A 72,089-nucleotide genomic window follows, 5' to 3' on the forward strand; every position below is an offset into this window, starting at 1 on the left:
AGCCGGAAAAGGCTCTGCATTTGCCGGTGTAGATTCTCCTGTGCACGGTACTTCACATTAACTAGGTAGAACTTGACGTTATTTCACTAAGCTCTGACACTTTTACTATCCTATTCGCACGCGGTTCTAAGTGCTCTATTTAGACGCAAAGTTGCTCACTTCACTTGGTCGTTGACTCGTGGTGAAGGCTTCGACTTGTTGGGTTAACTAACTGCTGTATCCACCTGCGACGTATTTATACGTAAGGTGAATAATCTAGTGCCAACCTCAGTTCTGTCTCGTATTACTGCGCAAACCTGGGCATGTTGAGACATGTCTTAGCGGTGGCTTTGAACTAGACATTGGGGGTATGGCCGTTGGCGCCTAGGGGGTCGCTGTCCAATAGGAGAACTAATATTATGGTCTGGCCTGTACCTAGGTAAAGGGATATTCCGTGTATATGTACAAAGAATATACAAGGGATATCAAACGATATACAAATATTATACATGGGATCTCAAGCAATAAATATATATATTCGGTTTAATCTGACCCTTTGTAACAAAGATAGAGGATTGATGGAGCCCCATGGATTTTCTCAATACATTGAAACGTTTGTTAAAATGGTTACCGAGGTTTCTGCTGAGTAGTTCTGGAAAGAGCTCACCTATTTATGGCTGACGTTGACTTTAAGTTTGTGTTTGTAGGTTGGTGGCTAAAGCAGTACAGTAGGAGATCTTGCTGTCCAAGAATGAGTCCAATCAAGATATTGGAACCTGGCAAAGTTCAAGAAGTCAGGAGATCGAGATTGCACTTAGGTGTTTGTGTGCATTACAAATACAATTTATTATTGTTAGTATTATTACTATTATTGATATTTGGAGTTGTATCCAGTTATATACAGTTCACTTGTTAATACATTTGATGGCTTTGTCATTATAAATGATTTCCCATATATGTTTTTATCTTTGAAAGGGGATGGGTAAATTTGGCAATTTTGTAATACAATACCAATGGGTTCAAATGGTAAAATCAGCCATTTTGAAATCCAAAATTATGCAGGTTAGAGTAATCCTATCCCAAAAATGAAATCATATTTGAATTCTCCATTAAGAAACACATCATTTAGACACCTTGCATGATAGGATTTCCTTCAGATACATGTTGGCATCCATGTATGGCCAAGGGGTGAAAAATGGTAAAATATGCCATTTTGAAATCCAAAATGATGCAGGTTAGAGTTATCCTATCCCAAAAATGAACTCATATTTGAATTCCCCATTAAGAAACACATCATTTAGACACCTTGCATGTTAGGATTTCCTTCAGATTCATGTTGGCATCCATGTATGGCCAAGGGGTGAAAAATGGTAAAAATCTGCCATTTTGAAATCCAAAACAATGTAGGTTAGAGTTATCCAATCCGAAAAATAATCCCATATTTGAATTCCCCACAAAAAAACACATATTTTAGACACCCCACTCGATTGATTTTCCAAAAATAAAAAAAAGTATGGCCCGCCCTAATGTGGGATGTGGGTGATCTAATGGTGCACAGGCAGGCGCGGACGCATCTATTCGAATACCAACCGGTTCATGCTTCCGCGTTCACGTTTTGCTAATCTGATTGGCCACTGCCGTTTCTGGTGCGATCTGATTGGCCAGGGGCGTTTCTGGTCATGTGACATGTGCGCCCAATTGCGTGACGCGCCCATTTTCGCCTCGACCAGCAGCAAACTACCTAACGCCTAGTTTATCACTGGTTAAGCTTAGGCGACTCTGTCGAAGTTGGTTATGGTTAGAGTTTGGAATCAGGGCTGGCGTTCTATCGCCATGCTCTAAGACAAACTCTAACCTTAACCAACTTCGAAAGAGTGCCTAAGCTTAACCAGTGATAGAACTTGCCGTCACACGATTGATGCGACCAGAAACAGCAGTGGCCAATCAGAGCGCAAAACGCGAATGCGGAAGCATGAACCGGTTGGTATTCGAATACAGGCGGCCCGGACTGGCCATCGGGAGCACCGGGAGTTTTCCCGGTGGCCTGGCCTGCACAGATAAAAATCATATATAAAAAAATATATATATATATTATAATCTTTTTTTTTTTATCTTTTTTTTTTTTAGCCAGGCCATTGTTTCTAGTTGCGGTGGCGCGATAGTTATATAACCTAGGTGGGTGGGGAACAACCAGGATTTCACTGTCTGCGACAGAGTTGGAGAACTATCTCTCTGACTCTCTTGCGGCTCACACACACACAAATGGAGCCGTGCTGCCGCATGTGATTGGTGGAGGCGGGACCAGGCGATACAACTGATTGACAGCGGAGACGGCGAATGGAATGGCAGATGGCACTCTGCAGAATAACAGCCATTGAGCCAGGTAGTGAGGGACTCGGGAGAGATACAGTAGAGCGAAAGTCAATTAACGTTGATGTCAAGATGGACAGTGGAAGAAAGGGAGAGTGGAGCAGAGAGAGAGAGAAACAAAAAAAGAAAGGCCCTTACAGGAGATGCTGCTAAATCCGGCAACATTTATCAAATGTTTTCTTGCACCAAAGTCAAGGGACCAGCAGGTTAGTCAGTGATAAAAATAAACATGTGGATGTTAGCTAGCTAACGTTACCATGCAATGCATCATCATCTCCCCTGTAAAAAGCCCAATGTTAAATCTGCCAATGTAGCAGAGTGAGGTTGTTATGCTAGATTATAGACAGAAAGTTTTATTTTCATCTTAAATGAGTAGGTCAAAACGGAAACACTCTTATTTTGAAGGAGCAAAGTGGACCGAGCTCACTTTAATGTTTTGGAGGGGTGTCTTGGTTATTAGATTATATTAATTTCTTTATATTGAGTTACTGATTCTCCAAACAAGATCCCATTTCGTCTTTAATAATGGGGTTAGAGTTTATAGGTCATCTTTTTAGTTGAGTATTTGGTGTACTTTAAATAATGTAAATAATGGTTTGACCGGTTCGACGGTAGGAGAAACGGCGAAGGAAGTGAACTGCCTCTTTGAATGTGACTAGAGGAGAGCAGAGGTATGGACTTTTGGTTGACTAATAATTGGTTGAATTGCTATGTATACATTGCAATTGTGATTTATGTTTTGGTTTTGGTGCTGAAATCGTCATGTGTGTGATGACATTAATTCGTCCTGTGTCAAACAGCAAAAGTACCATTGTGTAATAACTCGTATTCTGTTAACAATAACAGGTGGATTACACCTGGGAACGACGGTAGCTCACGCCATCTTGTGTGGTGTTTTGGTTTGCTAACAGGTATGAACCGTTGTTTTGTATTTCGGTTTAATTGATGATTACACACTGTCTTTCATTTCATATTATTTCATATGTTTTCTGAGGTTAAATTGTATTGAGTTAAATGTATATGTTGGTAGTACCCAACATTTGCTGTTAATGTGGATGGCGCGCTGTTTTGCGCGCGCTCTTTGAATGTGACTAGAGGAGAGCAGAGGTGGATTACACCTGGGAACGACGGTAGCTCACGCCATCTTGTGTGCTGTTTTGGTTTGCTAACAGATCACAAATAAAACTGGATGCAACTTGAGTCTATCGTTGTCGGAGTCTACTTCTAACCACCACCAGACACAACGCAGAGCGGATCACGCTACAAACTGGTGCCGTGACAACTCGGATCAACTGGTCAGCGGAAGCCGACCACCATTGTTGCTGGAGAGACGTGGATGCTGCATGCGCGGCCTGGTCACGTGGATGCTGCCGGCGCGGCCTCGTCACGTGGATGCTGCATTCACCGCCTGTTCCTGAGGAGGCTGGAGAGCGCTGAATCCTTTGAAAAATATGGTCTCTTTCATCAATTCTATTGATTTCGAGTGTTTTACCTAAAACAAGTAAACGGTAAAAGAACCATTTTGAGCTGAAAATGACTTTGAACATAGGAAACACTCCTACTGGGAGTTTGACTGTTGGGAGAGGGAGAGGGGCTCTAATGTACACACCGGTTATGCAGTCTACTCCGGCGAGTCCAGGCTTCTCAGGTCCCCCTAGTCCTGGGAGGGAGAGTACAGAGGGGCCTTCTGATAGAAATGCCCCACCTTTGATTTTCACCCAGGTTGTCCCCTCACCCTGTGAAATGAACAACACTAGTGTTGAAACATCCCCCAGCCAAATGACCAATTTGATCCGGTCCATTGGGTCAGAAATAGCGGAAGCTATTAGAATGACGTTAATGCAAAACACAACCTCTGGGACTTCACCTGTATTAGCTTCTCAAAATCCCCAACATGTGTTCCAATCTGACCAAAGTGGGAATACTGTGATTGATGCATCCAAAATCAATCTTGTGTTACGTTCAGATGCAAATGCCCCACCCTATTTTAGAGGGGACAGCTCAGATAAGTGCTCTGTTTTTGAGTGGGAGGAACTCATGAGGACGTATATCAGAAAGAAAAAAAACTGTACTGGGGCTGAACAAGTTGAGGAGGTTATGAACAAACTAATGGGGAGGGCCCGGGATGTTACCAAAGTATGGATGCGTAGCAACTCAACTGTCAGTGAGGTGGGTGTTATTTTTAGCATTCTGAGGCAACATTTTGGTGATATTATTCACTCAGATCTTCCGTTAGCTGACTTTTATGCAGTCAAAGCATATGCAAGCGAGAATCCTCTTGACTATTGGATTAGGCTTAACAAAGCAGCAGAAGCCACTGAGCAGTGTCTTATTAGCAAGGGGGAACCTCAGACTAACCTGAGCCAGCATCTAGTTCTCATGTTCATCCGTAACTGCCCTGATAAGGAGTTGTCTTTAGTGTTCAAAAGTAAGCCATCTCGTGAGTGGACAGCATGTGAGGTGCAGGAACATTTAGATGAATATTTGAGAGAGCACAGAGCGAGTCGAGGTCGGTTGACACAAAATGTGGTAGCCATTGAGTCATCACAGGAGAGTGTGGTTGTTAACAACGAACAAAGCGCGTCATCTATTGCTGTCAGTAGTCCAGAGTCAGAGCAGCTGTCGTCTGTATCTGAGAATAACACAATGGATAGAGTTTTGAGAGTGTTAGAAATGGCTTTAGGCAACAACACTCAGTCTGTACAAAATGGTCCCCATAAGCAATTCCCCAAACATTCTCAAGAATGTCAGGTTTGTGGCAGTTTGGAGCACAACACTAGGACACACTGTAGGACGCACAGGCTGTGCTTCAAGTGTCTCGGTCCAGGGCATATCGGTATCTATTGTGGGCAGACCACTCATAGACAGTCCCCTGGTCAGAGACAGGCTGGTCCTCCTCAGGAAAACTAGACAGCCCCCATTCAAAGGAGGACAATGTGGGCCCCTATGGTTTTTCCTCCAATTGTAATGATGATATTCAGTCTGTATATACGTCTGTTTGTGAAGCAGCACCCAAAGACAAAACAGTAATTATGCAGAATGTGACCATAACATCCAAAAGTGATTTTTCACCACTGTATTAACAGGAGACAAGGTTGAGTTACAGGGGATGTTGGATAGTGGATCCATGGCTACTTCTCTGCGTGCAGATGTGGTTCCTCGGCTGAGGGAGGCAGGAGTAGTAAGGGGTGACTTGATATCTACTACCAATGTTGTTCTTGTGGGTTGTGGTGGGAAACAGACTAGTCCGGTGGGAACGTGTGAGCTGAAACTTAAGCTTTACGGTTTTGAATACATAGTACCAGTCCTGATAGTTGAGGGTCAGGTTGATGAGCTCATTATAGGCACAAATGTGATGAAGCCCTTAATCAGACAGTTCAAGTCCACTGGGGCCTACTGGCGCATATTGGGAAAAGCTGAGTCACCATGTCAGGATGAAAACAGTCAGTTTATCAGGTTCATGGCCAACCTTGAGAGATGGAGGGGGGAGGAAATTCCTGACAAAGTGGGAACAGTCAAGTTGAAACAGGCCGTGACACTTGAACCTATGAGTGAGCATGTAGTGTGGGGTCGTCTCCCACCCAAGACAAAACTTTCTATGGGGAGTACTGTTATTGTTGAGCCCAGCGCCTCTCGCTGTGTACACCGTAACATACTAGTAGGCAGAGTTGTCACACCTCTCTGGGGGGATGGGTGGCTTCCTGTCAAGATTATAAACCCGACTACCAAATCTATCACCTTGAGAAGGAATGCAAAAGTGGCTGACATGTATCCATGCATTGCATTAGAAGATTTTGACAGTAATACAAACAAGACAGTCCACCAGAATGCCGGTAGAGTGAGTAGTGACAGCTCTCACGGCAATCTCACAGCTAGGAGTTGTTCTAGCAACAATGTAGCTAGGGGGAATGATAGACTGGCTAGTCTAGGGCTCCAGAACCAGTTGATGACTGTCAGGTCTCACCAGTCTGGAAGGATAGACTGACTGACCTAATTGAGAACTATGAGGATGTGTTTTCTAGACATCAGTTGGATTGTGGTGAGGCTAGTGGCTTCTGTCATCGTATCCGACTGACTGATGATCGGCCCTTTCGGTTACCTTACCGGAGGCTCTCCCCCGCCAATTACCAAAAGTTGAGAGAGACTCTGAACGAGATGGAGGACAGGGAGATAATTATGAAGTCGAGTAGCGAGTATGCATCCCCACTTGTTCTTTGTTGGAAAAAGAATGGTGATTTGAGACTGTGCACAGATTTCAGGTGGTTGAATGCTTGCACGGTGAAAGATGCACATCCCTTACCTCACCAGGCAGATGTACTTGCAGCGTTGGGAGGCAATGCCTTTTTCAGTTCTATGGATTTGACATCCGTATATTACAACGTCCCACTGCATGAGGATGATAAGAAATACACTGCTTTCTCCTCTCCTCTCGGTTTACATGAATATAACCGTATGTCCCAGGGGCTTTGTAACAGTCCAGCTACCTTCATGAGAATGATGCTCACAATCTTTGGTGATCAGAACTCACTGAGTCTTCTCTGTTACTTAGATGACCTTCTGGTATTTGGCAAGTCTGAAGAAGAGAGCTTGCAGAGCCACGGAGAGGCAAGGTGAAAGGGTATAGAGCTGCCCCCCTTCGTAAGCTTAGTGCAGCAGACTGGACTATGTAGTGTAGGGAGGCCTTTGAGGCGTTAAAAGCCGCATTGGTGGGACAAGCTCTGTTGGCTCACCCTGACCTTTCTCAGCCATTTCTATTGTCTGTGGATGCATCAACTAGTGGACTGGGAGCTGTGCTTTCACAAGTGCAGGAAGGGTGTGACACAGCCAGGCCCATAGCTGTTGCTAGTAAATCTTTGAATCATGCTCAGTCTAAATATCCAGCTCATAGGCTTGAGTTTCTCGCCATGAAATGGGCTATACACGACAAGTTTAGCCATTGGCTGCGAGGACATATATTTACAGTGTGGACAGATAATAATCCGCTTAAGTACATCCTCACAAAGCCAAAACTTGATGCATGCGAGCAGAGATGGGTAGCTAAGCTGGCACCTTTTGATTTTGACATTCAGTACATTCCTGGGCCTAAGAATACAGTAGCTGATGCACTGAGCAGGGAGCTTTTTACTCAGCCTAGGGTGATGCACAGGCTGACAAGGACCTCATATGATGTCTTGTTGAGGGAGGCTAAGGGTTTGCAGGTGGATGACGTGCAGAACATGTTCCGTCTTACCTGTGAGGAACCAGAGGTGAGGAGGAAGGGCCTAGGGTTGTCCACCCAGAGTTCCCTTAAGGCCAGTGGTGAGGTGGATAGTGACAGTGAGAGGATATCCCGTGAGGAGGTATCTGCTGTACTCCACACACATCGTTGTTGGGAGGATGGCGCAGCTATGAGAGCAGTCTCTCATGTGCAGCAGTTAGAAAGGTTGGTGTCCATGGGACAGAGTCCATTGCCTGTCCTCACTCATGAGGAATTGTATGACAAGCAGTGCCAGGACCCTGTTATTAGTAGAGTCAAATTCTTTGTAGATAGAGGCCGCCGCCCATCTCGAAGAGAGAGAGTTCATGAATCAAAAGAAACAAACCGCACACTGAGACAGTGGGGAAAACTCACAAACAAATTAGGAGTGTTGTACCGTGTTTCAAAACACTCTGTGAGTAAGAAGAGGGTCTTTCAATATGTTGTACCGAGCGCTCTGAGAGGACAAGTGCTGAAAGGGGTACATGTTGAGGCTGGTCACCAGGGCCAGCAGCGCACATTGTGGCTCACTAGACAACGTTTCTACTGGGACTCCATGGAACAGGATGTCAAAGAATATGTGAGTCATTGTAAGAGATGTGTACTGAGCAAAGCACCGGAGCCTGAGGCTAGAGCTCCGCTTGTATCTATAGTCACCACTGCACCACTGGAGTTGGTGTGTATTGACTTTTGGTCGGCTGAGGATGCCAATAATAAGTCCATTGATGTGCTTGTTATAACTGACCATTTTACCAAACTAGCATGTGCTTACCCGTGTCCCAATCAATCTGCCAAGACAGTGGCCAGAGTGCTCTGGAATAACTTTTTCTCTGTCTATGGTTTTGCAGCATGCATTCATAGTGACAGAGGGGCCAATTTTGAAAGTGCACTCATAGCAGAACTGCTTCAGATGGCAGGGGTTGAAAAATCCCATACCACACCATATCATCCTATGGGAAATGGACAGGCAGAACGTCTAAATCGCACTTTAGGTAATATGATCCGTTCTTTGCCACCTCGTTCCAAGGTGAAATGGCCTCAGATGTTGAACACATTGACGTTTGCTTATAATAGCACAGTGCATGAGACCACAGGGCTCCCACCCTTCTTTTTGATGTTTGGCCGCACCCCAAGATTACCTGTCGATGTCATGTTTGAGAGTGTCCTTTTGGATGGAGATACGGTGGATGTGGATAAGTATGTCCAGTCACTGGGAAAGGATCTGAGGGAAGCAATGGCACTTGCTCAAAAGCATGCTGAGAAGCAGCAGACCAGGCAAGCTGAGGTGTATAACAGACAGTTAAAGGGACATTCGGTAGAGAAGGGGGATAGGGTCTTACTGGCAAATAAAGGAGAGCGAGGCAAGAAAAAGCTAGCTGACCGTTGGGAAAGTGCTGTCTATATTGTAGTGAATAAAAACAGTGTGCTGAACATATACAGTATCCGTCATCCTGTCACAGGGAGGATTAAGACTGTTCATAGGAACTTAATTATGCCCGTCAATTTCCTGCCTTTGCCTTCATGGGATGAGCCAGAGATTGAGGTGTCTATTCCTAGCACTGTTCCGAGTGAGGAAATGACAGACGATTCTAATCAGGATGAGCTGAGAACTGCCCGGTGGGTTGCTCATCTTCCTGAGTCCAGTGAGGTGGGAGTAGTAGATACCATGACGGGGATGGGTATATCAGAGCCAGCGGAGGTGCAGGTGGGAAGTATGAGTAGTGATCAACATCATAGAATTACACTTGAGACACATGATGGTGGGGAACAGGAGTGTGAACTGGAGAAACCACGCCACTTTTGGATGGAGAGACCAGATGCAGATGTTGGATCAGAGGAGTCATACTCTGTAATTGTTTATCAGGATAGTGATCAGTCGTCAGACACGACAACTGTGGAATCATTCACTGAAGACATGATGGCTCCAGAGGAAGCCCCTTGTAGTTCATCCTTACCTGTACCAGTGAGTGAACCTGAATTGGCCGTTGTCACTGTCATACCAAGTGTAGTTGGGGAAGCTCAAGGGGTTCGCACTAGGTTGGGGAGATTCATCAGGCCAGTTAACAGGCTCATTCAGACGATGGCTGTACAAAGAGTCAGGGCCCTCATTTATCAAGTTTTCTTAGAAAACCTTCTATTTCCACCCGTAAGTACAGAATTTAGAATGTGTGCACGCACAAAAGAAACAGGATTTATCACACATGCGTACACAGGTCCTACGCACAGTTGTCTTGATAAATATCACCTTGCTCCTAAGCTGGAGCTTGTGCACTGTTAAGTATTTGCATACCAGAACCGCCCCGATTAACCATATACGGTAATGGAACACCCCCATGAAATGTGGAAAAGTGGACTAAGCCGAGGGAAGCGTGTTGTACACGGTGATGTCAGATATTATATTTATTAACTTCCTAAAAGACCATTGCTGCCTGGACACCGCAAACACTAATAAAGACCATTAACCACTGTTTTGCCGTTGCCCGTTGGTGTCATTAATGCATGCTGGAATAAGAATGCCTTTCTTCATTTATTTTTAATATTAATAATTATTATAATACAATAAAAGACAGCTCCGTCTTTTAATACACATATATTGTACAGTAACGTCAAATAAATACTACAGTCCCCGCTGAAATAAAGGTTCTGCACGCACATACCAGCAGTGATCTACAGCATAAAAGATAGCCACTTTATAATACTATTCTGAGTAGATAATTCATCTGTATCGCAACAGAGTCACGGATCTGGTCGGGGCAGGTAGCATTATGTCGGGAAAATCTTTATGAAATAAACAAATGTGAATTAAAGAATTTAAAAACAAAGTTTAGCATATTAAATCGTTTGATAAGCTTTCTGAGTAGATAATTCATCTGTATCGCAACAGAGTCACGGATCTGGTCGGGGCAGGTAGCATTATGTCGGGAAAATCTTTATGAAATAAACAAATGTGAATGAAAGAATTTAAAAAGAAGTTTAGCATATTAAATCGTTTTATAAGCTTATAGCTTTGTTCGTGCTGATTTGAGAAGGGTCCAGCTGCAGAGCCGGAGAGCAACTCTCAGGGCCAAGATAGCACTTATACTATTTTGAGAGAGACAGCAGAGAGACAGACAGCAGAGAGACAGACAGACAGACAGACAGACAGACACTGTTCCACAGTGTGTGTGTGTGTGTGTGTGTGTGTGTGTGTGTGTGTGTGTGTGTGTGTGTGTGTGTGTGTGTGTGTGTGTGTGTGTGTGTGTGTGTGTGTGTGTGTGTGTGTGTGTGTGTGCGTGCGTGCGTGTGTGTGTGTGACTACTAGTCTAATAGTAGAGACTCAGCCCCCCCCCCCCCCCCCCTCTGGACCACCTCCTAGTAGAGACTTCTCTAGGAAGAAGACGAAGATGAGGATTAAGGCGGGACACTGCAGGTGAATAGGCAAATATACTTTTTTTGTTGATTTTGAGATTTTGTTATATTTTGCTTCCTAAACATGTCTTCTATGAAACTAGTGACAATAAAACGTCAATAACACACATTTAGTTGTTTATTTTACTTCATTTTGCCTTATTGCATCCATAAATGTCCACATATTTAATGGGGAAGTGCCTCATTTGCATATATAAACATACATTTCAGAAAACTTGTCTCTACTAGGAGGTGGTCCAGAGGGGGGGGGGGTCTCTACTGGGAGGTGGTCCAGAGGGGGGGGGGTCTCTACTAGGAGACTAGTGGTCACACACACACACACACACACACACACACACACACACACACACACACACACACACACACACACACACACACACACACACACACTGTGGAACAGTGTCTATCTGTCTGTCTGTCTGTCTCTCTGCTGTCTGTCTCTCCGGCTCTGCAGCTGGACCTTCTCAAATAAGCACGGAAAAGCTTTTAAGCTTATAGCTCCAATTTGGGTCCCAAATTGCGGTACAAATGAAGGAGGTGTCTTGGGTAGTGGACTCTAGTTAATATTATGTTCTCTCTGCAATTAGACTGCCCCTCATTCATTCATTCATTCATCCCTATCTGATGCTATCTCTGAAAACAGTTCCTGCAAGCGCAGTCAGTGCACCCGATAACGCTATATAAACCTGCATTCATTCGGAGAGAAAGACCTATTCCACATGCTATTTAGGGTTTGACAATAATTACACTAATATCGCTATTTCACAATGAACTATAATGAATTACGGGGGTCATACAGAACACGTCAGTCAAGCTTATTTCCGCGTTGAAACTAATGCATGCAACTGATCTATGCCGTCCGTCTGCAGTCCCCATATTCTACCACAGGGCGTCAGCTAAGCATGCTCTGGGCTGTGCGCAGACATACGCACAAAGTCAAGTTCATGTTCAAATTGATAAATCCCACACTTTGCTTAGAAATGGTCGTACGCACGGGTTAAGCACATATCCGTGCGTACGTCATGTTGATAAATGAGGGCCCAGGACTCTGCTGTCATCTTAAAAGATGACACCTTTTTTTTAGTTTTTTTTTTATTATTAATTTTTCTTTCCTTTCTTTGATTTTGCTGTTTGATTTCCTTTGAGTCATACTGGTAGTTATGGTTGTCTATTGCATTAGACATGATTTAGTAATTTTGGTGTGTATTCCATGGTATAAATATGTACATGCCATGTTTTTTTCTATGGTTAGGTGAGGGATTAGCTACCCCTTATCTTTCCTGATCCTTCACTGGATAGCTTTTGAGCTTGTCAACCTATTTTCTAGGTTTGGAATTAAGGGAATACACCGAGTTACATGTGACGCATTGACTCATTGTGATTTTTTTTTTTTATTTCTTTGGTTTGTACTTGCGCTATTGAGTTAATTGAAGGGAACACTGTCCATAATCTGGCATAAAACAGTAGGGGTGAATGTAGCAGAGTGAGGTTGTTATGCTAGATTATAGACAGAAACTTTTATTTTCATCTTAAATGAGTATGTCAAAACGGAAACACTCTTATTTTGAAGGAGCAAAGTGGACCGAGCTCACTTTAATGTTTTGGAGGGGTGTCTTGGTTATTAGATTATATTAATTTCTTTATATTGAGTTACTGATTCTCCAAATGAGATCCCATTGGTCTTTAATAATGGGGTTAGAGTTTATAGGTCATCTTTTTAGTTGAGTATTTGGTGTACTTTAAATAATGTAAATAATGGTTTGACCGGTTCGACGGTAGGAGAAACGGCGAAGGAAGTGAACTGCCTCTTTGAATGTGACTAGAGGAGAGCAGAGGTATGGACTTTTGGTTGACTAATAATTGGTTGAATTGCTATGTATACATTGTAATTGTGATTTATGTTTTGGTTTTGGTGCTGAAATCGTCATGTGTGTGATGACATTAATTCGTCCTTTGTCAAACAGCAAAAGTACCGTTGTGTAATAACTCGTATTCTGTTAACAATAACAGGTGGATTACACCTGGGAACGACGGTAGCTCACGCCATCTTGTGTGCTGTTTTGGTTTGCTAACAGGTATGAACCGTTGTTTTGTATTTCGGTTTAATTGATGATTACACACTGTCTTTCATTTCATATTATTTCATATGTTTTCTGAGGTTAAATTGTATTGAGTTAAATGTATATGTTGGTAGTACCCAACATTTGCTGTTAATGTGGATGGCGCGCTGTTTTGCGTGCGCTCTTTGAATGTGACTAGAGGAGAGCAGAGGTGGATTACACCTGGGAACGACGGTAGCTCACGCCATCTTGTGTGCTGTTTTGGTTTGCTAACAGATCACAAATAAAACTGGATGCAACTTGAGTCTATCGTTGTCGGAGTCTACTTCTAACCACAACCAGACACAACGCAGAGCGGATCACGCTACACCAAGAAACAAATAAATAATTTAACCCTTGTGTCTGAAAACTAAAGTGTTATACTCTTACCATATTAGGGGACTAAATTGAAACACGCCATAAAAAGATTGTTGAAATAATTTCCCTTTTTTTTTCCATAAATATTTTATTCAACTTCAGCCCTGATCATAACCATTTTTCATTTTTTTGTAATGTCAGATTAAGAATGAAATACTCCCACTTTTCTGAAAAGAGTTGTTAGATATGACATTACAAAAAACAATATGTGGTGGTTAGGATCGGGGGTGAAGTTGAATAAACAATTTATGAAAGAGAAAGTCAAAATAAATACAAGATAATTCAAAGATTACACACCTTTGCCACATATATTGGCTACAAACATAATCACTGCAAAGTTATCAAGAATCTGATCAGACACAAGGGTTAAGTCGTTGTTCCCTTTCTAATTTCCTCAAACACATCTAGTCTAGTTAATGTGATCAATATTATTTGACAATTTATGCTTTTTGTTGGACATTTCAGTCAGTGAGCTCATACTTTGAATATAAAATATTAAGTGTCTGTGTGCCTCAAAATGGTATCAATTTTGCTGCCAAGATGTTATGTTGCAGGCTAGTTTGGAGGTGAAAACAATAAAATAGGCAATTAGCTGCTAGGTTGTTGCAGAGTACCAGACACAGCAACCATACGCCATCTTGGCAGCAAAATTGATACCATTTTGAGGCACAAAGACACTTAATATTTTATATTTCAGGTTACCAGGCCTTTTATTCCCCTTATGATTGTGTTAGAGATAGTAGATACTGTATGATCTGCCCTATAGTACTAGTACTACTGTAGTATGTACAGTAAGTACAGTACACATCTTAAGGCCGCCACAGAGTTGGTACTGTGAGCGGACTGGACTCTGCGCGGCATGTCCGCAATCGCAAAAAGTCAGCAAAAAAACACTGGAGGCCAAGAGCACACCCCCCCACTGGACGCCAAGAGCACGCCCCCCACTGGCCTCCAAGAGCACGCCCCCCACTGGCCTCCAAGAGCACGCCCCCACTGGATGCCAAGAGCACGCCCCCCACTGGAAACCAAGAGCACGGCCCCCTATGGACGCCAAGAGCATGCCCCCCCCACTGGACGCCAAGTGCACCCCCCCCCCCCACTGGATGCCAAGAGCACGCCCCCCCACTGGCCTCCAAGAGCACGCCCCCCACTGGCCTCCAAGAGCACGGCCCCCTACTGGCCTCCAAGAGCACGCCCCCTACTGGCCTCCAAGAGCACGGCCCCCTACTGGCCTCCAAGAGCATGACCCCCACTGGCCTCCAAGAGCACGCCCCCCACTGGCCTCCAAGAGCACGCCCCCCACTGGCCTCCAAGAGCACGCCCCCCACTAGCCTTCAAGAGCACACCCCCCACTGGCCTCCAAGAGCACGGCCCCCTACTGGCCTCCAAGAGCACGCCCCCTACTGGCCTCCAAGAGCACGGCCCCCACTGGACACGAAGAGCACGCCCCCCACTAGACGCCAAGAGCACGGCGCCTACTGGACACGAAGAGCACGCCCCCCACTAGACGCCAAGAGCACGGCGCCTACTGGCCTCCAAGAGCACGGCCCCCTACTGGCCTCCAAGAGCACGCCCCCCATTGGACGCCAAGAGCACGCCCCCCACTGGACACCAAGAGCACGGCCCCCACTGGATGCCAAGAGGACTTTTTCATCTAAAACTTGTATTCGTCCCAAACTCCCCAGCTCCATACGATTCCTTAGCTTTTTTCACTGTTTACTTATTATGCATTGCAACACTATATGGGCAGTACCCCAAGTCAGACTGCCCCGAACCCACTTATTAAAAATTATCTTGGGGTTCTGAGGGTAGTAGCCCCCGACCCTCTCCCTGGGGAGAACTTAAGTTAAGTACCCTCCCTTTGTTCACTTTGGGAGCCAGGCACCAGCCCCCGAAATATAACACCTGAGTGCTAGTTCTAAAGTGGCAGAGGAGCAGCAGAAGGGCAGCAGAAGGGATCTGAATTTTCGGTGCTGCATCTGTAATACTGAAGTATACAATATTCATACAATTTTCAAGTCCACGCTATCCCTTTAATACTGTCTCTAAAATTCTTCCTTAGCCATAGCCAATGTATGCAACTCCAGTAGTGTCTATGGACCACGTTACGCATAAATAGGAAAATGTATCCTGTTTTTTTTTATGTGAAGAAAACTACATAGTTTTGGTCCAAAATTGCATGGGACTAGCATACATTGGGATTGGCTGAGAATGTCAGAACTGAACCCTTTTCATATGGTTCCTCGATATTCATGCACAATTTTTTATCTGACATAACATAATAACAATTGGGATACTTATCTAGAAAAGTATTACTTGTCCTCTGTGTGGATGGTATTGCAAGCTAGAAATGAGGAGATTCCATTTAGTTAAGTTTGCGAGTTCCATTTGAAGTGTACTGTGCCTGCACACACACACACACACACACACACACACACACACACACACACACACACACACACACATACACACACACACACACACACACACACAACCACCAACACATTACCAACTCATTGGGCTTTTTGACATTTCTCCCCCCCCCCCCCCCCCCTGTTGTGTAGTGCAGCCCAGCTAGAGGCCCTAGCATAACAGCCTCTTGGGTAAACAATACGCGCATGCAAATGATAGCACATCCTGTTAACCAAACATCATTGCTGCCCCCCTGTGTATTCAGCCCATCTCCTCCCTCCCTGTTGCACGTGGTCACATTACACTCCGTTAAAAATAAAACCTCTCCCCAAAGTGAATTCACTCACAGCTACTGTATCTTACATTCTGAAAATTGAGGGCATATTTTACCTTAGCACCTCGTCACCAGTGTTGGGACTAACGCGTTACAAAGTAACGCGTTACAGAAACGAAGTTACTTTTTGCCGCAACTAGTACTCTAACGCATTACTTTTGAAATTCAGTAACGCTACTTACGTTACTGAATGGTTCGTCACTGCGTTATTTGCGTTATATACGGCGTAGATTGATAGCGAGCGGTAGTGATTATTATTATTATTATTATTATTATTATTATTAGCCTCATATCCTGTCTGCCTGGCTGCGGGGAACGCTATGCTGGGGGCGTGATACAAGGCGAGTCTGGCCACTGGCCAATCAGAAATGCGCAAACCAGAAATGCGGCTACGGAAAGAAATAGACCCTCTCTATTGTAAACAAAACAAACGCTCGCTATGAATCTACATAAAAAGAACGCAGTAACAAACTAACAAACCATTTAGCAACTACTTGGAGAGATAATTAATATACAACATGGAAACGAGATAAAGAACATGTTTGAGGCGCTGCTGGAGTCAACTGGACTAACGTAACGTTACTACATCTCGACCACCGCAGACTTTGGTGAGTGCAATGTGTTCACTTAAACTCAAGTTGATCAACGGATTTTGACTGTACGAAATCTGCCAGGGAATCTCATAATACTAATCAAACAAAAAAACTATAGTCCTTTCATGCACAATTGATATCCTAACTATTCTAACGATGCAATGCTTTGATTGATATCTTAAACAACGTTGCAACTTGCAAGATGGTGAATGAATGAATGAAAACTTTATTTAACAGATTGCAGAATGGGTACAATACAGTACGACTCAATACATACAATTGTTAAGGGGATGCAGACCTGAGAAAGACGTTTGTCTTGTTTCCATCAGGGTCCCCCATTTTCAATTCATATAGACATTTATGACATACACAACATACATGACATTTATGGCATAGGGACATATAGGTATTTAGTACTGATACATTTGTGACATAAACGGTATTCAAATATACAGTACTGTTACCCCTAGCTTTGGGTAGGGCGTTCCACATTGTTGTGGCATAATTGCGAAACGTGTTTAGTCCCTTGTTTGAGCCGAATCTGGGTTTTACATGATTTGTTGAGCTTCCTCTGGTGTAGTGGTTGTGGTATTCACTGACCTTTGGGAAGTATTTTGACATGTACATGGGTACCCCGGTCGTATAGTGTATCTTGTAGACCAGGCCCATTGTAAGTTGCTGTACTCTGTCGTCTACTCTAAGCCATCCTAGGTTGTCAAAGTGGGCAGGGGTGAGGTGGGTTCTGGGCAGGGCCGCCTGGGAGAAATGCGAGGCCCTGTGCGAGATTTAACGCGAGCCCCCCCCCCCCCCCCCCCCCAAAGGTAAAAAAAAAAAAAAAAAAAAAAAATATATATATATATATATTTTTTTTTTTTTTTTTTTATACAGTCAACATATTCTTAAATAATAGCGCTGCCCGAGGCGGGGCATGATACAGTCAACATATAGCAAAAGAGAGAGCGAGAGAGAGCTCCCGTTCTACAGTCAATATACAGTGTAAGAGAGAGAGAGAGAGAGAGAGACACATTGGAAAGAAATTGAAATGCTATTTGGCCCTAAACAGAGAGTACACAGTGGCAGAATACCTGAGCACTGTGACTGAAGATCCTTGAGCACAGCCTAGCCATCGAGAAAGGCCGCCATAGGCAGACTGTGTGTGTTAGAAAGAGAGAGAGAGAGAGAGAGAGAGAGAGAGAAGCTACACAAACGACCATTCACACACAGCACATGTCGTATCTCCAAATGTTGTGAAGTAGCATATGTTTTGCCTGGAAAAAAACATCGTTATTAACAAAACATTCGGGAGGGGAAGGAAGGAAGAGTGGGGTAATGTCATGACATTTTCATTAATCTTACGTTACCTGCACGAGGAACGCAGGGCGAAAGGCCGCAACACAGGTCTCCACGTTGACGAAAGGCCTCTCGCTGTCGGGACAAAGCTATGGCCAGAGCCTTGTCATGGTGCAGGCCCGACTACATCTTCTGTCAAAGATGATGTCGTAGTCAGAGTGCCAGGGCCTGCTATTCTCAAGGCTAACTGATAGCATCAAACGAACGTTCCCAGCTGACGCTAAACAGCTAACTGGCTAACAGTTAGCTCAATCAGGCACCTGGCTGCATGTAGTAGCCGCATAGCTTGCTTCTGCGTTAGCTAACAGCTAACAAGCTATGCGGCTACTGTCTACATACAGCCAGGTGCTCTCACCAGGCACACACAGTTAGCTACTAGTAGTACTATATATTAGCTAGTCGACCAGTTTGGCTCCAGAGAGAGAGAAAGATAGATAGGTCAGGACAGGTCCACGGCGGGTATATAATCATAGGTTGACTCACCATAACGCAGTATCAATGAATGCGGCGCGGCCGGCGCCAATGGTAAAGTTGGAAGGAGACTTGGCCCACGGTGTAATTTCTTCTTCTTCTTCTTCTTCTTCGAGTACTTTCCGGCAGACTGGACACCTTTCGGCGTATTGCTGCCTAACAGATTTATCTGCTCACAAGTTCTCTTCTCCTTCTTTTGAAAAGACATCCACTCGCCTCGCCTCGCTCCTCTGGATAGGTTAGCTAACGCTAGTTAGCCGTTAGCTAAGCTAGCTACTAGCCGACATCATCATGGCTATCCCGACTGAACCACACGTTAGCACTCAATATTATAACGTAGCTAAAGCTAACTAGCTGTCCCTGTCTTTAGCCGGGATGGCTAGCCTGACTGAACTGTCTAACATGCAACAACTTTCATCTTCAGTCCATCTGCCGAACGATGTCCTCTTCACCTTGGCTGGCATAAACTCCAATGCTGCACGCGCGGAATAGTCAGACGCTACCTTACCTGTAACCCCTCCCCTCATTGAAACCAATGCCTGCTGCAGAGCACCAGAGCTCCAATAGTGACCCAGGTGCAGACCCAGGAACAAGTCATTCTACAAACGTGTCTAATGTGAAATATATAAGCATATAAGCAAAACTAGATTTTAGGTCTGTGATGAAAAAGGGCCTCGCGGGAAGGGGGGCCTCGCAAAAAAAAAAAAATAAAAAATAAAAAAAATAAAAAAATAAAAAAAAAAAAATTTTTTTTTTTTTTTGCGAGGCCCCCCTTCCCGCGAGGCCCTTTTTCATCACAGACCTAAAATCTAGTTTTGCTTATATGCTTATATATTTCACATTAGACACGTTTGTAGAATGACTTGTTCCTGGGTCTGCACTGCTCGCACACCCCCTGAGGCGGCCCTGGTTCTGGGGTTCAGGTCAAGTAGTAGTCTGACCAGTTTGTTTTGTGATGTTTGTAATTTTGTTTTAAGCGCCTTTGAGGTGCTTTGGTACCATGAGGTGCACGCATAGTCGTAGTACCCTTGAATTATAATGGTTATAATGAAACGCTCCGGTGACATCAAGGCTGTTCCTTCAACCGGCGCACTTCTTATTATATCGACTCGGGACAACATTTGTTTGTGTCAGATTTGTGTTTGTATCTAGACCACATTGCTTAGCAGAGTTCGGTGATGTGAATGGAAACTGTCAAGTTGATCAACCGATTTTGAGTACTATCTGGGGCATGGGACTCGGGAGCAATTTTTTATTTTTTTTTTTAAATAACTAAATAGTTACTTTTCCCAGTAACTCATTACTTTTGGGTGTAAGTAACTAGTACAGTAACGAAGTTGATTTGAAATGAAGTAACTAGTAAAGTAACTGAGTTACTATTTTTCAGTAACTAGCACAACACTGCTCGTCACCCATTCCTGGGGGATTTTTGAGAAACGCTGAGGCAATTAACGTTTATGAGCATATATATATACTCTAAATATAATTGTAAAGCTGCAGTAGGCAACTTGGGAGAAATTAGCAAGTGTGAGTTTACCTGCCCAGCAGAAATAGAGCAAGCTCCGCATAATTTTTCAGCCTAGTGACTCCAGTCAGTGAATCTAAGTAATACGTTAAATATTGCAATAAACGAGTGGTTAAACAGACTGGTGTTCGTTATGTTGATGATGATGATGATGATGATGATGATGATGATGGTGATGATGATGATGATGATGATGATGATGATGATGATTGATGATGATGATGATGATGATGATGATGATGATGATGATGATGATGATGATGATGATGATGATGATGATGGTGATGATTATTATTATCAGTAGTAGTAGTATAGACCAGGGGTTCCAAACTTTTCAGGCCGCGACCCCCAAATAACGGTCCCACTATTATAGGAGGTAAAAAAAAATCCCCCACCAGGACGTTTTTTGTTACAAAGACTTAATTTCCTGCATTCTGGTGCAGGAATTATTTTATTTGTACCCTTTAAATGCCAGTGTTTGTGATGGCATCACAAATTATTGTTAAAAAACAGGCTAGCATATGTATGATTAGCAACAACACAGATTTTTATGGATTTTCAGTTTTTTTGTAATTGATAAAAAATACAATCTTATTCAACTTCAGCCCTGATCATAACACCACATATTCATTTTATAATTCTAACCCATTAAATGCCAGTGTGTGTGATGGCATATATTTGCAATATATCAAATGCAAAGTATATTTTTCTGGGGGGGATTATTACAGGCTATAGCATGTGTCAATGATTAGCAGTTTTTTGTAAGGGTCCCGCCTCCACCAATCACATGCGGCTCCCCTGTGTGTGTGTGAGAGCAAGCTTAGAGAGAGAGAGAGAGCTAGTTCTCCAACTTGTGTGAGTTGCAGTGATCTCCTGGTTGTTCCCCACCTAGGTTATCTAACTATTGCGCTGGTGCAACTAGAAACACTGGCCTGGCCTGCTTCTAAGTTCAGTGGCCTGACTGCATAAAAAAAAAAAAAAAAGGTTCTGGATTTTTTTTTTTTTTTTCAAATCATCTGGCGACCCCCCCGCGGAGGCTCGCGACCCAACTGGGGGTCGTGACCCCCGACTTTGGGAACCCCTGGTATAGACTAGTAAATAATGCATATTTTATTGTAAGTAAAACAACAGCAAACTATAGTTATATTATTATTATAATTGTTAGGCAACAGACAAAAATAGGCATATAGGCTACTTTACCTAATCGGAGGGGCCTGGGGGGGGGGCAGATTAGGATCACTTTAGTGAGTGACTCAGGTCGCTTTCACATATAGTTTTGGTGGACTCGGTGCGGTTCTGATGGTGAAGTTGCAACATTGTTGCATTCTTCATTTGGTTCGCCTGTGTTCACATAGCAATCTGTCAGGCGCACCAAACTATCTGAACAATGTCACGCGGTCGAAAAGGGCGCTCGTCTATTACTCTATTGGACAGTGGAAATGTGTGTGTGGCTGCGAGCCCTTGTGTGCGCGCGCGCGCGCGTGTGTGTGTGTCTGTGTGTGGACTGCGAGCCCTGGCTCCAGATCAGCGGAGGCGAGTTGTTCTATTGAAGCCGATTACCACCATCCTCTCGCTAAACAACTTGTACACCACATTGTTATATATATATAATAATAACAATATAATAAGCTGTGTTTTTTCTTCCTTCTTCCCAAGATGCACAGTTAGATATATAGATATATAGATAGATAGATAGAGAGATAGATGCAGTGTGCTTGTTTTGCATTGAATGCTGCGAGCAGTGGTAATAATTAGCACTTCCCATATTTGGTTCGTGTTTGGTCCGATGAAGCGAACCGAGACCTACGTTTTCAGGCGGACCAGAGTTCGCCTGCTTGGTCCGCGGACCGAGTTCGACGCGCATTCACACAAACCCGAAAAACCGGACTATCGAATTCTGGTCCGATAATCCGGACCAAACAGCCCTTGTGTGAAAGCGACCTCAGACTAACCTGAGTCCATAAAGTTAACCGGATTTACCACCACTAACCTTTTCAACAAGTTAATATAGGTCTTTGAGGTCGCCTATGTCTTTGAAAACAAAGATAACTCTCTGAAACCGACAGTGTCATGCTAGCTTACCTGGAAAGTGGCTAAATAATTCTCCGACCTTATGAGGTGAATAATTGGGAAGTACGTGGGATGTGTCCGGATGGCAATTTATATTACCATCCGGAGACATCACGCACAATAACACAGCGTGACGCCGACATACGGCTGTAAAATCTGTTGCAACGTGTGGAACATTACGCGTTAACCACTTGGGTTAAAAGCTAAAATGCTTCCAATCTCGGATTATAAAGCCAAACAGCCAACGAGGTTCTTTTCAGTTATATTATATCTTATTCATCAGTTCATCTTTTTTTTTTATGAAATATTTACCAACCACCTCTAACCGACTAACTAGGTATCGGGGTCACTTGTTTTGGTTTGTTTTGTTCTCACAATGGCAAATTTCAGTGTAAATTCTCATCTGTTAACTTCTCTCTCCTCTCCCTGCATATCCCTCTCTGTCTCTCTCTGGCACTATGTTTCTCTCTGGCCCTCTCTGTCTCTCTCTGGCCCTCTCTGTCTCTGTCTGTTCCTATTTGTCTCTCTCTGACTCTCTCTGGTCCTCTCTGTCTCTGTCTGTTCGTATTTGTATCTCTCTGTCTCTCTCTGGTACTCTCTGTCTCTCTCTGGTCCTATTTGTATCTCTATGTCTCTCTCTGGTCCTATTTGTATCTATCTGTCTCTCTCTGGCCCTCTCTGTCTCTCTCTGGTCCTCTCTGTCTCTTGCTGGCCCTCTCTGTCTCTATCTGGTCCTATCAGTCTCTCTCTGTTCCTCTCAGTCTCTATCTGGTCCTCTCTGTCTCTCTCTGGCCCTCTCTGTCTCTCCCTGGTCCTCTCAGTCTCCCTCTGTCTCTGTATGTTCCTCTCTGGCCCTCTCTGTCTCTCTCTGGTCCTCTCTGTCTCTCGCTGGCCCTCTCTGTCTCTCTCTGGTCCTCTCTGTCTCTTGCTGGCCCTCTCTGTCTCTCCCTGGTCCTCTCAGTCTCCCTCTGTCTCTGTATGTTCCTCTCTGGCCCTCTCTGTCTCTCCCTGGTCCTCTCTGTCTCTCTCTGGTCCTATTTGTATCTATCTGTCTCTCCCTGGTCCTCTCTGTCTCTCCCTGGTCCTCTCAGTCTCCCTCTGTCTTTGTATGTTCCTCGCTGGCCCTCGCTGGCCCTCTCTGTCTCTCTCTGGTCCTCTCTGTCTCTCTCTGGTCCTCTCTGTCTCTCGCTGGCCTTCTCTGTCTCTCTGGTCCTCTCTGTCTCTCGCTGGCCCTCTCTGTCTCTCTGGCCCTCTCTGTCTCTCTCTGGTCCTCTCTGTCTCTCGCTGGCCCGCTCTGTCTCTCCCTGGTCCTCTCAGTCTCTCTCTACTCTGTCTCTGTATGTTCGTCGCTGGTCCTCTCTGTCTCTCCCTGGTCCTCTCAGTCTCCCTCTGTCTCTGTATGTTCCTCGCTGGCCCTCTCTGTCTCTCTCTGGTCCTATTTGTATCTCTCTGTCTCTCTCTGGTCCTATTTGTATCTCTCTGTCTCTCGCTGGTCCTCTCTGTCTCTCTCTGGTCCTCTCTGTCTCTCGCTGGCCCTCTCTGTCTCTCCCTGGTCCTCTCAGTCTCCCTCTGTCTCTGTATGTTCCTTGCTGGCCCTCTCTGTCTCTTTCTGGTCCTCTCTGTCTCTTGCTGGCCCTCTCTGTCTTTCTCTGGTCCTCTCTGTCTCTCTCTGACCCTTTATGTCTCCCTCTGGCCCTCTCTGTCTCTCTCTCTCTGACCCTCACTGTCTCCCTCTGATCCTTTCTGCCTCTCTCTGGCCCTCTCTGTAAGTAAGTAAGTAAGTAAGTAAGTAAAGTTTATTTATATAGCACTTTTCACAGAGACAGCTCACAAAGTGCTTTACATACAGCAGAAATAAAATAAAATTAAAATAAAAAGCAAGAAACCATTCAAGAGATAAGATAGAACAAAACACAATGCATCACAGAGAAACAAAACAAAACAAAAGACATATTCTATACCTGAAGGAGAAGCTCAAACATTACCCAAAGGCCTCTTTAAACAGTAATGTTTTTAGCTGATTTTAAAAAATGTCAACAGACGATACAGCTCTTAGGCCACGAGGAAGGGCATTCCAGAGTCTAGGCGCTACAGACTGAAAGGCTCTGTCACCTTTGGTGATCAGCCTGGTGCGCGGAATGACCAACAGATCCTGGTCAGCTGTCCTCAAGGTCCTGCTGGGCACATAAGGTTCCAGCAGGTCAGTTAAATATTCTGGTGCCTGGCCGTGCAGAGCTCTGAAAGTGAGCACCAGGACTTTGAAATTAATTCTAAAATGTATAGGAAGCCAGTGCAAGGAGGCCAGAACTGGAGTAATGTGACACCTTCTGCTTGATCTGGTCAGCAGTCTTGCAGCAGTATTTTGGATGAACTGGAGGCGGTCTATGGATGATTTATTGAGGCAGGTGAGAACCGAATTGCAGTAGTCTAGACGAGAAGAAACAAAGGCATGGATGATCAACTCTAGGTCAGAGTGGGAAACCATCGACCTGAGTTTAGCAATATTCCTGAGATGGAAAAAACAGGTGCGGGTCACCGACTTGATATGGGTGTCGAGGTGCATAGTCTGATCAAAGTTTACCCCAAGGTTCCTGAGGTTGGGGCTCACATTAGTTTCTAGGGGCCCAAGGCAACCAGCCACCCTAGATGCAACGCCATCAGAGGCCACGATGAGCACCTCGGTTTTGGCCTCATTTAGCTGGAGGAAGTTGCTAGCTAACCAGGCCTTAATGGCGGACAGACATTCATTTAAAACAATACAATTAGAATTAAAATCATCAGGGCAATCAGGGTTAAAAGAGCAATACAGCTGGATATCATCCGCATAAAGGTGGTAGGAGATGCCTTTAAAAGTGTTAATAATGTGTCCTAATGGGAGCAAATATAGTGAAAATAAAATCGGACCAAGTACCGAGCCCTGGGGGACCCCACAGGAAAGGGTAACAGACTCAGACACATGGGGGCCTACTCCGACTGAGAAACATCTACCTGAGAGATAGGACTCAAACCACTCATGTGCACTCCCTGTGACACTCACCCAATATCTGAGCCTATTTAACAGGATGTTGTGATCCACAGTGTCAAATGCAACACTGAGATCCAGTAGCACTAAAATGGAGCATCTACCTGAGTCGGCGGACATCATTAGATCATTGGATACTTTTAAAAGTGCAGTTTCCGTGGAGTGTTGCTTACGAAAACCCGACTGGAATTTGTCGAGAATGTGGTGTTCATTTAAAATGGATATAAGCTGGTTGGCAACAATCTTTTCTAAAATCTTGGACATAAACGATAATTTGGAGATGGGCCGATAGTTACTTGGTAACGAGGCGTCCAGACTTGGCTTTTTTAAAAGCGGCTGAACGATTGCCTGTTTGAAGTAGGCGGGGACCTGACCAGAGACCAAAGAGAGATTTATGATGGAAAGCAGACTGGGACCAATAGTGCTGGGACCAATAGTGTCTGTCTCTGTTTGGCCCTCACTGTCTCTCTCTGGTCCTCTCTGGCCCTCTCTGTCTCTCTCTCTGACACTCACTGTCTCCCTCTGATCCTTTCTGCCTCTCTCTGGCCCTCTCTGTCTCTGTTTGGCCCTCACTGTCTCTCTCTGGCCCTCTCTGACCCTCGCTGTTTCTCTCTGGCCCTCTCTGATCCTCTCTGTCTCTCTCTGGCCCTTGCTGTCTCTCCCTGTTCCTCTCAGTCTATCTCTGTTCCTCTCTGTCTCAGTCTCTCCATCCATCTGCATTTAGTTAACTTAGCAACTTTCTTGTTTGCTAGATAGCTATTTGCTGTGTGCTTACCAGCAAGACTTGCATTTCCTTCTTCTGTAGTGCTTTATTTTAGCCAGCTAGACTAGGCTCTTTCTCACATATCACTGAATCATTTGAAAGCCTTATGGGTACCATAATGTTATGGCCCACTGATCCACTGACAATGTCATTCTCTTTGTTTCTGTTCTGTTCCATTCGACTTGTTTTGAGTTCTACTTCTTTTTTTGCCAAAGTCAAGCCACTCAGCCGCCCACACACCCGGGTTGCACGCGAGGGAGGCAGGAGCAGAGTGAACAAACACAGATAGAAAATCCATTTCATGAAGGACTTAACCTTTTGAGGAAGGTTTTGGAAATTATATTTGATTTTGACCTCATATGCAGTTAATATGAAGTTAGTGGTAGGGACAATTTTAGGTCATCAGAAATAAGTTTTAGGTACATATCCTTATCATAACCCCATAAGCCTGAGCAGTCTGGTACCGGACCGACAATGGGTCTCATTCACCAACATTGCCAAAAGATTTCTCTTAGGGCAACCATCTTGGAACCGCCTGAGACAAACTCGCCAACAATTACACCAACTCGTGGAGAACCTGTCTTAAGTGGCCAAAGCGATCCCAGCTGTGATGCCCACAATGAGGAATGGAAGGCTCATTGACAAACATGAACGTGCGCGTTCCCCGTTAGTTAATTTGCATACAGACACGCCTCCGGTAGCTCCTTATAAAGCCAGCCAAAAGAGCCGCGTGCTCCAGCTCATTATAATGCAACTGACTATGATGCAGCCGTAGGGAAATGGTGGCCGATATAGGTAGCGGAAGCGCTTTGCGACCGATCAAAATTAGATTAATGTATTGTCATCATACAGATCGTGGCCACCTGCCACAGCATGCGCGCACACGCACACGCACGCACACACACACACACACGCACACGCACGCACGCACGCACGCACGCACGCACGCACGCACGCACGCACGCACGCACGCACGCACGCACGCACACACACACACACACACACACACACACACACACCATCACCCTGAGCATCGGGTCCCCCCAGGGCTGTGTTCTAAGCCCCCTGCTGTACTCACTCTACACACACGACTGTGCGGCCAAGTTCAGCTCCAACTCCATTGTGAAGTTCGCCGACGACACGGTGGTGGTGGGGCTGATCTCGGACAACGACGAGAAGGCCTACCGAGAGGAGGTTGAGGTACTGGAACGTTGGTGCCAGGACAACAGCCTGCTCCTGAACATTGGTAAAACCAAGGAGCTGATCGTGGATTATAGGAGAGGACAGCAGGAGACACACACACCACTGACGATTAACGGGGCTACCGTGGACAGGGTGAGCAGCTTCAAGTACCTGGGGGTCCACATCTCAGAGGACCTGACATGGTCAACACACATAGACACAGTAGTAAAGAAAGCGAAGCAGCGCCTCTACCACCTGAGACAGTTAAGGAAGTTCAGAGTATCGGGGAAGATACTCCAGTCCTTCTACTCAGGAGCTGTAGAGAGCATCTTGACCGGAAACATCACTGCCTGGTATGGGAACAGCACGGCACAGGACAAGAAGGCCCTACAGAGAGTGGTGCGCTCAGCCGAGCGTACCACGGGTATTGCGCTACCTCCCCTGCAGGCTCTATACAACAAGAGGTGCAAATCCAGAGCCTGCAGGATAATGAAAGACCCCCACCACCCCAATAACAGCCTGTTCCAGCTGCTGAGGTCAGGCAGACGCCTGCGAACTCCAACTACTAGGACGGAGAGGCTTAGGCTAAGCTTCTTCCCCCAGGCCATCAGAGCCTTGAACAATGAACATTGAGAGACACAGAAACTGAACTATCCACACACAAGCACATACACGACACGCACGCTGAGCACGCTCACACACTAGCAGCCACTTTAACACTCATGCCGCACACACGCACACTTATGGCCAGAGGAAAGGCCACTTAAACTAGTATAACATCAGGAACAGTGTATTGCACTACTAAAGCTACCTAGCATGTCCTATATGCTCTGTAAATACTAATGTACAGATACCGAGATGGCACACCATGTACCTGTTTATTGCACTGTTTTATTGGATTCTATTAATATGTTGTACCACTGTATTTTATTGGATTCTATTATATGTTGTACCACTGTATTGCACATCGTCGCGGGCAAGACCAGCCGCATTTCATTGTATACCTGTATGCCGTGACAATTAAAACTCTTGACTTGACTTGACTTGACTTGACTTGACACACACACACACACACACACACACACACACACACACACAATGGGATATATTGCATGTTGGCTATAACCTGCATTCTTTCAAATGTATAATTAATCAATACAACAGATATTTAACAAATAAGAAATACAAATGCCACAGAAGGCATTCAATAATAACTATTTTCAATAATTTCACAATAATTGCATAGTGTTTGAATATATGTATAATTAAGTAATTATACATTTGTCCAAAATAGCTGATTCAGATATGGTTAATCCAGCTGCCCTGTGATCAGATGAATCCATATTATTTATTTGTCCGACATCAAATGCATAATTTTTTATCGTACAAATATTGTCATATTTATTTAAATTATGATTAATTAATTCCAAGGAGGCCTGTATAGTTGACATGAAGGAATCACTATGAATCCTCCCAAATAAAGCCCACATCCAGTGCCATTCACCAGAGGTCACTGTGGGCCGTGTGTGCCAGCGCTGTAATGAACGGGGGTACATGCCGGTGTTTGCAGTGCTAAAACTATATTAAATATTATAGCTATGGATCTAATAATATAGTCGATTGTCATTGAGTTTCTTCCGGTCAAGATGAAAAAAAACAATAATTTTTTCATCCATACATTTCCGTTTTATACCGTGGTGAATATGAGTATAGTTTTAGAGTAACTCTGTGTAATCCCAGGAAACGCCGCCAAACAGCGTTTTACTGCATTTCACTATAAATTGTGCCATTCCTCGCCTGGATCAATAATCAATCTGAAATCAACGCTAGATTATCGGTATTATGTGTCATCATGCATGCATGAAATGGTGGGGGGGGGGGGAATGTTTCTATGCTTCGATCGTCACCAACGGAATACGCTACACAGTACATTACAGACACACGCTCCGATCGCGGGGAAGGAATTATCGGATCAACGCAAGATTGATAACATATAGCCCTTACCTTGTCTATGATGTACTGGAAAAATAATATTCCAATTATCTGATCGCCATTCCAAGTACTGATCGCGATCGTGTTTCCAACGTAATCCAGCATTGAACATGAACGGGGGGGGGGGGGGGGTGACCTTCATCGATGCACCCGTTATGACTGCTTGCCCTTCCCGAGTAGTTAGACCCCGCCCGCACGCCGCAGCTTGGCCCAGACACCAAGCCACATTGTTTCAAATGGAGTGCAATAGTGGCCGCAAGGCATTAGGTGGCGGTACTGGACGTTTGCAATCTCAGACCCATTCAGTCTGCACAAGCTGCCCGATGAATTATCAATGGAAATAGCGGATAAAAGAAATAACAATCCAGAAACTTGTTTATCCGTGAACGCCACTCAACCGTTGGGCGCCAGAAACGTGTTTATCTGTTAGGGTTTGTAACCGACCTCAAGCGCAACGGCACAGAGAGACTTGTTTTCAGAGTTAGCCAAAGCAAGGGCGTATTTATTTTCAGAGTTACAAGATTGAATTAAGTTGAGCAACCGAACAAACGGGGAATCTGGCATGTGAAGATTGTTGCGGCTCTGCAGATTCTCCCAGTAGGTGGTGGTGAGGAATTAGCTTGTGACGTCTGAAGCCGCTCTGCAGATCCTCCCAGCTTTCACTCCCGGTGGAAACGGAGAGAGAGAGAAATCTGAGTTAGCCCAGCGCACAACAGAAACAGAGAGGTGACTGATCCAATAAATATCCAAGTGACTTGATCTTCGGTGTACCACATACAGTTAGCAGAGTCCAGAGAAAAAACAATACGGTAATCCAAAGTGTAAATCCAACACAAAAAATAAGTGAGAACAGTATAAACAAAAACGGGATCTCTTCGGTGTTTCACAAACACACAAAAAACTGGTGATCCAAAAAGAACTGTTTCCAAAAACTTACCAGAGCGCAACGCGTAAAGCGGGCAGATAACGAGGCGCAGCTCCGAACGGGGAATCAGGTTCTCCACAGGGATTCTTCACGAAAGTCCTGGAGAGCAACAGACAGGGAACAGCGACGGGGAAGACAAGCAAATGCAGGAGTAATTCAAAACGATCCAACATCGATAGTAGGGGGATCAGGGTATATAAAGCCACAGGGCGCTGATTACAAGCTGTGACAGCTGCGGGATGAAATTGATCATTGCTCCAGAAGTGTGTGGTGGAGAGAGCACCAATCAACACGGCACTTTACAGGAACGGAGCGTGTGGCGGGGAATGCAATTAATCAACAAAGTACCTTAAAGGAACGGAGCGTGTGAGTGGGGAGCGGACCAAACCTCACAGTACCCCCCCCTCCACGGGAGCCACCCGGCGACCAGGCCGACTAGGCTCGCCCGGATGGGCACGATGGAAGTCGGTGATCAGGCCGGGATCCACGATGAGCTGGCGGGAGACCCAGCTCCGTTCCTCCGGACCGTACCCCTCCCAGTCCACCAGGTACTGGAACCCCCGACCCCGCCGTCGAACGCCCATCAACCGGCGGACCTGCCACTGGGGGTGACCGTCCACCATCCTGGGAGGAGGTGGTTCCGGAGCAGGAGGCATCAGGGGACTGAGAGAGACAGGTTTAACCCAGGACACATGGAAAACGGGGTGAATGTGCATGGACGCAGGAAGCTTAAGACGCACCGCCGCCGGACTGAGTACCTTCAGAACCTTAAAAGGTCCGACGAACCGGGGGTTAAGTTTCTTGGCCGAGGACCGAAGTGGAAGGTCCCTTGCGGAAAGCCACACCCTCTGCCCAGGGTGGTACGTCGGCGCAGGAACCCGGCGCCGGTCAGCCCCACGACAGGCGCGCTCTGATGACCGGCGATCTCCCAGACCCGACGGCACCGGTCGAGGTGGTCCTGTACGGAGGGAACTGCCACCTCCGTCTCCTGTGCAGGGAAAAGAGGGGGTTGGTAGCCCAGGGATACCTCAAAGGGTGAGAGGCCGGTGGCGGAACTGACCATGGAGTTGATGGAGTACTCGACCCAGGGAAGGAAACGGCTCCAAGAAGCTGGTCTCTCGGCAGCCACACACCGAAGAGCAGACTCCACACTCTGGTTCATCCTCTCCGTTTGTCCGTTAGTCTGGGGATGATAACCAGAGGAAAGACTGACCGTTGCCCCCAATCCCTTGCAAAAAGCCCACCATACCTGGGAAGTGAACTGGGGCCCCCGGTCCGAGACGACATCCTGGGGAAAACCATGGAGGCGAAACACGTGGCGTGTCAGGAGGTCCGCCGTCTCAGCTGCCGAGGGAAGCTTGGGAAGGGCCACGAGGTGAACCCCCTTGCTGAACCGATCCACCACGGTCAGAAGGCACGTGTTCCCCTGGGAGGAGGGAAGACCCGTGACGAAGTCCAGCGCCACATGTGACCAAGGACGGCTCGGAATGGGAAGCGACTGTAATAGCCCGGAGGGTGCCTGGTGGGAGGCCTTGCTGCGGGCGCAGACTGCGCAGGCCAGTACGAACTCCTTGACGTCGTTCCTCATGGTGGGCCACCAAAATCGACGAGCCAGGAAGGAGAACGTGCGATGAACGCCCGGGTGGCAGGCGAACTCGGGACCGGACCGAGTCGGGGACGAAGAGACGATGAACCGGTACATTGCCTGGAGCGTGATGGAAGTGTAGGGCACGCCTTACCACCCCCTCGATGCCCAAGGTGACGACTCCTACCACCCTGGCCTCTGGGAGGATGGGAGTCGGGTCCTCAGTGGTTGGAGCCCCCTTGGAGTTCCCCCCCTTCGTGTTGCGGGAACCAGGGCGAAACGTCAGCGAGAAGTCGAACCGACTGAGGAAGCTAGCCCATCTTGCCTGCCGGCCATTGAGGCGCTTGGAAGCACGGATGTACGTCAGGTTCTTGTGGTCCGTCCAAATGGTAAACGGCTCCTCGGCCCCCTCTAGCCAATGACGCCACTCCTCCAAGGCAGCCACAACCGCCAGCAGCTCCCGATTGCCGATGTCATAGTTCCTCTCGGCAGGGAGGAACCGACGCGAGTAGAAGGCGCACGGATGTACCTTCTGGTCTGTTGCCGACCGCTGGGATAAGATAGCTCCCAGTCCAGTATCCGAGGCGTCCACCTCAACGATGAACTGTCTCTTGGGGTCTGGATGGAGCAAGATCGGGGCGGAAGTGAACCTCTTCTTGAGGGAGCGGAACGCAGCACACGCCGCTGGGGACCAGTCGAACGGCAGGGCGGGAGAGGTCAGTCTGGTAAGCGGTTCCGCCACTTGACTGTAGTTCCGGATGAGCCTTCGGTAGAAGTTGGCGAACCCGAGGAAGCTCTGTAACTCCTTCCGAGAGATGGGTTCCGGCCACTCCTCCACGGCCTGGATCTTGCGAGGATCAGCTCGGGTCAAGCCTCTCTCCACGATGAAGCCCAGGTAATCGACGGAGTCGGAGTGGAATCGGCACTTCTCTGCCTTGACGAAGAGCCGATTGTGGAGGAGGCGCTCCAGCACACGGCGGACATGCTGGATGTGTTCCTTGAGGGTCTTGGAGAAGATGAGGATGTCGTCTAGGTATACTACCACAAACTCCTCCAGCATGTCACGAAGGACGTCGTTCATTAGCGCCTGGAATACCGCCGGAGCGTTGGTGAGGCCGAACGGCATCACCAGGTACTCGTAGTGGCCCCTGGGAGTCTTGAAGGCGGTCTTCCATTCATCGCCCTCTCGGATACGGACTAGATGGTAGGCACTCCGGAGGTCCAGCTTGGTAAAGACGGTAGCCTGGGTGAGAGGCTCGAAGGTGGAGTTCATGAGAGGTAGAGGATACTTGTTCTTAATGGTGATCTCGTTGAGCTGGCGATAGTCGATGCAGGGTCGAAGGTCTCCGTCCTTCTTCCCAACAAAGAACAAACCGGCCGCCACAGGAGAGGAGGAAGGCCGAATGAGTCCTGCTTCCAAGGACTCAGAGATGTATTGATCCATCGCTGCCTTCTCCGGGACCGTCAGACTGTAGAGGCGGCTGCCGGGAAGGGGAGCCCCTGAGCGGAGGTCGATGGCACAGTCGTAAGGCCGGTGAGGCGGAAGGGCCTGAGCCCTGGACTTACTGAAAACCTCCATGAGGTCGTGGTACTCGGGGGGTATGGTCGAGAGGTCCGGAGGCGGCTCACCAACGGATCTCCGGGGCGAGGGACAGGACGCCGCCTGAAGACACTGGGCATGACAGGAGGAGCTCCAACCCTTGATGGTACCGGAGGACCAGGCGATGTGGGGCTCGTGCAGCGCGAGCCAGGGCCGGCCCAGGACTACTGGGACAAGAGGGGATCTGGTGATAAAAAACTGGAGTCTCTCAACGTGGTTACCAGCAATGGTGAGCAGGACAGGGCAGGTGCGTTGAGTGATGTCAGCCAGGCGGTGTTGGTCCAATGCGAATACCTCCAATGGCCTCACTAGGTCCTCAAGTGGAATGTTGGCCCGGGTAGCAAACTCGAAGTCTAGCAAACTCTCGTCAGCCCCCGAGTCAATGAGTGCCTCCACCGTGGCCCGTTGGTCCGCCCAGGCCAGGGTGACGCTCATCAGACGGCTAGGTGGTGCACGGCTCTGGGAACGAGAAAAACGGCTCACCAGGATCTCCCGGGGTCCCGGCGAGCCTGGTCTTTTGGCCGGGTGGGGCAGTTGGCGATACGGTGTCCATCCCGACCGCAGTAGAGGCAAAGGCCGGACCTGAACCTCGCCTCCCGTTCAGCTTGGCTAAGATGAGAACGTCCCAGCTGCATGGGTTCCTCCTCGGGCACCGAACGGGAGGGAAAAGAGCCACCAGTCGTGTTGGGAGCAGGGTGACCAGCAGTACCGTCACGAGTACGGGGGGTCCGGAGTACCTCTGGAGGTCCCTGTCGGGTTCTCTCACGTCTTCTCTCCTGGAGGCGTCCGTCGATGCGAATGGCGAGGCTGAACAGGTCCTCGAGGGACTCAGGTTCCTCACGGGTCGCGAGCTGGTCCCTGACTGCGTCGTTGAGCCCCCTCATGAAGGTGAGACGAAGTGCTTGATCGTTCCAACCGCTCTCCGTTGCCGCCAGTCTGAACTCCAGCACGTAGTCGGTGACCCCGCCACTGCCCTGCCGGAAGGTACCCAACCGGGCTCCAGGGTCCTGGCCACGGGCTGGGTGGTGGAAAACCCTGCAGAGCTCAGCCACGAAGTCTGGGTAGGAAAAACAGAAATCTGCCCCCATTGCCAGGAGGCAGTGACCCACTGTGCTGCCCGGCCTGAGAGCAGGTTAGTCATGTAAGCCACTTGGGCTCCCCTTGAAGTGAATCGACTGGGTTGATGACGAAAAACCAACTCACATTGCATGATGAATGTGGCACAATCCTCGAAGTTACCGTCGAACAACCGTGGTTCGGAGAGACGGGGCTCCCGAGGTGCGGGATCGGGAGGCGCGGGACCTGCCAGGGCTGCGGGTGATGCTCCGGCCGAGGCTCCTGAAGTAAGTGGGGTTACAAGCAAGGTGTTAACGGTTTCACTCAGCGTTTGTAAGTGGAGGAGAATATTAGCCTGCTGGCTAGCCAGACAGCCCAGGGACCCCTGAATAGGCAGGACCTGCTCTCGGAGTTCCTGTACAGCAGCCGCAGCCGCATCTAGCTGAAGGCTGTGGTCGTTGGTTAACTCTATCTGGACTGCTAACGCTGTTCTGACTCTCTCTGTGTCGGCTGGGGTCGTCATGGTTGGATCGTAATGTTAGGGTTTGTAACCGACCTCAAGCGCAACGGCACAGAGAGAGTTGTTTTCAGAGTTAGCCAAAGCAAGGGCGTATTTATTTTCAGAGTTACAAGATTGAATTAAGTTGAGCAACCGAACAAACGGGGAATCTGGCATGTGAAGATTGTTGCGGCTCTGCAGATTCTCCCAGTAGGTGGTGGTGAGGAATTAGCTTGTGACGTCTGAAGCCGCTCTGCAGATCCTCCCAGCTTTCACTCCCGGTGGAAACGGAGAGAGAGAGAAATCTGAGTTAGCCCAGCGCACAACAGAAACAGAGAGGTGACTGATCCAATAAATATCCAAGTGACTTGATCTTCGGTGTACCACACACAGTTAGCAGAGTCCAGAGAAAAAACAATACGGTAATCCAAAGTGTAAATCCAACACAAAAAATAGGTGAGAACAGTATAAACAAAAACGGGATCTCTTCGGTGTTTCACAAACACACAAAAAACTGGTGATCCAAAAAGAACTGTTTCCAAAAACTCACCAGAGCGCAACGCGTAAAGCGGGCAGATAACGAGGCGCAGCTCCGAACGGGGAATCAGGTTCTCCACAGGGATTCTTCACGAAAGTCCTGGAGAGCAACAGACAGGGAACAGCGACGGGGAAGACAAGCAAATGCAGGAGTAATTCAAAACGATCCAACATCGATAGTAGGGGGATCAGGGTATATAAAGCCACAGGGCGCTGATTACAAGCTGTGACAGCTGCGGGATGAAATTGATCATTGCTCCAGAAGCGTGTGGTGGGGAGAGCACCAATCAACACGGCACTTTACAGGAACGGAGCGTGTGGCGGGGAATGCAATTAATCAACAAAGTACCTTAAAGGAACGGAACGTGTGGGTGGGGAGCGGACCAAACCTCACATTATCCGTGAACAGCACTGGAAGTGTTAAGAACACGGAGCACACCAGTCTCTTCAGCACTCCTAAATCCTGCTCTTAGTTAGGGCCAAATCCAAGACAAGGGACGGTTGGTGAATCCCAAAATCGTCACAGAAATGTCTTAAGTGGCCCTAAAAAGCATTTTTTTTTGTCTTAAGTCCATTGGTGAATGAGACCCAATAATGTCACGCTATAAATAGATAAATACAGCGTTTTTTTTCCAAATGTAGCCAAGAGTAAAGACCCTGACCCTATCAAAACAGCAGTCAACGTGTATATTTTCAGCACTACAATTGTTTACCAATGATGAAGTGTTTTAAGTAAAGTTCTAAGTTAAGTGCAGGTCCCTAAGAAGTGGGGTGACATGGGCCGACTTCAGTAGGTTTGAGATCAGGCGGGCCGCTGCGTTCTGAATGAGTTGAAGAGGCTTGGTGGCAGTGGCCGGGAGGCCAGCGAACAGTGCGTTGCAGTAGTCGAGGCGGGAGATGACTGTTGATTGGACGAGGAGTTGGGTGGCTTCTTTTGTCAGGAAGGGGCTGATCCTTCTGACGTTGCTCAGGAGGAATCTGCAGGTTCTGGTTGTCGCTGCGATGTGAGCAGAGAAGTTCAACTGGTCGTCGAGGACAACACCAAGGTTCTTGGCGGTCGGGGACGCGGTCACAGCTGCATTCTCGACTGTGATGGATGTTAAATGTGCTATATATGTGCTATATAAATAAATCTGATTGATTGATTGATTGATACTGGGAATACGCTGTCAAATGTATGAATTGACTTCTAACGTGAACATTTATGAAAATGTGATAATATCTCATGGGTAGAACAAACCTGAACATTATTGCCATACAATAGAACATAGTTTGTTTATTTACCTTTCTGTGAACGTCTAGAAAAAAAACGTGTCTGAATTGGATGAAAAAAGGTTGATAATTTTTTATTATAAAAAAGTTACTGTACTTACAGTATATTTCATTCACGGTCTTTGCTGCCCTGTCAGGGGCGCCTGGTGGTACTAAATCCAGATTGAACTGTGCCATTGGAAAGGGATTTGCCCCGATCCATAGATGTATGACTTGGGCAATAATAAGGTCATTTATAGGCCTGCTATTCTATATTCATATTTAAAATTGCATGGATGTTATAATGTCAGCCTTATATATACCTAGGATAAATATTGAGATGCAATATCTATGTTTTCCCACTAGAGGGAGTTATCGCTTAAGGGATATTATTTTGTGGACTACAGAGTGACTACAGATATATACGTGAGGTATTTCCGTATCCGGTACCTGAGTTCTTAACTGAGACTGACGTGCGCTGAGTGTAAGACGCACCTGTTTATTGTATAACCTTCCATGCTCCCGTTTCCAGTAAACTACCAAACCAAAGGGATCACAAGCGTGCTGTGTGGCTTATTTATTAATAGAGGTTACCACATATTTTTGGTGATGAGGATAAACTGGATTTGCGACGTGTCATCCTGGTTTCTTTTGTTTGTTTGTTAGCGTGAGTTAGGCTAAAGCTAGCCTACGTTTGGGACTATCAGTGAGTTTGTGGAAGCGAATGAAGACTGGACAGAGTACGAGGAAAAGTTGGGACACTTTTTCAATGCAAATGGAATTACTGAAGTGGTGAAAAAGCGCTCTATTCTCCTGAGTGTGTGTGGGGCAAAGACTTATAAGCTAAGTCTGTTCAGGAAGCAAGGTCAGTCTGTAGCCAACTTTGTAGCTGAGCTACGCCAACTGTCGGAACATTGTGAATTCGGGGCAGTGTTGGACGATATGCTCTGTGACAGATTAGTTTGTGGCATTAATAATGACCCCATACAGCGCCGCCTGCTGGGGGAAGCCCCACCACTGACTTTTTAAAAAGCCCTGGAGATTTCCCAAGGTATGGAGATTGCTGCAAACAATGCTAGGGACATACAGAGGGGGAATGGGTTGTCACAGACAGCGACAGTGCACCAAGTCAGAAGGGATCATACCTATAAAGAGACTGGTAAAAATGATGTGTTTAAAAAAGGGGTGGAATGTTTTAGGTGTGGGGGGTCGTCGCATTATGCAAATAACTGCAGATTCAAAGAGGCTGTCTGCCATAATTGTAATAAAAAGGGACACCTAGCAAAGAAGTGCAGGAGTTCAAAAGACAATAAAATGGGCAGGGGCAAGCCTTGGCAGGGAAAGCAGCGACAGGCTCAAGCCTCCACACACCACCTGGAAGAAACAGATGAGGAAGCAGCGTGTGCATACAACATGTTCGGGGTGGGAATAGATGAGGAGCCACCTGAACCATATTATGCCACTATCACTGTCAGGGGACAGGATGTAAAATTTGAGATTGACTCAGGGGCTACTGCATCGGTCATCAGTGAGGAGACCTACAGGAAGACATGGGGGTCTAACCTACCACCCATCAGCCCATCAAAGCTCAGGCTCAGGACATACACAGGTCAGCCCATACCTCATATAGGAGTGCTATGTGGACATTTTAGCAGGGAATCAGAAGGCCAAACCATTACTAATGCCAAAGCTTCTTTCTTTCACCATGGATCGAGGCCTCTGCCAAGAATCTTCGCAAACTGCATGCTACCATGTCCTCCCTCCTCACTCCCCCCCCACCCCCCCCTCCATCATCTTTCTCTGCCGAAGACTTTGCGATCTTCTTTGAGGAAAAAGTGGAGAACATCCGCAGCTTTTTCTCCCAACCCCCACCCATTCCAAATGCTGAATCGAGAACCTCATCCTTCACTCTGTCATCTTTCTCTCCCATTACAGAAGCCGAGACCCTGACACTGGTAACGTCGAACCGGCCGACTACATGCCAGCTGGACCGGCTACCTTCCCCACTCCTCCAGACCATAGCACCAGACATCCTCCCATTCCTAACTGCAACCATCAACTCCTCACTCAACTCGGGGGTGGTCCCCACCTCCCTAAAACAAGCCAGAGTCACGCCCCTCATAAAAAAACCATCCCTGAACCCTACCGTCATAGGCAACTACCGTCCTGTCTCTCTTCTCTCCTTCCTTTCTAAAACACTTGAACGTGCTGTATCCAACCAACTTACTGCTTATCTCTTACAGAATGACCTCCTAGACCCTAATCAGTCAGGCTTCAGAACTGGTCACTCCACAGAGACAGCCCTCATTGCGGTCACAGAGGCACTTCACTTAGAAAAAGCGAAAGGCCTCTCCTCTGTCCTGATTCTCCTAGATCTATCTGCAGCCTTCGACACAGTCAACCACCAGATCCTCCTCGCGGCCTTCGCAGGAATGGGAGTGGCTGGCTCTGCGCTGACATGGTTGTCATCATACCTCAATGACCGCTCCTACCAAGTATCATGGAGAGGGACCCTGTCGGCCACCCGCCCCCTGCGGACGGGTGTCCCCCAGAGCTCGGTTTTAGGACCCCTTCTCTTCTCCCTCTACACTAAATCACTGGGTAACATTATCACGTCTCATGGCTTCTCCTACCACTGTTATGCCGACGATACTCAACTCTTCCTCTCCTTCCCTCCCTCAGATATCCACGTCTCTGAGCGGATCTCGGCCTGTCTGTCCGACATCTCCGCCTGGATGACGACCAACCACCTCAAACTGAACCTAAGCAAAACAGAATTGCTCCACCTGCCGGCCAAATCCTCCCCCCTGACCGACCTTTCCATCACAGTCGAGAATGCAGCTGTGACCGCGTCCCCGACCGCCAAGAACCTTGGTGTTGTCCTCGACGACCAGTTGAACTTCTCTGCTCACATCGCAGCGACAACCAGAACCTGCCGATTCCTCCTGAGCAACGTCAGAAGGATCCGCCCCTTCCTGACAAAAGAATCCACCCAACTCCTCGTCCAATCAACAGTCATCTCCCGCCTCGACTACTGCAACGCACTGCTCGCTGGCCTACCGGCCACTGCCACTAAGCCTCTTCAACTCATTCAGAACGCAGCGGCCCGCCTGATCTCAAACCTACCGAAGTCGGCCCATGTCACCCCACTTCTTAGGGACCTGCACTGGCTCCCCATTGCTGCACGAATCCGCTTCAAGGCCCTCAACCTAGCATACCGTGCGGCAAAGGGAACTGCTCCCGCCTACCTCCGGTCAATGGTCTCTAACTACACACCCTCAAGACCCCTACGCTCTGCTTCTTCTGGCCGCCTCAGACCTACTCCTATCCAAGCTCCGGGAGGGTCATCAAAGAGAAGTCGCCTATTCTCAGTCCTTGCCCCACAATGGTGGAATGAACTACCCACCCCAGTTAGGACAGCCGAAACACGTCCAATCTTTCGCCGTCGACTAAAGACGCACTTCTTCAACCATTATCTGAATAAAAAAAAAAGAAAAAAAAAAATATTATCTAACCCTAACTAACCATACTGTCATGCACTTGTCCTAATAAACTAACCTACACTGTAGCACTCAACACTTTGACGAACATTGTTACTCAGCTGATAGAGTTGTGCCCTTCCTGATGGCTTGTCGTACAGAACTTGTAAGTCGCTTTGGATAAAAGCGTCAGCTAAATGACTAAATGTAAATGTAAGGCAAAGGCCAGGCTGGTTATAGCTAAGGGGGGGGGGGGAAGTCTTTTGGGCCGTGATTGGCTAAGGAAAATTAAGCTAAACTGGCATAACGTTAAATATGTGCACACGACAGACATGACAGCGGACATCCTGCATTGGTACAGTGATGTTTTCAGGGACGAGCTGGGCACACTGAAGGGGGTAACTGTGAAACTCCATGTTGACCCTGAGGCCGCCACAAAGTTTTTCAAGCCTAGGTCGGTGCCGTATGCCATGAAGGTCAAAGTAGAGGAGGAGCTGGAACGTTTGCAGAAGCAAGGCATCATTGAACCCGTCCAATTCTCAAGGTGGGCGGCTCCCATTGTTCCAATCCTGAAAGAGGATAATACAGCACGCATATGTGGAGACTACAAGGTGACGGTAAATCAGGTCTCTAAGCTGGAGGAGTATCCACTACCAAGAGTGGATGACCTGTTTGCAACCTTATCAGGGGGGAAGCTTTTCACAAAGCTAGACATGAGCCATGCTTACCAGCACCTGTAACTTGACGAAGAGTCAAAGGAGTATGTCACCATCAACACTCACAAGGGCTTATTCAAATACAATCGCCTTGTGTTTGGAGTGGCATCCAGACCCGCCATTTTTCAAAGAACAATGGACATGCTGTTACAGGGTATCCCGCACGTAGCAGTATATCTGGATGATATCCTCATCACAGGGGCCACGGAGGCGGAGCATCTGGCTAACCTAGCGCAGGTGTTGAAACGCCTCTCTAGATGCAGGACTGCGTTTGAAGCATGCCAAGTGTGTGTTCCTGGCACCGAGCGTGACCTACCTGGGACACAGGATCACAGCACAGGGGCTCAGCCCTTTGGAAGACAAGGTGAGAGCCATAAAGGAGGCTCCAAGCCCAAAGAGTGTCCAGGAACTAAGATCGTTTTTGGGCATGGGGAATTATTATAGCAAGTTTCTGCCGGATTTATCAAATGTTTTGGCCCCGCTGTACAAGCTACTGCACATTGACACTAAGTGGGAGTGGAGTGGAGAGCAGCAGAGAGCTTTTGAGAAAGTGAAAGAGCTGCTCCAGCCGCAAAGCTGCTTGTTCACTGTTACATCCCAATGTATATTCCCCAGTGTGTGTCTCCATGTGTGTGTGTTCTCCATTTTTCTTTCCTCCCTCCAGCCATTGTTCCCTCCACCATTGGTCCCTGCCAGGCCTGCCCTTCCATTACCCAGCACAGCACCGATTGGTGGATGGTTTTCCAGACTCCAACACTCAATCAACACCACCCAATCATGGATCACCACACACCTGTTAAAACATGGCTTCTCACTGCAGTCACTCTCTCTCTCTGGCATGAGGCTAGGCCTAGTGTGATTTTGTAACCTTGACTTTGACAATATTGCATTTCGTTTATTGGCCTTTGTGCTTAGTGGAAATTACCTTGTGTGTGTATGGCCACAGAGAGAGCATTGCTAGTTATAGTTTGTTTTTGTATATATTCTGCCTTTGTTTTATGTATCATTAATGTGTTTTTCTCTCTTTCTCAGGAAGCACAGATGGGGTGAGCTGCCATTTCCTTTGGATATTGTTTTCTCCTGTTTTGGTTAGGTAAGAGTAGTTTAGGTAATGTAATTTCTTTTACCATAGATTAGATTGGGTTTATTTGGAGTATAGTGGTGTTTGTTTATTGTTTTGGCCTGGGCTCACCCTTGAGCTACATGTGCTTCCTTTGCATCTATCAATAAATATCATTGTTGTTTACAAACGTGGTCCATCTTTTCTGTCAACCAACTGTTATGTTACAGCCCTTTACCCTTAGACTCACAGGGGTCGTAACATAAATGGGGGCTCTGCCTGGATCTTGTAACCCGTGTTCAATTGTTGGTTGATGGATTTGGTGAACTGTGTTTGTTACACTTGTATAGTAATTAATTAATTTGTGTGTAAAAATGGCATTTGTGTAAAAAAATGGCAGTTAGTACTTTTGATCTGGGGAAATTCTTGAGCAATCCTACTTGGGAAGCGCTGGATAGCTGCCGCAAGGCAGACTTAGTGGAGATTGCCACACATTTTAAACTCTCGGTTCAACAAAAGCATCTTAAGCAGGATATCAGGTGTCTTGTGGTAGATAAGCTGTTGGAGCAGGGGACGCTTGTTTTACCTGTGGTCTCTGATGAACATGCAAGTCCTCCTGGTGAACCTACGGAAGCACAGCCTTCTGAGGAGCAAGCTCATGGTGCTGAGAAGGCAGGTGTGAAAGTCACATTGCCACATTTTCACTTGGCCTCTCCTGTGTCATCTGGGTCTCGAGAAGGGGCCCAGGTCAAGGTTAGAATAGCCCGTCTCCAGATGGAGGCTCAGGAGAAGGCACAAGCACGTGAGGCAGAGTATCGGCTTCGTAGAATGGAGCTTGATGCGGAAAATGAAAGGGCTGTTAACATTCGTAGGTTGGAGCTTGAGGTGGAAAAAGAGCTCAGACTGCGGGAGTTGGAGCTGGGAGTCCAAAGGAGTGAATCCAACTCTGCTACACCGACTCCTCCACAAGGCCCGGGTATGTCCTCCTCCACAGCTTATTCATCACACACTTTTGATATAAGTAAACACATTGCTTTGGTGCCTCCGTTCCGAGAGACAGAAGTTGATACTTATTTTAATGTGTTTGAGCGTATTGCTGCTTCATTGCGCTGGCCAAGAGAGGTCTGGCCTTTGTTGCTTCAATGCAAATTGACTGGTAAAGCCCAAGAGGTTTGTTCAACACTTTCCCTAGAAGATAGTTTACTGTATGATACTGTGAAGGCTGCCATCCTTCGTGCATATGAGCTTGTGCCCGAAGCTTATAGGCAGAGGTTTCGCAGTCAAGAGAGCTGTCAACCAGACCTTTGTAGAGTTTGCTAGAGAGAAGGGAACTCTTTTTGATAAATGGTGTGCAGCAAGCAAGGCCTCAGATCTTAACTCTCTCAGAGAACTCATTCTATTAGAAGAGTTTAAGAATCGTTTGCCAGAGCGTATTGTCGTTTACCTGAGTGAGCAGAAAGTGTCCACTCTGCAGCAAGCTGCTGTATTAGCTGATGAGTTTGCGCTAACCCATAAAACTGTGTTTGTAGATAGGCGTGACTCGTTTCTCCCCCATGATTTCTCTCAGAGACATTCTGTCCCCAACCATCCAGAATTCACACACCCCCGACCAAAAATGTCACCTCCACGCTCAAAAGAGGAGCGGACATGTTACTACTGTCATAAATCTGGTCATGTTATTTCTGACTGTTTAACTTTGAAACGTAAGCAGCAACCGTCCTCTCAGAACTTTAGGCAACCCAAAGGGGTTGGTCTGATTAAAATGGCACCTGGTTCCGATCAACAGATGCACAATGATCAGGATGTTCTCGATCCTTGTTTCAGGCCATTTACTTCCAAGGGTTTAGTTTCCTTGACAGGGGATCCAAAAGATCAGTGTACAGTTCAGATCTTACGAGATACTGGAGCCTCACAATCCTTTATCCTCTCTGATGTACTACCTCTGTCTGAGAAATCTTCCTGTGGTTCTAGTGTCCTAGTTCAAGGTATTGAGATGGGTTTCGTGCCAGCCCTGTTACACTGTATTCATGTACAATCTGATTTGGTCACTGGTTTCTTTAAAATAGGGGTGAGACCTTCCTTGCCAGTTAAAGGCATTTCCTTTATCATGGGAAATGATTTAGCTGGAGGACAGGTGAACGCTGTGCTGGAAGTGTTGGATCACCCAGACACAGATTATCTGCCTGATGACTTGTCACAGAACTTCCCTGAAGTTTTTTCTGCAAGAGTTGTCACTCGGGCTCAATTGAAAAAGAGAGGTGATGAAATTAATTTGTCTGACTCTGTTTTTGCTTCAGCCTTTGTCAGGGAGGAGTTGCTGGCTCCAACTTCTGATACCGCTGACAAACCACCGACTCATAGTAAGGTACCCCCACAGACAACTGTAACTAGTTCCGACGCATTGAAGTTACCTGTTACTCGTGAAATGCTAATTACTGCTCAGAAGGCTGACCCTTCTCTTGCAAAATGTTTCTCTTCTCTTGAAACAGAACAGAGGAGAGAGTTGCATTCTTATTTTGTGGATGAAGGAGTTTTGATGCGTACATGGAGGTCCCATGGTACTAGACTGGCAGAGCATGCACAATCGGAGATAGGGCTACCAGATCAGGTACCAGACCGGAGCACTGTTTATCAGATTGTTGTCCCTGCAGATTATCGTCAGCATGTACTGTTCTTGGCCCATGACCACCCTTGGTCTGGACACTTGGGAGTCACTAAAACATACAACAGAATACTTCAACATTTCTTTTGGCCCGGTTTGAAGTCCGATGTAGCACAGTACTGTCGTACCTGTAGTACTTGTCAGATCACCGGAAAGCCAAACCAGGTAATTCCACCTGCTCCCCTCTGTCCTATACCAGCGGTCAGTGAACCATTTGAACATGTCATAGTTGACTGTGTTGGTCCGTTGCCAAAGACCAAAGCCGGCAATCAGTTTTTGTTGACAATAATGTGTACCGCCACCCGTTTCCCTGAGGCTATCCCTCTTCGCAGAATTACAGCTCCTGTAATAATTAAGGCTTTGACGAAGTTCTTCTCCACGTTTGGACTGCCTAAGGTAGTACAAACTGACCAAGGCACCAACTTCCTGTCTAGGTTATTTGAGCAAGTGTTACAGTCCCTGGGTATCCGACATATAGTGTCCAGTGCCTACCACCCTGAAACTCAGGGGGCTCTAGAACGTTGGCATCAGACCTTAAAGTCCATGCTGCGTAAATATTGCTTAGACACAGAGAAAGATTGGGATGAGGGTGTCCCCCTTGTTCTATTTGCTGCGCGAGAGACCATACAGGAGTCTCTTGGTTTCAGTCCTGCTGAGCTCGTTTTTGGGCACACTGTTAGAGGGCCTCTGAAAGTTCTTAAAGAACGGTTCATGTCAAAGGGTGCCAGCACACCCACTAATGTTCTAGATTTTGTTAGCCAGTTTCGAGAGCGACTGCATCAGGCGTGCTCTCTCGCAAAAGAAGCGCTCTCTTCTTCCCAGAGAACTATGAAACGGCACTATGACGAGAAAGCTGTTTCTCGATCTTTCCAGCCAGGTGATAAGGTTCTAGTCCTGTTACCTATCCTTGGTTCTGCTCTTTCCGCTCGTTTTTCCGGACCGTATGCAATAGACAAGAAAATAAGTGATACAGACTATGTAGTTCGCACCCCTGATCGTAAACGTCACTCTCGTGTCTCGTGTTAAACCATATTTTTCCAGAGATAGTGTGCAGGTGAAGACCTCAGACCAGACAGCCGGACTGGCCGTCTCTGCTGTTGCCTCAACTCCAATAGTTCCGGACTCTCCTGACGTTAGTGGTGAGGATGTAGATGGCTTAGAGTTGCGCAATGCAGCCCATCAGGGTGCTAGATTGTCCAACACTGAGATGTTATTGAACCTGCCCACTCACTTAGCACACTTACCTGAGGAGCAGCGAGAGGACATCACAAATTTGATTCAGGCCTACATGGCTCTGTTTGGTGATGTTCCCTCCTGTACTTCTGTATTGGCCCATGATATTAATGTTAACAATGCTGTGCCTATCAAGCAACATGCATACCGTGTTAACATCACAAAGAGAGCCATGATGCAACAGGAGGTTGACTATTTGTTAAAACATGGTTTAGCCAAGCCAAGTTGCAGTCCCTGGAGTTCACATTGCTTGTTAGCTCCCAAATCGGATGGAACTCCTAGATTTTGTACTGATTTCCGAAAGGTAAATGCTGTCACCGTGCCCGATTCCTTCCCACTGCCCCGCATGGAAGATTGTATTGACAACCTTGGATCTGCCACCTATGTTAGCAAACTAGATTTGTTAAAGGGTTACTGGCAGGTCCCTTTGACCCCCCGTGCCTCGGAAATCTCTGCGTTTGTTACTCCTGACAATTTTTTGCAATATACTGTAATGCCTTTTGGAATGCGTAATGCCCCGGCCACTTTCCAGCGACTGGTGACCCTAGTCCTGGCTGGTGTTCCAAATTGTAATGCCTTGTAATGCCTATCTCGATGACCTGGTTGTCTATTCGACCAACTGGCGTGACCACATGACAACCTTACAAACTGTCTTTGACCGCTTAGCTGGAGCCTCCCTGACCCTTAACCTTGCCAAGTGTGAGTTCGACAAGGCTACGGTTACCTATCTTGGTAAGCAGGTAGGACAAGGACAAGTGCGTCCGGTGGATGCAAAAATATCTGCAATCACAACTTTTCCAGTGCCTACTACTAGGCGGGAATTGCGTAGATTCCTTGGGATGGCTGGGTATTACCGTGGTTTTTGCCGAAACTTTTCTTCTGTCGTCACTTCTCTCACTAGCCTGTGTAGCCCGTCCAAACCATTCATTTGGACAGCTGATTGTCAAAATGCATTTGATGGTGTTAAAGCTCTCTTATGCAGTTCCCCTGTTCTCTCTGCTCCAGATTTATCCCTGCCGTTCCAGCTGGAGGTGGATGCCAGCGGGGTGGGAGCTGGAGGGGTGTTATTACAGGAAGATCACGATGGTGTCAGTCACCCGGTTTGTTATTTTTCCCGGAAATTTAACAAACATCAACTAAACTATTCCACTATTGAAAAGGAGACTTTGGCTATGTTGTATGCGTTGCAACATTTTGAGGTGTATGTCGGTTCGAGCGTATTACCAGTGGTAGTATACACCGACCACAACCCATTGGTTTTTCTGTCGCGGATGTACAACCACAATCAGTGCCTCATGCGTTGGCCGCTCATAGTGCAAAATTATAACCTCAGCATAAAGCATAAGAAGGGGTCTGAGAATGTGTTGGCGCATGCTCTATCTCGGAGTTAAATCTCTCGTGCGGTCGACTTGTTTGTTGACTGGTTCATTGTTGTACCGACGGCTTATTTTTGTTTTTTTCATAGCTCTTTACTTTGGAGTACCAGTTATCTCGGGGATGAGGATCTCGTTGTTAAAGAAAAACATGTTTAGTTGGTGTCAAACATGTTTTTGTCTTATGTATGGGGGTGTTACATCCCAATGTATATATTCCCCAGTGTGTGTCTCCATGTGTGTGTGTTCTCCATTTTTCTTTCCTCCCTCCAGCCATTGTTCCCTCCACCATTGGTCCCTGCCAGGCCTGCCCTTCCATTACCCAGCACAGCACCGATTGGTGGATGGTTTTCCAGACTCCAACACTCAATCAACACCACCCAATCATGGATCACCACACACCTGTTAAAACATGGCTTCTCACTTCAGTCACTCTCTCTCTCTGGCATGAGGCTAGGCCTAGTGTGATTTTATAACCTTGACTTTGACAATATTGCATTTCGTTTATTGGCCTTTGTGCTTAGTGGAAATTACCTTGTGTGTGTATGGCCACAGAGAGAGCATTGCTAGTTATAGTTTGTTTTTGTATATATTCTGCCTTTGTTTTATGTATCATTAATGTGTTTTTCTCTCTTTCTCAGGAAGCACAGATGGGGTGAGCTGCCATTTCCTTTGGATATTGTTTTCTCCTGTTTTGGTTAGGTAAGAGTAGTTTAGGTAATGTAATTTCTTTTACCATAGATTAGATTGGGTTTATTTGGAGTATAGTGGTGTTTGTTTGTTGTTTTGGCCTGGGCTCACCCTTGAGCTACATGTGCTTCCTTTGCATCTATCAATAAATATCATTGTTGTTTACAAACGTGGTCCATCTTTTCTGTCAACCAACTGTTATGTTACAGCCCTTTACCCTTAGACTCACAGGGGTCGTAACATTCACTACGACCCAGACAAAGAGATCATCGTCTCGAGTGACGCCTCGCCTTATGGAGTCGGAGCAGTGCTCTCACACATCATGGAGGATGGAGATGAGAAGCCTGTTGTTTTTGCTTCACATACCCTAACAGCAGCGGAAAAGGAGTACTCTCCATTAGATAAAGAAGGTCTAGCTGTTTTGTTTTTGCTGTGAAGCGTCTCCATCAATACCTATACGGACGGGCATTCACTATCACAATGGACCATAAACCTCTGATGAATTTGTTCAGTAAGACAAAATGCATCCCACCGCTGGCCTCAGCCAGGATACAGCGTTGGGCTCTCACACTGTCAACCTACCAGTACACTATAGTGTTCAAAGCGGGCAAGGATAACGCAAATGCTGACGCACTGAGTCGACTGCCGTTACCAGAGACACCCGCCGCTACATACTGTATGTGCCTCCAGAGACTGTATTTTCATTGGAGAGGCTAGCAGAGACGCCTATAAAAGCGACACAGATTAAACAGTGGACAGAGAGGGACCCGGTCCTGTCTCGAGTCAAGACCTTCCTTTTGCAGGGTTGGCTCAGTGTCATGGAGGGAGAGGAACTGAGGCCGTATGCTAAACGCAAAACAGAACTGAGCCTGCAGGACGGCTGCATCTTCTGGGGGTCAAGGGTCATTGTACTGCCCCCAGGACGGTCACAAGTTGTGGAGGAGATACATGAGACTCATCCAGGAGTCTCCCGGATGAAAAGCCTAGCGAGATCATACGTCTGGTGGCCAAGAATGGACGATGATCTGGAGAGCAAGGTAAAATCATGCACACAGTGTCAGACTAATCAGAACAATCCACCGCCTGCTCCGTTGCACCCATGGGAGAGGCCAGACCGCTCCCCTGGTCTAGGCTGCATGTAGACTTTGCAGGACCCTTTATGGGACAGATGTTTCTGATCATGGTAGACGCACACTCAAAATGGATAGAAGCCCATATCATGAACAATATCACAGCCCCCACCACAACCATAGACCAACTCAGACAAGTGTTCGCAGTCCATGGGTTGCCAGACACCCTGGTCTCTGATAATGGCCCAACATTCACCAGTGAGCTAGTCAGTGAATTTATGCACCAGAATGGCAATAATCACATTAGGATGGCGCCGTTCCACCCAGCCTCAAATGGTTTGGCTGAGCGGGCTGTTCAGACAGTGAAATAGGGGTTAAAGAGGATGACAGGAGACTCCCTAAACACTAGACTTTCACGTTTCCTGTTTACCTATCGCCTCACGCCTCAAACGACAACGGCGAGCACGCCAGCAGAGATGCTGATGGGGCGTAGGCCCAAGGCAAGATTGGACTTGCTGCGTCCAGACATGAAGGCGAAAGTGCAGAGGAAGCAGGAGAAGCAGAAGGAGCATCATGATCAGCACGCAAAAGAGAGACAATTAGAACCTGAGGACAAGGTCTATGTGAGGAACTTCAGTACTATCAACAAGCAAAAGTGGCTGCCTGGCGTTATTCTGAAACAGAGTGGCCCAGTTTCCTATGTCATTAAAATGACTGATGGATGTGTTTTCCGTAGACACCAGGACCATGTACGCCTACGCCACGACACAAGTTCAGAGACAGATCGCACCACGGTGGATACCCGTGTGGAACAGACTATTGGAGAATGTTGTTCGCCAGTGACTGTACCAGTGACAGACTCACCAGGAGAGGTGTCTGTGTCCCCAAGAGAAGTTGACACTCAGACCCTCTCATGCTCTCAACACCAGAGCCACCCAAACCTCAGTCACCTGTGGTGTGTCCGAGGTCACCAACAGTATTGCGCAGGTCACAGCGTGATCGCAAACCTCCAGACAGACAGAACATTTAACGAGACAGTTATGAGAGTAATGACTATTGGTAATATGTTTTTCAAGTGCCTTATTTGGTAAGCTGTTGCTAAGTAATTTTTTGGTATATATATATATTTTTTTTGGAAAGTGTACAAGGGTAAGACAATACTGTTATTATTTTTGTATTGCATGGACATTTGGTAATGTTTTTTTTTTTTTTTATCCACTTTTTCTCCCATTTTTCTACATTTTCTCCCATCCCAATTTCGTATCATCCAATTCAACCCTCCCCTGTCACGAACGTTGTTTCTTGCCTCCCACAAGCCGGCTGCAATGTGGACTAAGTCATACATAGCACAAGTCCCCTCCGGTACTTGAGGTAACAGCAGTCGCATCTTTTCAGCTGCGCAGCTCGATCTCTCAGTGTCGAGGAGTAACGCGTGGGAGGCTCACGCTGCCCCCGACACTTCCTGATTCTACTGCGCAGGCGCACCAACCGACTTGTAGGAGTCGCTTGTTCACAACGTTCGATCCCCACCCTTCAGTTTTCCCTCCCCGTAATACGGCCAATGTGTATTACTGCGGACGACCAGCTAAACTGAAAACAATGTGGAGAGCTGGATTCGAACACGCGAATCCTAGCGTCTCCACACTGGTGGCGAGTGCCTTGCCCACTACACCACCTAGCCGCCCTTGACATTTGGTAATGTTGAAATTTAAAGGGGGAGGGGTGTTAGAATGTCAGCCTTATACCTAGGATTAATATTGAGATGCATTATCTATGTTTTCCCACTAGAGGGAGTTATCGCCGAAGGCATATTATTTTGTGGATTACAGTGTGACTACAGATATATACGTGAGGTATTTCCGTATCCGGTACGCGTTAATACTTTCGGCAACCCACTTGTCCTTCCGCATTGCTCTGATTGGCCGATGTCCTTCCGCATTGCTCTGATTGGCCGAGCGCACGCATGCGCATGAGCCGCGACGGCCTCCTCAGCCTGGCAGGAATACTAAACGCCGCTTAAGCTCCAGGAGAGAGGAGAGAGGCTGAAAACCTGCAGTTCTTGCCCGATTGATGGGAGCAATTTTTCTGATGAATGTTACAATAGGTTTGTATTAAACTAAGGTTTTGTTTCCGCACGGACGGAGTTGAGTGTGACACAGCTAGGTGGAGAGCTGGATGAAGTATGTCAACGTGAGATTATAATAAAAGTGTAAGCAACTTGGAGAATGCTTCAATCGTCAATTCTGTAGTTCAGGGTACAGTATAAATCAAGGCAGAATTTAACATGGTGACAGCGAGGTGGACACGTTCCTAACGCTACAGTGAGAGATCGACCAGCATCGGAGCTAACGTTAGCTAACTGGTTAGCAATAACGTTGGATGGGGGACGCTGAAGAAGAAGGAGAAGTTATCCCCGCGAGAGCAGAAAGGATGGAAGGACTGAGACCGCCACAGACGCTATGCTTGGACACTGGAAACCTTGCGAAGACGTGGAAATCGTGGAAGGAGGAGTTTACACTCTACTTGGACCTTTCTATGCCAGATGCGGCCGAAATTATTAGAGTGAAGCTGTTCTACTACCTCATTGGAGAGGCGGGTAGGGAGCTATGTGAAACGTTGATGGGTGACGGCAATTCGGCTGGGAAGAAACTGCCAGACTTGCTCACTGCATTTGATGAACATTGCAATCCCAAAGTGAACGAGACTGTGGAAAGATATCGTTTTTTCATGAGGAATCAAGGTCAGAAAGAAAGCATTGACACATATGTTACTGATCTCAAAGTGCTAGCCAGTACATGTAACTTTGGAGAAATAAACAACTTGCTCATACGGGACAGAATAGTATGTGCTGGTAACGATGCAGGTCTGAAAGAGAGACTGCTTAGAGAAGATAAGTTAACACTGGAAACATTTCTACACATGTGCAGGGCCACAGAGTTGTCTCGGGAAAATAGCAAAACCCTCTCAGGGAACAGCGTGGAGGAGGTACACATGATCAAACAGACAGAAGGGCAGGAGATGGATACAGTGTCATGCATGTTCTGTGGGATGACACATGAAAGGAGCAAGGCAAAGTGTCCAGCCTACGGAAAGAGCTGCAAGAAATGTGGTAAAGAAAATCACTTTGCAGTTAAATGTAAAGCCAAACTGGGGAAAGAGAAAAAACAGGACAAAAGAACGAGTACACCAGGTGACTGACCAGGATAGTGAAGAGGAATACTATGAGGACGTCATGACTATCACCACAAGAGGGCGACAAACTACTGAAGACCGAAATGACAAAGCCAAGCACAGCCAGCTGTTTGCAGGAATGTTAGTAGGCAGAGAGCTGGTGAGGTTCCAGATAGATTGTGGGGCCACGTGTAATGTTATCCCGATTAACTTGCTAAATCCAGACACAAAGCTAGAAAGTACAAAGAAAGTGCTGGTGATGTACAACAAGTCCAAGCTGCACCCACTGGGAAAATGTAAGGTTAAGTTGAGGAACCCAAGAAACCAGAAACTGTACCAGTTGGAGTTTGTAGTAGTAGAAGAGGACTGCAAATTGCCACTGCTTGGCAGGAAGGCGAGCGAAGCGATGAAGCTGATAAAAGTGGAATATGAGAACATACTAGCCATCGACAGCATTGTAAGGGATGAAACAACACCTGAGAGAGAACTGACTATGGAACAAATAAAGAGGGAGTATGGAGATGTGTTCACAGGTGACCGCTGCCTGGACGGAAAGTATCGAATCGAGATCGACAAGAGGGTGGAGCCAGTTAAACTCCCCAAACGACGAGTTCCGGTGGCTATGATGACGTCACTCAAGGGAGAGTTGAGAGATCTACAAGAGAGGGAGATCATCACGCCTGTGGAAAAGAGCACGGATTGGATTAGTAGTTTGGTTACGCTGCAGAAGCCTAATGGAAAGACTAGAGTGTGCATAGACTTGCGACCACTCAACAAGGCACTGAAGCGCAGCCATTTCCCCCTGCCCACCATAGAAGATGTTCTCCCAGACCTGTCGAGAGCAAAGGTGTTTACAGTCTGTGATGTCAAACATGGATTCTGGCATGTGAAACTGGAGGAGTCGTCGAGCTATCTGACAACGTTTGCCACACCATTTGGCAGATATAGGTGGCTCAGAATGCCTATGGGGATAAGTCCGGCTCCGGAGATATTCCAGCAGAAGCTGACCCAGGCGCTGGAGGGGCTGCCAGGCATATACATTATCGCGGACGATATCCTCATCACGGGAGAAGGGGACACACAAGAGATGGCTAACAAAGACCACGACAGGAAACTGAGACAGTTCCTCACCAGATGCAGGGAGAGGAACATAAAAGTGAATGCAGATAAGCTTAGATTGAGACAGCAAGAGGTACCGTACATCGGACACATACTGACAGCGGAGGGGCTGAAAGTCAACACAGAGAAGGTTCGAGCAGTGAGAGACATGCCGAGGCCCACCGATGTGAAAGGCATACAGAGACTAGTCGGCATGGTGAATTACCTGGCTAAGTTATATCAACACCTATCAGACGACTGTGAGACACTGAGACAGCTCACCCATAGAGACAGCATAATATGGGAGTGGACAGATGTGCAAGAGGAAGCATTCTGCAGGCTGAAGGACAAGATAGCCAAAGCGCCAGTACTCAAGTACTATGACCCCAAGCAGGAACTTACGCTGCAATGTGACGCATCAGAAACGGGACTCGGAGCAGCACTGACCCAAGGTGGACAGCCGGTAGCGTTTGCGAGCAGAGCGCTGACTCAGACGGAAAAGGGTTACGCCTAAATTGAAAAGGAATGTTGGCCATCGTCTTCGGCGCAGAGAAATTCCATCAGTACACGTACGGCCGGAAAGTGACTGTACAGAGCGACCACAAGCCTCTGGAGAACATTGTCAGGAAGCCAATGCTGAGCGCACCCAAGCGACTGCAAAGGATGTTGCTGCGGCTTCAGTCATATGATATAGATGTGACTTACGTTCCCGGACGTGACATGTTGCTCGCGGATACATTGAGCAGAGCGTACCTGCCTGAGAGCTCAGGCGCGGGGTCAGTAAAAGCTGAGATAGAGACAGTCAATATGGTGGACTACATACCAATCTCAGAGGCTCAGCACAATACGCTCTGCTACCCGAGACGATGACACCCTACAAAGGTTAAGTGATATCGTAAGGAAGGGATGGCCGAAGAATAAGAAAGACACACCGATAGATATCAGACACTATCACTCCATGCAAGAGGAGCTGAGTGTTCAGGACGAAATCGTCTTCAGAGGAGAGAGAGTTGTGATTCCAGACACAATCCAAAGCGACATCACCCGCCGCATACACTCTACTCACCTGGGATTAGAGGGGTGTCTCAGACGGGCGAGAGAATATGTCTACTGGCCAGGAATGACCGAGCAGATCAGGACAGCCATATCCAAGTGCGACATCTGCAGATCAATGGACACAAAGCAGCAGAAAGAGACACTGCACTGGCCATGGGCCAAGGTGGGGACAGACTTGTTTACCCATAACACCATTGATTACCTACTGACAGTTGACTACTATTTTTTTTTTTTTTTTTTTGGTCTTTTTTCCCCCTCCATTTTCCTCGGATTTTCTCCCATCCCAATGTTAGTCGTATGCCAATTCCCAGTCCCTTCCTGGTCGCTGCGCACTTACCCCCCACAGTCAGATCATCTGGGAGAGTGGAGGCTACCACGTGCTTCCTCCGACACACGTCCAGCCAATCACCGCTTCTTTTCACCTGGCAGCGCGGATTCTCATTGAGAGGGCGTAGCGTGTGGGAGGACCACACTATCCCCCTCACGTCCAATCCGCGCTTAGCAGGCGCCCCGACCGAACTGTAGGAGTCGCTGTTTACAACGACCCGGACCCACCCCGCCAGCTTCTCCCACCCTCTGATACAGCCAATTGTATCAGTGCAGACGGCCAGCCAAGCTGGTGACAACCCCGGAGCTGTGAGCTGGATTCGAACAGGCAAATCCAGCTCAGCTCCGGGGCTGGTGACGAACGCAATCTCCGCTCGGCCACCTAACCGCCTAGTTGACTACTATTCTAATTTTTGGGAGGTCGACCATTTACCAGACACAAAATCGAGTACGGTGATAAGAAAGCTGAAGGCTCACTTTGCTCGTCAGGGGATCGCAGATGTTGTGGTTTCGGACAATGGGCCACAATACTCTTCACACGAGTTCGAGAGGTTCAGTCAGCTGTGGGGATTTAAACACCAGACGTCATCCCCTGGCTACCCTCAAAGCAACGGGAAAGCAGAGTCGGCAGTCAAAACGGCGAAGAGACTCATGATGAAAGCCAAGGCGGCAGGGGAGGACCCATACCTGGCGATGTTGGATCACCGCAACACTCCATCTCAAGGGCTAGACACAAGCCCAGCTCAGAGACTGATGTGTAGGAGGACCAGAACCCTGCTACCAACGAGGGATAGTCTTCTGTAGCAGGAGGTGAAACGCACAACGGCAGAGCAGATGAGACGAGGACAAATGACTTCGGAGATCGGGCCTTCTCTCGCACTGCACCCCGACTCTGGAACTCCCTCCCCCAGTCCATCAGAGACTCCCCTACACTCTCCACCTTCAGCTCGCCTCAAAACCCACCTGTTCTCCCTTGCCTTCAACCCCCCCCCACCCCTAAACCCCCCCTCCCCTCCAACCTGATTGATATGTCTCCAGTCTTTTTTTTTTTTTTTGTGCCATCAGGCTGTCTCCCCCGTTCCCCCCATGGTCTCATGTTCCTTTTGTTTTTGTTTCTTTGTTGTTTTGTTTTTGTTTCTTTGCTTTCGTTTCTTTGTTTGTACCCCTGCTCCCGACTACTGTCAGCGACTTCGGGTTATTGAGAAGCGCTATATAAATTAAATTAATTATTATTATTTATTATTAAATGAGACAAGCAAAATACTACGACAGAACAGCGAGAGATTTGGACACGCTAAAAGTAGGAGAGCATGTCAGAATTCAACCCTTCGAACCGCACAGAAGCTGGAGAAAGGCGACAGTGGTGCAGCCTGTTGACCACAGATCCTGCAGAGTAGAGCTGGACACCGGAACTGTTCTTCGACGAAATCGACGACACCTGAGACGGGACAGGGGCACAGAGCCAGGTGGGCCGGACCTGACTGTATCTGTTGAGACCCACAGCACACCAGAGTCTACCGCTACTCTGGGCAGGGACATAGGGGACACACAGACTGTAACCACAAGATCGGGTCGAGCAGTTGCTAGACCAGGATATCTCATGGACTATGCAAGCTGAGTGTGTGGGGCACAGTGTGTTCAAGAAGAAAAAAAAAAGAGAAGAAATAATGGTTTTGAAAGTAGATTTTTATGTCATTACCATTTAGCTCCATGTTAGTTCGATATTAATGTCATTCACTGTTTAGCTCCCTTTAGTTCAGTAAAAGAAAAGGGATGTTACAATAGGATCTTTTAGTTCAGTAAAAGAAAAGGGATGTTACAATAGGTTTGTATTAAACTAAGGTTTTGTTTCCGCACGGACGGAGTTGAGTGTGACACAGCTAGGTGGAGAGCTGGATGAAGTATGTCAACGTGAGATTATAATAAAAGTGTAAGCAACTTGGAGAATGCTTCAATCGTCAATTCTGTAGTTCAGGGTACAGTATAAACCAAGGCAGAATTTAACAATGAATACCCCCAAAACATGGAGGTCCCGAACGCAATTTATACGCTGTAACAAATCATTAAAAAAATATACCGTTAACTGGAATATGTTGTTTCTTTACACATATGTTGGATTATGTAATATAATATATTATGTAATAAGGCGTAACACAACAGTGAACACATAGTTAAGTACAACTGACAGATGCATTGCACTATGTGTTCACTGTTGTGTTACGCCTTCTCGGCATAAGCCCCATAATAAGACCGTCTCTGGTTTCGTCCAACGGACACCAGAGCTCAGCGATGCCGCTTCACGGCAGCATATTCTCCCCGCTGGCGATCGGAGCACGGAGGGCCGTAGACCCGCTCCGCAGCCGCGAAGCCGGCGTATACGGCGATGCGATTTTTTATTGTGGTTTGTCATGACAAACCAATTACATAATACAACATATGTGTAAAGGCACAACATATTCCAGTTAAGGGTATATTTTTTTAATGATTCGTTACGGCGTAATCAATACTTCCATTTGTATAAATTGCCTTAAGCGGAGCCTGGCTGAGGAGCTGGCTAAGGAGCCTGTCGCGGCTCATGCGCATGCGCACGCTCGGCCAATCAGAGTAATGCGGAAGGACAAGTGGGTTGTCGAAAGTATTCACGCATCCGGTACCTGAGTTCTTACCTGAGACTGACGTGGGCTGAGTGTAAGACGCACCTGTTTATTGTATAACCTTCCATGCTCCCGTTTCCAGTAAACTACCAAACCAAAGGGATCACAAGCGTGTCGTGTGGCTTATTTATTAATAGAGGTTACCACAAGTACTGTATCTACAAAAAAACTGTAAATCATCTGCCCTTTATCAATTTTCTTAGATCTTTTGTACACTTGATCTCAACAAGGTGCTGAATGAGCTCAGTGCGTTTTCGATGCGTGATCAATGTTAGCATGGTGTTATTCACCATCAAATATGACATTCTCCTTTGGTTCATTACAATTTATTCAAGCATAGTAACAGACACAATATTGCTGACACTGGGAATACATTCTCTGAGGTCCATAGATGTCCCTAGATACCAAGAAAATGCAAATGAACCTTGTAGAAGTGGAGCAATCTTCCATTTACATTTATGTATACTTTTAGGCAGATTTTCTGATAATATGGCTAGGGCTTAACATTAAGAGGGTAAATTATGCCCATGGCCACAGCGCTGTCACCAATCATGATAAGAGAACACAAACATATTGTCTTTACTTTCAATTCAACCTTTCGTGTACCCCTCGTGGCTGTGAAATAGAAAAGCCAGACACATAAAATTAGCCCCATAGGGTATAAGGGCACTTCTAATTAGTAGACCACTCAGATCTGTGGTTTTATTCACATATTCATCACAGAGTCGGGTGGCAAAGCGTTAGCCGCACCCATTCATTTTTTTCAAGACCTACATGAAATTGAGATGTCCTGAATGAGCTGGAGAAGGCTTTTATATTTAGAGTTTAATTAAATATATTGCTAGAAACACAGATTAAGGCAGTCTACTCGTCTTTAAACAATTTCAATGAAACAATTTGAACAGTTTCTGCTGTTTATTCCATGGTTTTGAGGTAAAATTTTAATTAAATGAAATGAAAAGTAACAGAAATTATGAAGATTGTTTTCTCCCACGGCGGGCTCAGTCTCAGGCGCATCGACTCATTTGATGTCGGCAATAATGATAATAAAAACTCCAGAATCTTGACCTTAAGGGATGTAAAGTCCTTGAGGCGTCTCAAAGGTTTTCCTTTTGTATTCCGAACAGAACATGTTTACGCCACGACGCCAGCGGACATCTGAAGTGTTGCTAAAGTGAAAACCTAAATGGCGGGTTGGTGGGCGGCGGGGGAAGTGTAATTCAGGATGTTTAATACCGGGACAAAATGGCAAATATAATGACGGATGTAGCTTTTTATTCAGCTGTAATTGTTTCCTCGGAAATGGTGGGCGTTGTTGTGAACACTAATGTTGTTTTGGTGGCTATGAAACGAGAGAGACTCAGGTCGACACAAAGGAAGTTCACGGCAGGTCATTCAGGACAGGCTCTGAGTGAGTGAGTGAGTGAGTGAGTGAGTGAGTGAGTGAGTGAGTGAGTGAGTGAGTGAGTGAGTGAGTGAGTGAGTGAGTGAGTGAGTGAGTGAGTGAGTGAGTGAGTGAGTGAGTGAGTGAGTGGGGGAACGGTGTCTGTCTCGATCATACATGCCTTTTGCATGTGTGTGTGTGTGTGTAGTGGTATGTGACTGTGCACCTGCTCATTTGAGCGTGTAGGTGTGCTTGAATGCTCACAGGTCTGTGTGTGTGTGTGTGTGTGTGTGTGTGTGTGTGTGTGTGTGTGTGTGTGTGTGTGTGTGTGTGTGTGTGTGTGTGTGTGTGTGTGTGTGTGTGTGTGTGTGTGTGTGTGTCTGTGTGTGTGCCGCCTGCCTCTTTGTGCCTTCACAGGAGACAGTTGGTTTGAAGGACGGCCGCACCCCTGCCTGTGCCCGAGTGCTCCGCCACTAATGAGCGCAATCAGGGGCCTCTGTTGAGCCAGTGAACCCAGCTGGATGTGATTAAGCCAGAGTGACCTCCTACCAACCCCAGGACCAGCCCACACCACGGGGGGCACCAGAAAAAGCATGGGCCAAGGAGAACCTAAAACCCTGCCAAGCCTACCTGCCAGCCGCGGAACCTGTGTGCCCATCACCGTGCCAGCATACAAGCCATGGCAAACCATGCACACCAACACTGCACCCACAGCCACCTGCCCAGTCGAGTCCTGGTCATGATCCCTGTCAGACTTGTGGTTCTGTGTGTGTGAGAGAGAGAGAGAGAGAGAGAGAGAGAGAGAGAGAGAGAGAGAGAGAGAGAGAGAGAGAGAGAGAGAGAGAGAGAGAGAGAGAGAGAGAGAGAGAGAGAGAGATGCAAGGAGACAGTGGGATAGAAGGACAGAGAGAGAGAGACAGAGTGAGAGAGAGACAGTGAGATAGAAGGAGAGAGAGAGGCATGGATACAGTGTGAGAGAGAGAGCTGTGTGTAATAACTGTGTCAGTTCTAGCTGTTTCCACTAACACAGGTGTCTTGAGAAGGTGTTATGAGCTTTTATTTTATTTTCACAATAGTTATGTTGATGGGAAGATGATAGGTTGCTATGTATGACAGTGGTACAGGTGTAAGTACACCATGGTTTCTTCCGCTTCTTCTGGAAAATGAGCTATAACTGTCGGCTAGCATCATTGCAAATATTTGAAAAATATACCTGGGTGATAATATCCAGAAAATATCAGGATGTAAAAATAAACACATGGGGTGTTTGCAGGTTGTGTGACGGCGGGATCCACAAAGGGTTTTCCGACGCAAAGCCGGTGCATATCGCTCTGAAACTCTGTTTGGTATCCACAGAGGACGCGCAACAGGTGAAATGAGGTGGCAACTGCGTTCCGTCAGCATTGCGTCCGGTGCAATATTTGACGTGTATTTAAATGAGGTAATATGGGCCGAACATGTACCCTTTCTATGCAAATTAGCCTCGTCCGCGATTGCTTTGAATCCACAAAGCCCGGCGCCAATAGCACCGAGCAGTTATTGCTACGCACCTACCGTCTTAACAGACATGGTGGTAAATAAGCGCAAAGCCCTAAACACTATGGCCGTGTTCACATCTGAAAGTCCACGGATAGTCCGGACTTTCTAGTGGACCAAATGTGAGAAAGATACATTGTTTGATTTTGGTTTGCGTTCACACTGCCCTTTTTTGAGCCAACCTAATTTGTAAACAAAGGACATGCAGTCGCCAAGTCGTTCATTCTATTGGACGGATCATTTTCAGGGAAATCCCGCTCACACACACACACACACATGCTCTCACACACTCGCTCTCAGTCACTCGCTCGCACACACACGCTTGCACACACTCGCTCTCTAATGCTCGCTCGCTCGCACACACACACTCTCTCTCAGTCGCTCATTCGCACACACACACACGCTCGCACACACACGCTCTCTCATGATCGATCGCACACACACTCTAACTCAGTCGCTGGCTCGCTCGCTTGCTCGCACACACACATGCGCTCGAACACACTCGCTCTCATGCTCACTCGCACACACACACTCTCTCTCAGTCGCTAGTGTTACGTCTGGTACTCTAGCAAGTGCCAGCACTTTAACTAGTGTCGTGTTATTCTGTTGAGTTTCACGTTACGGCATATGGCCGTACGTGACGTTGACGTTGATGTTCTGGTGTACGTTACAATGCATGTGTCTTCAGTTCAGTAAACACTGACATGCTGAAACTACGTGTTGTCTGATTCTTCCAACATAACATTGGCGACGAGAGATGGCTGAATTTTCTATCCCACCCCCTCCACCCTTCCTACCGCTGCCCGGTGAGCCGCCCGTCCCGTGGGCGCGTTGGATTTCCTCGTTCGAGAAGTATATCCTGAGAGAAAACGTGCATTACTACAGCACTGTTTAGGCGTGGAGGGACAGCGTGTGTGTGAAACACTCGGCACATTAGACAGTGACACATATACGTCAGTGGTGGCGCTCCTAAAGGGACATTTCGCCACTCCACACACTGCACTCCTCCGTCGAGTTGTGTTCCGACGGAGGCATCACCGTACTGGCGAGTCAATAACGCAGTACGTCGCGGACCTACAGGGCTTGGCTAGCTCATGCAAATTCGCGGCATTACAGGATGAAATGGTGAGAGACCAACTCATATTGAACACTGACAGTGATAAAATCAGGGAAAGACTACTGTTGGAAAATTACGAGCTGACATTAGCAGTAGCTATTAGACTAGCAGTGCAGGTGGAATCTGCTATGAACTGTGCAGCTAGTTTGTCTACCTCCCCCAGCCCCAACACACACATGCCAGTAGAGGCTGCAAGCACGCTCAGCTCAAGGGTGTCCCTCCTCAATGTGAGTGCAGACGACGGCGGGGACGATATACTGTTAGCCTCCCAGTCACGTGACCGATCACGCCAGCCCTGCTGGAATTGTGGCTCCCTTTCACACAACTCCAGAGTCCAGACCTGCCCTGCCCATGGCAAAGCCTGCTCCAACTGCGGGAGGCTAAACCACTTCCACAAGGTCTGCAGGTCAGCCCCAGCTAGCACTTCCAAGCCACACCAATATCATCCATAATGTCAGCTCAGGACGAGTGCTATTCAAAACATGCTCATTGGTGGTTGGTGACATCACACTGCCCCTCCTCCTCGACACTGGAGCCACAGTGTCCCTATTGAATTGGGCGACATACTCTCAATTCTTCTCCCACAAACCACTGGGCCCGCCCACCACCACCCTGCAAGGCTACGCCGACTCCAAGATTGACATCGTTGGCTCCCTCCAGCTGCCGGTGAGGTACGGAGAAAAGACACTGCCTGCCTTCAATTTCAACATTGCACGCCGAGGGACCAACCTCCTCGGCCTCGACCTCTTCAGTGGCCTCGGTTTCTCTCTGCTGGACACCACAGGCTCAGAGATCCACACCGTCACCGCTGTCTCCTGGCAGCAACAGTGGCCGGCACTGTTCAACGGCGTGGGCTGCCTCCAGGTCTTCGCTCACCAGCCCCTGCTAGACCAAAAAGTGACTCCTGTCATCCAGCCCCTTCGCCGCTCCCCCCTGGCTCTCCGTGAGGGCATCGCCACCGAGTTACAGAAGATGCTGGACGACGACATCATCGAACAGGTGAATGCGTCACCCTGGATCTCCAACTTGGTGGTAGCAAAGAAGAAGTCAGGGGAGCTGCGACTCTGCGTGGACATGAGAGCGGTAAACAAGGCCATCGTCCCTGATAAATACCCCCTGCCAACCACAGAGGAGCTCACCGCCCAGTTCCACGGGTCCAAGGTGTTCTCTAAGCTGGACCTTCGTCAGGGGTACCTCCAGGTGCCACTACACCCAGAGAGCCGCCACCTCACCGTGTTCATCACCCACAGGGGGGTCTTCCGTTACAAACACATGGCTTTTGGCTTAAGCTCCGCCCCCAGCTGCTTCCAAAAGATCATGGCCTCCGTCTTCGCCGGGATCCCCGGGGTGGCCATCTACCTCGATGACATCGTGGTGCACGGGGCCAATGCCGAGAGTCACGACGCAAGCCTCCACAATGTCTTAAGTGCGATGGTGAAGCACCAGCTCACACTCAATGGCGAGAAGTGTGTCTTTGCCACCACGACCATTGACTTTGTTGGGTTCCGCCTCTCGGCTGACGGCATGTACCCGCTCCAGTCAAACACAGAGGCCATACACAGTGTCCCAGAGCCCACCTCAGCGGCCCAGGTGGCCTCTTTCCTGGGCATGACGGCGTACTACCTCCGCTTCCTGCCACACTACTCCGACAAAACTGCACCGCTGCGGAAGCTGTTGAAGCAGGACGAGCCCTGGCTCTGGACGCCTGCCTGCTTGAATGCTGTGTGCCTCCTCAAGTCCCAGCTCACCTCATCACCAGTCCTGGCGTTTTTCGACCTAGACAGCACCACCCTCGTCACGTGTGATGCGTCCGCCGCAGCCGTTTGCACGGTACTGTCACAGCTGCACAGGGGTGTGGAGAGGCCGGTCGCTTTCGCTTCACGGGCCCTTAGCTCCAGAGAACAGACGTACTCAGTGGGGGAGCGAGAGGCCCTGGCCTGCATCTGGGCATGTGAGCGCTGGCATATGTACCTCTACGGCCGCTCATTCATGCTTAGGACGGACCACCAGGCTCTCACTACCCTCCTCGCCACGTCAGGCACTGGCCACAAACCTCCACTGCTGGGCTGACCGCCTGCAGCAGTACAACTTCGGTTTGCAGTTCACGCCGGGCCGGGACAACGTAGTAGCTGACCTACTGTCACGCGCCATCCCCAGTCCCCCCATGGCCCCGCCCTCGACTCCCGATCGGGATCAGGCTGAGCATGACCTGGTCCAGCTCCTCCACACTCCCCTCCAAGAGACAGTGTCGCTGCAGGAGCTCCAGGACACCTCGTCTGCTGACCCTGTCCTCTCTGCGCTCTCAACCTACATCAGGCAGGGTTGGCCGGCGAGGACACCTGACGAGCTGCTTCCGTATAGCAGACTCCGGGACGAGTTGTCATGCTGGAACGACTCCTGCGTCGCTCGTGGGCTCTGTACTGTGGTCCAGAGTGTCCTTCGGGCGTGTGTCCTTGCTATGGCGCACAAGGGCCACTTGGGCATAGTCAGGCTCAAACAGCGGTGTTGTGACTTGGTGTGGTGGCCAGGCATCGACAGGGAAAACGAGACCCTGGTCAAGGACTGTACTGCCTGTCTTCTGAGCGGGAAGACCAGGGCCCCAGCCCCGTCCCCACCCATGCAGCCATTGGACTGGCCGTCCCAACCCTGGGAGCACCTGCAGCTCGACGTCTGTGGTGAACTGCACGGGGGTCAAGAAGGTCCAGGGTTCGAATCCCGCTTGGGGACCAGGTTTCCATGATGCCAGTTACCCAGGTGGGGTATCTCCCAGGCCTTTCTGTGTGGAGTTTGCATGTTCTCCCCGTGCTCGCAAGGGTTTCCCCCCCCGATAAGATAAACCCAATGGAAAAACATGCACAACAACAAGATCGCTAACGCTGTGGCGTCCTTGACGAAGACGGACAGGAGCACTTGGATTGGTCCCCTGGCGCGGCTCACGTGGCGCCTGTCTGCTCCCGGCTGCCCTTGGGGGGGAAGGACGACGGGATGGGTTAATCGCAGATACGCATTGTATGCATGGTTCGCATGTGTGCCAAATGGTGACCTCGGAGCAGGTCCTAAATTATTATTATTATATTATTAACTGCACGGGGTACCGCATCACCAGCGTTTCCTCGTTGTGGTCTACGACCTCCACTCCAAGTGGCCTGAGGTGGCGCCCATGGGCTCGGTCACAGCCGGGGTGCTGATTGAGATTCTCGAGTCCTTGTTCACACGCTGGGGCCTGCCCAAGAGGATCACGACAGACAATGGCCCCCAAATGATCTCCCACAAACTGGCCTCCTACCTAGGGGGTAAGGGGATACGTCATATCCGCACGTCGTTCTACAACCCGGCTGCGAACAGGGGGGTGGAACGGCTGAACCAATCCCTGAAGAATGGCATCAGGGCCCACCTGGCACAAGGGTGCACATTCATCAACGGTCTCCAACAGACGCTCCTGCACTATAGGGCTACTCAACATGCCACCACAGGTGTCTCCCCAGCCTCTCTCATGCTAGGGCGCGAGTTTCAGCTGCCCCTGGACAGGCTGCGCCCTACTCCGGCTCAGGCTCCAGCCCACCCGCTTCAAGCCACAGTCAACACACGCCAGCGCCGGATGAAGGACCGTTTCGACAGGACCCGACATCCGAGACCACCTACTATCACCGTCTCAGACTGGGTCAGGATTCTGCGACCCCACCGGGACAACAAGCTCCGGTCATTCTGGTCTGACCCGGTCCAAGTCAGACAGCAGCTTGGCCTGGCCTCATTCAGGCTGGCTGATGGCACGCATTGGCATGCTGGCCGACTGCGCAGGGTGCAGGCTCCCGACGATTCAATGATGTTGCAGCCCCAGCACCCACGGCTATAACTCTGCAGGACAGACAATTTGATGATGTTGCAGCCCCAGCACCCGCGGCTCAGCCTGAGGCTGCGGGACCTCCGCCGTTGGCTGTTGCAGTGCCCGGGCCCCGCCCACTCCGAGCGCGCAACAGGCCTGCACACCTGAATGATTTTGAGACTGAGTACCACTCCTAGGTTGAGTGAAGGGGGGGGAAATGTTACGTCTGGTACTCTAGCGAGTGCCAGCACTTTAACTAGTGTTCTAACTATTGCGACAGTGTCGTGTTATTCTGTTGAGTTTCACGTTACGGCATATGGCATATGGTACGTGACGTAGACGTTGATGTTCTGACTTACGTTACAATGCATGTGTCTTCAGTTCAGTAAACACCGACATGCTGAAACTACGTGTTGTCTGATTCTTCCAACATAACAGCTTGCTTGCTCGCACACACACACACACGCTTGCACACTCTCATTCAAACTCACTTCCAAAAACCCTGCACTTCCTAGATTAGGTACTATATAAAGTTCGATTGCTCCACTTTGAAAGGGACAGCGTCCCAACTTTAATCAACAGTATTATGTGTTCACTTGGACTCCAAGTGAGAAATGGAGTACCTCTAAAACAGGTAACATCTATTTTACGTCTACTTTGCCGAAAACCCCATCCTAAAACATGCGCTTGTACAGGGACGTGGCAAGTGGGGGTGCGGCGGGGGCTGCAGCACCCCCTGCTGGCGGGGAGTGTAACTGCAACTGCAAGGTTGTTTTGGCTTTTATTCCATTGTAACCGAGGCTCAATGTGACAGAGCGGAGCAGCACTGCAGATTTACCCTACTCTTGGAATTCATTGCCAGATCCTCATATGGGGCGCTGTCTCGATAATGCAGTGTTATTAAAGCAGCGTGTAGCCGACGCATGAACCGGGTGGGATTCGAATAGAAGCGTCAACGCGGAACTGGAAATCCGTTGGTAAAAAAATAGACGCAGCCTGGAATAGTTTTGGGATGCTGAATTCGCAGTAAAGGTATATATCTGCGGTTTCCCTGGCGTGAACAAGCCAGCAGAACTATCCGAGCCCCCGGGAGGCGATCATGTATGCTGGGAACGAATTGCAGAGGGAGGACTGACTGAAGTGGAGAGCTGCCTGTCGCCCATTCTAACGCAGGACCCTTGAGCAGATCCGACAGGTAAGCGATTTTAGATGTATCACTTTGGAAGTGTGCGGCTGTTGTCCGAATACTAGTGAACATTGAAAAATAAAGGCACGACATTTAGAGACGTCCCCGTCGTAGCGTTCTGGTAGGGGGGCACAACAGGTGGGGTAGGCTGGGCTGTGATGTATGCATCAAAAAGGTTACATTGTTTGTCTTGCACGCTAGTTGGGCAGTGGTCTCCTCTAGTGAACGAGAGTGTTGGTTTACCAGAGTGGTAAACCTATGACGTTATTATTATATCACTTATCTCAGCACCCCCACTTCCCGCGGACTTCCCGTGGCCCTGCGCTTGTATGATCGCAGCGTCAATTTGTGAAGAAACATATTGTCGTGTTTACCTTTGACCTGGCCATATATAGGTTTCAGGCGAGCAGCCACGAGATTTGCGCATACGCTGCACAAAACACACTTTATCTCACAATCTAGAAAACCAGCCTGGATTATTGTGAAACGGGGCGATGTTTACCGTGGAATAGTGCACAAATGAAACTATGTAGAAATGAACTGTTTCGTCCCTGTTGGACTATAAATAGTGCCTGTCAAATGAGCCATACTATTACATTATTATTATTACAGCTATAATATAGAATATATGATGGTTCTGCAAACATCGTGAAAATGGTCAATAACGCTGGCGCCAGGGGGTAAAGATGGGAAAACAGCATGGCAGTCAATGAGTTAAGGATATCGTGAACCCATTTTCTTAAATTTGTTTGCCTCCATTCCCTTCTTTCAATTGACTTTGTGTGCATTCGCACTGCCTCTAAATTTAGTTGCACGTTATATTTCAACATACAATTAAGAATCCACTGGTTGCTCGTTGGCAAAGGTGTACAACTGCACAGCGGTATTCACAAATCGGGTGTCCCAGGATAAAAGTGTGTGATTCCGCTAGCATCAATAATCCTAGAGCGTGCCACACTCTCACAAATATATCATGCCTGGAGTCATGTACCAATCTCAGTGCACATACACTGACTGCACACACATATGAGTATATATGCACTGACACGTGCACATCAGCACACTCTGAGAGATGGCTGAAGTCTGCCATGATGACCACTCAGGTATGTGATCTGTCATTTTGGCCTTTCAACTCCATGGAGCGTGACTAGCAGACTACACAGATCCAATGTCCACACTGCTTACAGTCAGAGGAACCAATCTGCCTTCCCCCAAAAATAGATATCCATCTGACAAGCATTCAGGAAAACATTCTGGCCTCCCTAAATAGATCTCCTTACATATGCGGAAAGACCGAAAGTAGGCCACCCTATAACTGATGTTTTGGTATGAAAAATAAGTAGAGTTAGCTTTATCTCTCCTGAGGCTCCAAGGGTTTTCTGTTGCTATAGTCTTGGGGGAACACAGCCTTGGAACAGTGTGTTAGGAAGTGTAGGCCAGCTCTCAATGGGCAAAAAAGATTTGTACAGCATGAGATGACACAGCGTGAAAAAAATCTATGAGAGAGATTACACACCGTGGCGATATCTGTTTTAATGTTGGCCTCACGCTCGCAAGCAGATAAAGATATAAAGCAACAGACACATGCAGAAGTGCACATCAACTGTGTATGCACGCATATACACACACACACACACACACACACACACACACACACACACACACACACACACACACACACACACACACACACACACACACACACACACACTCACACATGCACACACGCACACACCAGGGTCTGGAATAGCACCCTGACTAAACATGAATCACTTGATGGGGGATTCTGGAGTAGATGTGCCCCGGGCTGAGAGGGGGAGAATGAAAGGCAGAAATGGGGATATTGTGGTCGCGGTGAATGCAATAAGAGAAATCTCAACACGCCGTCCCTGCCTGAACACTAGTGTGTAATTGAACCAGCGAGGAGGAGGGAACTGGAAATAGGAAGCCTTTTCACATTCATATGTCACAAAAAAAAGAAAAACAGAGCCTGGTCCAAAAATAACAAATTGTTAGTAGAACAGACGCTAGCGAATGTAGCCAGATGTCCATTATGTGGATAGGATCTGGAAGAAAATACTCGGGAGGCAAATTTGCTTCTTAGACAAAAAGATCCAAACCGGCTCCTCTCAGAAGCCCCCAGAAGGTATTTTTGTTTGTGTGGTTGTCGTACATTCTCCCTAGACAATGAGCACGGGGGACATTGAAGCCCAAAATTCAATTTCAGGCTCCACTTCTAAACAGAACATTCCAGTAATAATCTGAACACTGTGCGCCCCACTTGTCATCACCCCAGTCCCTTAAACACACACACACACACAACACACACAACACACACACACACACACACACACACACACACACACACACACACACACACACACACACACACACACACACACACACACACACACACACACACACACACACACACACACACACACACACACACACACACACACACACACACACACACACACACACACACACACACACACACACACATACACGCACAATTCCCCTCTTTTCTATCCCCACTGATTTACAGAGGCCGTGAAGGGAAAGTGTGGGAGAGACTATGATTTTCTCCACCTGCAAAGAAAAGAAATATCTCCATTATACAGCCTTGAGATTAAAACACCTTTCACCCGCCTCTATAAACCTCAAAGCGAGGTGGGTACCTGAACCCCCCCCCCCTTCCCGGCACTTCATCAAGAAACCGTGTGGTGATTAGGGGAACGAGTGCCGAGCGCGGAGATGGAATTGGAAGAGTTGGCCTAACAATCATCTCTACCCCCACACAACCACGGCCATTGAGACCCCTGCGTACCTTTTTCCCCCAATATGGCTAGTGACGCCTCATGGTGCATGGGACTACTGAGGTGGATAGTATTACAAACAAACTGTGTGGGGGTGGGGGGGGCGCAAAGTGAAAGAGAGAGAGAGGGTATGAGAGTGTGTTGTGATTAATTTCCTTTGTGTACCTGTACGTGGGTGGCTGCCACAATGGGCTGCCTACGAGAACTTTGAGGGCAAGCAGACTGTGCGGTTGTTTTGGGTCGAGGTCACCGTGCCCTCGCAAGGACACCCGCCCTTGTCCCTCGCCCTGTCCCCACCCCCGCTATTATGAGCTGTCTGCAATGCACTTCTTCTGTATCCCAAAGTAGTAGCGTGTTTTCTTCTCAGAGAGGCAGAGACTGCATAAGCAACAGTACTGTATTATCTGTCAGCTTGATTGATATCTCGGGACGTATGCGCAAAACACCGCTAACATTATTAGACCTCGGAGGAGGAAACAAAACGTATCAATCTGGAGAGGGTGGCGCGGCGGCAACCCTGGAAGAAAGACTATCTGCTACCAGCCAGAGTTCCCCCTCCTGCCACAGACGAGTGATGGGACTCGTGGCGTGAACCCTTTGACAGGTCAATTATTCCCCCCCAGCTGAATTACAGGGTATAATATCTAACCCCACACTACGAGCAGAGGTTGAAACACCCCAAGGGTGAAATATGCCATCTTCTATATATTGGATTTCCCCTCGGTTTCCGCTATTTTTGTTCGCAATGTTACCTACAGGACCAACAAAATCAAAGATCAGCCTGAGATATAATGTCTTACTGTAACACGGACAAGATGTGTTTCTGTTCTTTGAAGGATGGTCGTCAAATGGTCATAATTCAAGGTGTTGTATTTCTTTTTTATTTAGGGTACTGGAAGTGTTCTGCGCGGGACACGGCATTCACATATACAGAAGGCAATACCGATGCAATACCATGATGATGGTGATGATAGCTCGAGGCACAGGGCATCAGGAGGCCGGATAATACTATGACATATGAAATAATATAAATGTGCGTCGCTCCATCGTGTAACCTTTCAGAGAGAGAGAGAGAGAGAGAGAGAGAGAGAGAGAGAGAGAGAGAGAGAGAGAGAGAGAGAGAGAGAGAGAGAGAGAGAGAGAGAACTCTGTTTATACCAAAGGTGGCCGCTATGAGGTGAACACAAACGGAAGCCAACAGGTTCATTGACCTATAACTAGAAAAGTTTAGATCAAAGTCAACACTTTGGGGGACAAAATGGAGTCCTTGCGTTCAGTAGTTCGGCATGGCTTCCCAGATGGGGCACTCTGTTCGAAGTAGCCCACTTGGCCGCTTCTCAGAGCGTCATGGCCCAGGTGGGGCCGATGGGCTTGAGTGAGTCAGTGGGGTCAAAGCTTGGTCACCAGCCCTGAGAGTCACCATTTGGCTTACATTCCTAAATGTAAGACAGAGACAGGGGTTCTGTACCAAATGTGTTTACCGGGTCTCAATTTCTATTCGCACCTCATTGCATGAATACATATTCAGCATGATTTTAGCCTTCGGTTGTATAATTTCAACTTCAGCTATTCACATCATTGTTAAACAATAAGCAAGTTAAGTACATTCAGAGGAAAGAACAGTCTCAGTATGGAGTATTGCACACCACACAGAGTATACTTAGTTAGCTATGTATATATATTAGTGCTGTCAATGGATTCAAATATTTAATCTGATTAATCGCATGATCACAAATTTATAGATTTTTTTTCCTCTTCTAAATCTAACGGATATTTTTCCAAGTTCCAAGTTTTAATACTCAACATGAGAGTCAACAAATGCTTGCTTTGTGCAGCCATTTAACACAAAAGGATGACCTTCATGCATTGCAAATTTGCATCAAATTCAAAACAGAGTGATGCACAAAATAACTTAAAAGAAAATAATAATTTAAAACAATGAATAAAGGGGCGCCCCAGTGGCGAACCACATACCGCGCTGAGTCGCGGCACGGCCGACCCGGGTTCGATTCCCGGACCCGTCGTTATTTGCCGAATGTCTTCCCCCCACTCTGTCTCCCGTTCCTCCTCTCTCTCTCTCTACTGGACTGCCCAGTAGCAAAAAGCGATAAACGCTAAAAAAATAAATCTTAAAAAAATTATAATAATAAAATAATATGAATAAAGTGTGCATGAAATAATAGGGGAAAGAAAACATTAGGAATTTCTTACATTCACCCACACAAGGGCTGAGGACTCACCCCCCCCTCTCTCTCTCTCACACACACACACACTCTCCCAGCTCTCTTGCCCCTTCCTCATCTCTCTCACGCCCCCCCTCTCTCTCTCTCTATCTCACTCACACACACACACACACACACACACACACACACACGCACACACACGCACGCACGCACGCACGCACGCACGCACGCACACACACACACACACACACACACACACACACACACACACACACACATACACACACACACACACACACACACACACACACACACACACACACACACACACACACACTTTGAGTTAGAAACAAACATAGTATAAATGAGAGTATCAATAATACACCTGAGTGAAGTTTGGAAAAAAAGAAAAGTAAAAAGAAGAAAAAAAATATATATATTTATTTTTTGTTAATTGTGAGTTAAAAAAATACTGGCATTAATAGAATTGTGCGTTAATGCGTTAATACCGCGTTAACTTTGACAGCGTTAATATATATATAATAACGGATGGTAGCGCGAGGGGCAGTCATGATGGACTTCAGATGTTGTGAAGTGACTGTGGCGAGTAGCGGTGCTATGGGTTAAACTCACTCTCGAGACACCCCAGGTGAATAGGCAAATATAATTTCTTTGGTTGATTTTGAGATTTTGTTATATTTTGCTTCCTAAACATGTCTTCTATGAAACTAGTGACAATAAAACTTCAATAACACATTTAGTTGTTTATTTTACTTCATTTTGCCCGATTGCATCCATAAATGTGCACATATGCA

This window comes from Notolepis coatsorum (assembly GCF_963971535.1).
Source record: "Notolepis coatsorum genome assembly, chromosome: 16".
In the NCBI taxonomy this organism is placed as follows: Eukaryota; Metazoa; Chordata; class Actinopteri; order Aulopiformes; family Paralepididae; genus Notolepis; species Notolepis coatsorum.